The sequence below is a fragment of the Ipomoea nil genome, unplaced genomic scaffold, assembly GCF_001879475.1.
Source record: "Ipomoea nil cultivar Tokyo-kokei standard unplaced genomic scaffold, Asagao_1.1 scaffold2006, whole genome shotgun sequence".
NCBI classification, from domain to species: domain Eukaryota; kingdom Viridiplantae; phylum Streptophyta; class Magnoliopsida; order Solanales; family Convolvulaceae; genus Ipomoea; species Ipomoea nil.
In genome coordinates, this window is record NW_017618434.1 from 1 (window position 1) to 72,089 (window position 72,089).

The window sequence follows — 72,089 nt, forward strand, 5'->3', positions numbered from 1 at the left end:
AGCTAAAGTCGTCCTTTAAGTCAAAAGATGTAGACACAAATTCCCGATCTCTAAGCCTTCTGCACATGGATCTTTTTGGACCAATAGATCCAGCAAGTATAAAGCGGAAGAAAGTACACCCTTGTGGTAGTAGATGACTTTTCAAGATATACATGGGTTCTTTTCTTGAAAAAGAAGAATGAAACAGAAACGGCTCTGCCAAATCTTTTGAAGCAACTTCAAACAGAGAAGGAAGTCAAAATAATAAGAATCAGATCGGATCAAGGAACCGAATTTGTCAACAAAGTGATAAAGGATTTCTGTGCTCAAATGGAATATTTCATCAACTCTCGCACACGAACTCCTCAGCAAAACGGAGTAGCCGAAAGGAGAAATAGAACTCTAAAAGAAGCAGCACGAACAATGATTTCACACTCAGGTCTACCAAAGAGAGATTTGGGCTGAAGCCATAAACACGCATGCTATACACAGAACAGATCCTTAATCAACAAGTCTCACAACAAAACACCATATGAGCTATGGAAAGGTAAGACTCCAAATATTGGATATTTTCATGTTTTTGGTTGCAGGTGTTTTTATTCACAACAATGGCAAAAGCTATCTTAAAGCATTTGACGAAAGAGCTGACGAAGGATTATTCATGGGATATTCATCCATAAGCAAAGATTCAGAGTTCTGAACAAGCGAACAATGGTTATCGAAGAATCCATCCACGTCAAATTTGATGAACAATCTGAGAAAAATCCTTCTGGATACAAGATACCTGCTATCCCAGCTCAAAATGCTCAGAAATCCGTAGATGAAGACATCTCAGACGAAGAAGACTTACTTTCGTCTTACATGAAGTATCAGCCGAAAGTATCAGAACCCGAGATGTCATCTCAACAAGCAAATGGAAATCAGCCGATCAATCCTTCTAACAACGCTCCATCTGAACCAATGATCTACATAGACCTGCCTTATATCCCAGAGATGGATACTCAGCATTTTCAAGATGTCTTTGAGCCAGATCTTAGATGGTTAAAAGATCATCCACCAGATCAAGTTATTGGAGATATTCAAGAAGGTGTGAGAACAAGAGCGTCATTACACGAAAGTATGATGGCATGCTTCCTATCCCAAATAGAGCCAAAATCTGTAGATGAAGCTTTATGTGATCCTGACTGGGTAATAGCCATGCAAGAAGAACTTCATCAGTTTGAACGAAATGAAGTATGGGAACTAGTACCTAGACCATCACATCAAAACGTCATTGGAACTAAATGGGTTTTTAGAAACAAAATGAGTGAAGATGGACTCATTGTTAGGAACAAAGCTCGTCTTGTGGCTAAAGGATATTATCAGGAGGAAGGTATTGATTTTGATGAGACCTTCGCCCCCGTGGCCAGATTGGAAGCCATACGAATATTTTTAGCTTTTGCAGCTTACAAAAATTTCAAAGTCTATCAAATGGATGTCAAAAGCGCCTTCCTGAATGGACTTCTTGAAGAAGAAGTATATGTTGAACAACCTCCTGGTTTTACTATCAACAATGACCTCGAAAAGGTGTATCACCTTAAGAAAGCCTTATACGGTTTGAAACAAGCTCCACGAGCTTGGTATGATACACTGTCATGTTTCCTAATCAATCGTGGCTTCACGAAAGGAGTGGTTGACAAAACACTCTTTCGTATAAAGGATAATGATCATATCCTACTGGTACAAATATATGTCGACGACATTATCTTCGAAGCACGAATCCAGATCTATGTGAAAAATTCTCTAATCTCATGAAAGGAAAATTTGAAATGAGTATGATGGGAGAACTGAATTATTTTCTGGGCTTACAAGTTAAACAATGTCCTGATGGGATATTTATAAACCAAGCCAAATACACAAAAGATCTGATCCGAAAATTTGGCATTGATGGAAAAAGTTCCGTCAAAATACCTATGAGTACATCCCTTAGGATGGACATTGACAATGAAGGAAAGGAAGTTGATCAGAAAAATTTTCGTGGTATTATTGGCTCTCTTCTATACCTAACAGCAAGCAGACCTGACATCTCGTTTGCTGTTGGTGTATGCGCTCGCTTTCAGGCTAAACCGAAAGAAAGTCACCTAAGTGCAACTAAAAAGATATTACGATATCTTAAGGGCACACAAAGTGTCGGTCTCTGGTATCCGAAAGAAGGATCATTTGATCTAATCGGATACTCAGATGCAGACTTCGCAGGTTGTCGAATTGATCAAAAAAGTACCTCAGGAACATGTCAGTTCCTAGGAGGAAGAATTGTGTCTTGGTTTAGCAAGAAACAACATTCCATTGCTACTAGTACGGCTGAGGCCGAATACATAGCAGCTGGAAGTTGTTGTGCTCAAATCTTATGGATGAGACATCAATTAAGAGACTATGGGATAAATGTCCAAGAAGTGAGCATTAAGTGCGATAATACAAGTGCTATAGCAATCACACACAATCCGGTTCTACACTCTCGGACCAAGCACATTGATATCAAGTATCATTTTATTCGTGATCATGTTGAGAAGAAAGATATTTCTCTCGAATATGTCAATACCGATGATCAACTGGCAGATATACTCACTAAACCTTTGAGTGAGCCAAGATTCTCTCTATTAAGGCATGAGATCGGAATGATTGAAATGACCTAAAATTCAGAGAATCAAATCTGTAAAGATTCGTATCCTTGATTCTCGCTAGATTTGATCCATCCTTACACGCAAGTATCCTTATAAATAAGGTATACTAATTGTTTGTGCATACATCACTAACAAAAGTTCTAGTGTTTGTTCTTGCAGGTATGAGTACAGGTAGTGAAAGAACCAACACTGAGAATCAAGGTGGAAAAAGTGGAAAAAGTGAGATCTTTAATGACAAACTCATCACCCAGGAGGAAGTGAACAAGTTCATGGAACGCTCTCAACATATTCAGAGTCTTCTTCGGGCTCCAACAGACAAAGAGTCAAAAGAGCTGTTTCTTTCTGCAGGCAATTCTATTGGATATGCCAAAGAAAACAGTGTGCTGGACAAAAGCGACAGTTTCGACTATTCACCGTCCAGCACCCCTCCTAAGATGCCCTCACCACTCAAATCCACCGCCAGTAGCAAGAAAAGGAAGATCTAAATAACTTTGTCCTTTTCTTAATATGTGATGTTATTCCACCATGCTTTATAATGAATCACCTTATCCTTTCGTGTCTCTTTGTTTTCGTGTCTCTCACGCAAGAAAGTGTCAGTATCCAAAAGATTTTGTATAGATCTCCACGACACTTATTTGCCTATAAAATAGTTTCGCCATGCATAAGACACACTCACTTCTTTCTAAGAAAAAGGATTGCAGGTATGAACAAAGGGAAAGGAAAAATGGACGAAGCAGAAAAAAGGGCTACTCGTCTGAAGCATCACTTACAGGAAGCAAGCAAGCTCCCTAATGCCACCATCATAAGCTTGAAAGAAGAAGGAGAGATGATCAACGTAACCTACTCAATGCCTAACACCTACTCTAAAAAGGAAAAAGAGGTTCTTGACACTCTTGTCGACGAATCTAGGGCCAAAAAGAAGTATCATCTGGAACAAGCCAGACGGCTTGCCCATGAGAGAATCATGATGCTGAAGAGCTCCAACAAAGACTCTTCGTCGACACCAACCTTTCAATGGTATCCCTTTCCTGAAGTTCCTCCACCCAATGTTCAATCCTATGAGGATTTCTCAAGGGTCCACTCTCGGTTCACAGATCAGCCACCCGAACCCACTCTTTCTCTAGAAGAGTTGGATGAATACGCCAAAACAACAAATCTGGCTGATGTGACTGATGAGATGACCCGAATGGAACTTCACGTGCCCTATCGTTTCCTTTGAACCGTAGTAGGTTGAGCTTTTTATGTTTAAGTCTCACTTTCTATCCTGTATGTCATGATGGTTGTGTTATCCAAATAAATGCATTGCATACGTTTTTTTTTATGATTTCGGATTACAGGAAGGATTACTGTTGAGTGCATTCTTTACAAGTTATATCTGGTCAAAAAGAGTAAAAAAATTCATTATGAATTTATTGAATGCTAAGCACGTTGGAACTCGAGCCTTACAGAGAATCAAAATTTTAGTCTCAACTGAAATCAGCATTCTCTTGACCACATTAATGAACATTGATTGCTATGTTGATAAACTGTCTGATAAGCCCTTCAATCCTTGGCTATAAAAAGGGAGAGAATTTCTTACAACTCTCACCATCTCCTCTCTCTCAATGGCACCTAAGAAAAGTTTCACAAGAAATGACTCTCGCAAGCTCCAAGAGGCCGCTAGGCGCCTCAGGGAGGAGCAAGGTGACTTATACCCAGGCAATAGTCCTAATGTTCCTATCAATCTCGTCTCTGATTCAGACTCATCGTTTCAATACGATGATATGGCTGGATTCATCGTTGAATCAGAGAATGAAGAAAAGATCTCAAAAGATCCAAGTGAGACAATCCCAAAAGAATGGATTGACAAGGACTACATGGCCTTTCTGGCACAAGAAAATCTGGAAGAAAAGTATGGCAAAGATGATGAAGCTGAGTCCTCTACTGGTTCCAACTTTCCGCGCTATAAAAGATGGTATAGGGAAATGTTTGGAAGGATGAAGAAAGATAAGCCTGAATGATCTTCATCCAAGAAGGTTGAGAGGAAGAAAAAGTGATTTTCTGAAAATCATCATCTATGTTTCTGTATCTTCTCTTCTCGATTGTTGAATAAAAGCTTGCCTATCTATGTGCTAATAAGATGTCATGTTTTATCTGTGTAACCTTGTTGACAGCCTTAAAAGTTTGTTCTGACCGAAACTTACTCGCATTTTTTTTCAAAAATCCCAAGAAATAATTTCGTTCAAGGATTTGACCACCTTGAACAAAATAGTGAGAAAAATATTTCCTAAAGGAGATATCATGAAATGATCTCATGATTCATCTAAACGAATCTTGAAGACTGATCAGTTACCAATCTTTCGGGTGACAATGTTGATTGTTTATCATGAATCTCTCGGGCAACATTATGTGCGTCTTGTGAAATTCTGAACAACATTCGGGTTTTTGAATCGTACTTAAGACGCTATTCCTTTTTGAATCTAAACCGTTCATAAAGTGTTATTGGGATCATACGGCCGAGAAAATCGCCACTATCCCACTAGTCTGACAGGACAAAGACGTGCATTTAATGCACCTCTCAGCACTTGAGTGCTTTTCTCTCTCCTCATTAAATGAGGGAATGATCATTTCAGATCTGCACACGTTCTTATGACATATCCATGATGATCAGTTACCTCTTGAGGAAGAGGAACCGCTGAGTTCTTTTTCGAAATTCGAATAAGTTTTCTTAATGGGCTGATTTAAAGACACCAACCCAGAGCTTTATAAACCCTGCTCAAACCTTCATTCCGTCTGTTCTACAACTCTCAAAATACATCCCTTCCTCTCAAAGCTCTCTATAGTCAAGCTCTCTATCATCAATGGCGGCTCCTTCCGAAAAGAACCTAGAGAACCCTGAACCCTCATCCACTCCAGTAATACCAAGTTTTCCCACGGAAGATATAGAGTTTATCAAGTCCAGAATTCCATTTATAGTAGGAGGAAGTATGTGGGACGAAGAAGGGTTTCGTAAGTATGTCTTGGATAAAGCCTTTGGAGAACGAATAATCGCTCTTTTGTTAGAAACAGGTTTATATGGTTTGATAACTCACCACTATGATGAATGGTACCCTCTTGACGTTACTCAGTTTTATTTGAATGCGTATGTGGCTTCTGATTTCTCGAGCATAACTTCAAGAGTTAATAAACATCACATTGTGTTTACTGCTGAGGATATTCGATCAACTTTTGGGTTTCCCAGACGAGATGAGTCCTACAAATCCAACCTGATATATTATCATCTAGATCCGGAGGATTTCTATGAATCCATACGACACAAGGAGGCCCCTTCCAAAGATGAAATTTCCTGGCCCCTCAAAAAAAAAAAAAATGGTTCCGGTTGGATCATGAGTTTGCAGTAGACATCTTCAACAAGATTGTGGACCACAAGACTTCTGGCACAGATGATGTCACAAGGGAAAAGCTGAAAATGCTGCACGCCTTCCTTCATGAGCATAAGGTTGATTGGTCCAAAATAGTATTCAACAACATCGCCCACACCATCACATACCATCGCAGGAGTCCTGGTGACATTACAAAGAAGATGGGCTTCGGTTTCATTATAAGCCATCTTCTTGCCACAAAAGGAGTGATTCTACGTGCTGGTGCTCCACCTGGTCAAAAGGTCTGTCACATGAAGCAAAAACCATCTGGATGTGACAAACAGAAGGCGTTGGAATTGGGCATTCCTCTTGAACCCAATCTACCCAAAGGGAAGTCCAAACGAAAGTTAAAAACCCCCAAAGCAGACGAAGAAGCTCAACCAAAACCAAAACGGCAGAAACAAGAAAAATCCTCTTCTCGGGTTAAGACTCAAAAGACGGTCATCTCCCAACCAAAGACGAAAGGTGATCCTCCTCTCGAAACTTTGATCGTGCAGAACTCCTCTGAAGATGATGATGATCAACCTCTCACTCGTCTAAGCAAACAAAGTCGAATGAGACCTGCTCAAAACCGGGAACCCTTATCAAAAGGAGCAACATCACAGGGGGAAGACATCCCGAAAGTAGCTACCTCTGAGGGGGAACTGAAAACTTCTCTGCCCGAAAGAAGTCCCGTTGCTCACAAATCCATCAATCCGAATGCATCTCCTGTTCCTCATCCACAAGAACCTACCTTAGCAGAGCAACTCCTACGAGAGTTGACACAAGAACCTGCTACTGTAGAAATGAAGGAAAGATGTCAAAATCTTCCACAAGAGCCGGGCTCTCCAGAAGACATCCCGAAAGCAGCCTCTGATGCTCCAAATGATGCTCAATCTCTTCCACAAGAACCTACTATTGCAGAGCAGGTAATTCTGACACAAGAACCTGCACTAGTAGACGAGATGACAGCTGCTCAAACATCATTTGTCCCGAAACCATCTGCTCTTCAATCTTCTCCAGACCGGTACACCCTCGATAAATCTCTCAGAGAATCGATTGAAAGAGATTACAATCGAGTTCTACAATGGCACAAGTGGCGCACGGCACCTCTCAGAACCTTTCTCGAAACTTTTGAAGCCATGATCGACGAAGAAGAATTCGCACTTCAATGGCTTGAAACTCAGGACGTCACAAAGGCTGTGCGAATTGAGGAGATCCACCGAGTGTACTCTATAGAATAACTCATCGATCTCTCGGGAAGGACAAAGCTCCCTTGGTAATTCCTCTTCATAAACCTCCCATGGATCCAGTGACTGAAGCCGAATTGAAACAACTTCGCTACATCATGCTGCTATCCAAAATTAAAGCCAAAATGGCAGAAGATCATCCTAGAGATCCCAAAGGCAGTGCTAGTGGAACGAAAGATGTTCATGGCAACGAAATCGAAGAAGAGGATGAAGAAGAAAATGAAGACGATAACAATGATGATGAAACAGAAGACGACAACAGTGGTACTGATGATACTGATGATGATGATAATGATGATAACAATAATCAACAAGGGGGAGAAAGTGCTGAAGAAGAAGAACCAGAAGATAGCCACACTATCTTGGTCGAAACGGACTATGTTAACTGTCCACAAAGACCACCTCTCTTGAAAATACCATCTGAAGACGAAGACTCGGATGAAGCATCCAGTAAAAATCCAGTTCACTCGTCTCGTGCTATCATTCCGCATCTGAACGAATTTGTACAACAACAACATAATCTTCCAGCTCATGAGGACAGAAAGGAAGCCTCACCTGAACATGGCCACTCGATGCATGGTGAAAATCCGGAAGCACCACATCATGATGAACACAGGAACTCTTCTCCAACACACATTGAGGACGATTCTATCGCTGAGTCCCCACGGACCATTATGAACCTCATGCGAGAAACTGTTCATTCAGCTGAACTGATTCACAAGCAATATCTCGCCCTAAGGGAGAAGGACACGAGAGTATTGAATGACCTGTGTCAAAAAGTCAATCTACTCCTTGATGTACAATCTCAACCACAGCAACCGAATCTTCCTCACGACAAAACTCTTAAGCAATTGGTGAAAAGAGTTTCTGATCTTGAAGAGAGTTCAAACAAAGTCGCTAGGCAGCAACACGAGATTAAGCATTCTCATTACAGCCTCAAGGAACGTGTTGACCTAGCTTGTACCAAGATTGACACTTATCAAGACAATTCCTATCAACTTGGTGAATATGCTCTTCAAATTCTGGGATATGCTCAAGACATCCTGCTTGCAATCAGCCAAATCCCCTCTGTACCTCCTACTGCCTGCGCTGATGATGCCAAAAAGGGGGAAAATAGGAATGATGACAGAGATAAGGATGATGACAACCAACCAAGAAGGGATAACACGAAAGAAAAATCTTCGGAAAAGCGAGTCTCTCCTCACAAAGTCTCGGGTCACAAAAATCCCTCTCATCCACCTCCTAAGTCTCGTGGACAGTCCCATGATCAAAGACGCCATGGTCGCACTCAAGACAGCGAGGCTCGACAATCTTTCGGCTCTGAAGCCAAATATTTCTTCACAGGACTGTCAAGAAGAGATCAAGTAAAACTAAGACAAAGGCTCATGAAAAATACCTCAGTCACCATGGATGGCATTGGAAACTTCGTGGACTATGTCCCATACGAAGAAGGAAGCGGTAAGAGATTTGAAGGTTGCAACAATCCCATATGGTTGAAGAAGAAAGACAACCACACAAGGCAAAACTACATGAGCACTCAGAACGAAAGGATTAAAAGACAAAACAAGGAGTTGTGGGAAAAACACGATGAAGAGATCAGGAGAAGAGAAGATGAAGCTAGAGAAAGAGAAAGGATTAAGAATCTCATCGAAGATCTATCAAATGTAACCAAAGACTCTCCTCAAAATGTCATGCACAATGCAGCTTTCAAAGTGCATAAAGAGTCAGGCAAGAGCTATCAAGAAGGAATGAATTCGTTTGAACTGATCTCCTGGTGGAAGTCTGGAATAGTGGAAGGCAACAACATTCGAGAAGCCTACAACAATTACACAGGTCTAAACATCAAAGGAGGATATGAAGAGCTCGTCAGAAACAATCCAATCAGGACTTTCAGAGCAAGAATCAACGAGAAGACAGACTACGAGAGAACACAAAGAAGACAAAGAGAAGGACAATCAAGAAAGAAAGAAGGAAGCTCAGCAAAGGTTGAATCTTTTAGAAATGTAAGTTATCCTTTGTTTTGATTTCTTTTGACAGAGTTTTTGTAATGATTTTATCTGAATATCTATGAAACTCTCATTGTCACACATCTCGTGTCACTTGTCTGAGTTAAAAAGTCCTTGTCTTTATTCCTACTGCTTCTTCATAGAAAATACTTGTAAACTCTCGATAATGGCTGTGTTATTAATAGAAATATCCTTAAGGAGCACTTTCTCAGCCTTATAAGAAGAGTATAGGTTTTGGCATCATCAAAAAGGGGGAAATTGTTAGGAACCTTGTATTACGATTTTGATGATACCAATGATACCAATGTAATGTAGAAAGTAGACCCCTAACTCTTACGTTTCTCTTGTATCGCTACTTTCGTTCTAGACGAAAGTTGCCATAACTCATATGTAATTCGTGTTAAGCTAGAACAAACACACGAAAAGAGTTATGAATAGAAGATAGGCTGATCAAGACGAAAGAAGACTCCACAGCAACGAAAGAAGGAGTTGTCATTAAGAAGACAGTTCTTTTCAAGACTATCCCAACAAGTATTCTTCTTCTCATCAACAAGAAGAATGTTCCACCTGTCTGATTTGACAACATCCTAGGACAATAAGGACCTCAACTCATGGGACACGCTCTCCAAAGAGCATTTAATGAAGCTGTACTATCTCTGGAGCTAAAAGACAAAAGCCATCAAGTCCTCCATACCTTCAACGGCTACATAGCACAAACTCATTAATGGAGCATTAAATGCATGAGGCTCCATGGTCCTTGTCCAACGGATAAAAGGTTCGAAAAATTCATCTCCCTCCAACGGATGAATTTTCATCACCTATATAAACCAACCTTCATCAACTAAGAAGGTGCTGGTTCATTATCACTCTACTCACTCTCTTGCAAAAAGTCCTTGAAAAGTTAACAATCTCAAAGCTTTTTGCGAACCAGTTAATTAAGGTGTTAAGGCATTTGAAGTAGATCATCCATCACTGCCCTACATCTTGAAAGAAGTCTTGCACTCTTGAAGCAATCATCCCACACCATCAAGACTTCACAGTTGGAGGAATCAAGAAATACCTTCTTACCAACCTCAACTTAGAAGAAGAGGTTGATAGAGGCGGAGTAAACTCTCGGAGTTGAAAAACCTTCAAAGGCTGTCCGGCTTAGTGATCAAGGAAGTCTTTGTGTAATTGTACTAAAGAGTGATAGTGCAATCCTTCCAGCAGTTGTGGAAGAAGAGTGGAAGTAGGCAACGTTTGGCCGAACCACTATAAAATCTCGTCTCACTCTTCTCTCTACTTAATGCTTTATTTTACTGCTTGCATATCATCTTTTTCATCACTCCTCTTAACTTTTTATCAAACTCGTGCAACCCTCACTTTATAATCTTTCCGCTGTGCTTATCTTACTCAAAAGTGTTGTCAGGGTTTTTTCTTTTAAAAACTAAAGAAAAACGAGAGTCTATTCACCCCCCCCCCCCCTCTAGATTCACCACACAATCTATCGGGACCAACAAGTGGTATCAGAGCCAAATACCTTGAACGGTAAAGGCTTTTTGCATTTACTGCCTGGTAGATCTACCTTTGAATTTATTTTTTTTTGGATCTTCTTCGTTGCACGATTTTTTTTTAAATCTCTAGATATGAATTGTGATATGATCATGAGAATACCTAATCATCCATTCGTTCTTGTTGGGAAATGTTAGGCTATTATGGATGGGAATGGTGGACCATGCATGTACTAAGTATACTCTTATTAGAAATTGTTTTAGTTCATCGGCTTTAGAGTGCATGAGTGCATTTGTTTTATATAGGTCATATCACATGTGGTCACACGATGCTTTAAAGAAATTATTGGAGGAAGGTTTGGTAAATTGATTTGAAATGAATGCTTTTTAATTAACATATTATTAATAGACAAAAGATAATCACATACTTTTTGGTGATTATAGCATCAGTATGTTTGTATATATTGTGCTTTAATTAGTACGTATACTTAATTTCTATTTTTGTTTTTTTTTGTGTTTTTTTGTTTTGTTTTTTAATTTGTTGGTATACATGCATGTAGTCATTCACGCCTTAATACTCCACTTAACATTTTATAATCTTTTACCCACTATTTATGATTATAATTAATAAATATTCTCTTTAAAAAATAAATATAGAAATCCAAGTTTACATTCAAAAACAAACAAAATAGATGTACTATTACAAACAATCTACAATAATAATAATAATAATAATAATAATAATAATAATAATAATAATAATAATAATAATATTATTATTATTATTATTATTATTATTATTATTAAGAACCAAACAAGTTGGAAAAGGTATCGTGGCCTTGGTTGAACAAAAATCGGAGATAAGAAAAATTGTCATCATGAATTTAGATTTAGTTAAGTTTCAATTTAATCAAACTTATATATGCTATTTGTAATATAAATTTAAATCATCTAAGGTATAAGATAAAAAAGCGTTGGGACAAGGAAAAATAAAAATAAAAAAGACAAAATAGGTGAAGTAGGAAGAATAAGGGGGTAAGAATTGGATTTCAAGATTGGTCATCATCATTCATAGTCATCATATACAATACTAGGTAACTAGCTCGGTATAGTAATTAATGCAATCAAGTTATTAGCTTGAATTTCCAAGGTGGTACGTACAATATTAATTAGGGTTGGTCCATCACCATTAATGAATTCATTCATTAACTCCTTGTGAATCTTTATCAGCTAAGGTCACAAAGCGGGACTTAACCAGTACACATCACCGGATAGTGGATGTAAATTCCTCTCTTCATTCAAAAACTTGATATTTCTGAGGATCGGAGTTGAAATTGAAGAGCAAGTACCTATAATTTTTATTTTTTTTAAGAAACCTATAATTTATTTATTATTTTGATTTGAAGAATTAAGTTGCATTTGGGAGCAAAAATAAGTGATATTTGGTTTTAAACAAGTTGAAGAATTAACGTCTATTACAATAATCCCGAACGGTTAATTAGTTTTGTATTAGTGGTTAGTCTAAGGAGTGTCACATTAAAACAATTTATCCATAAAAAAAAAAAAAAAGATTACATTATTTGATATACTAGGAAGCTTATTTGACAAATTGTAATAAATAAAAAATTAAAAATGGACAGAGCATTTGATTTGAAGCAATGGGTTACCAAAGCATTTCCTTATTTAATTAGCTGAAGCATGCACATTTAAAGCTTTCCTTCTCCTTTTGCATTATTTTCATTAACCCATTCCCTCGTACCAATAAATTCAAATTGCCCATTCACAACTTTCCTTCTCCTTTTGCATTTTCATTACCCCACCCCCTTGTACCAATAAATTGAATGTTACTTGAATACATGCAACCTTTTATAATAGGCTTCGTTGTTACTGAATACACGCACTATGTATATATACACTTATTAGCAACTAGTTACTCTAGCCTTAAATTAGTCTCTTTATAAATTAAGGATGAATTGGCATCTAACTCTCCTTGGCTTTAACTATAGTCTATATATGTTAACTTGATTATGACATATCCATGATTTTGCCACTTTTTTTTAGTACTACTTACACTGTTACGTACAATGTAGTATCTGTTCATAGTTACTTTCTCAACCTACTGAAACACAAAAAGTCAATACTGTCTCATTAGACTCAAACTCATGACCTCCCATTTGAGAGAGTCACTTCATGCCACTAGATCACAATGTCATTGGACATGATTTTTGCCACTAATACCCGCATAGGCAGCTCAACTGGTCATAGGGGTGAAGTTTGGAAATAAAGAATGACGAGGGACCGAGTCTCACCAACGGCAGTGTGGGAGCAACCTCTCAAAGTGAGGGGGGGCTCTTTGTGCACAGTAAGCAAAGAAGGTCTAGCCTTTGTGGTTCATGTTCAGTTGAATTACCATGATTTACATCCTCCCAGATGCTCTGTCGGGCCGGGATTGGGGTTCAACCTTTTGAAAAGAATGATTTTGCCACTAAATTAGTTGAAATAATGACCAACTATTATGTAATGTGATGATATTTCTGTTACCATTTTAAATGGGTGATCATAGGATCAAACTCCAGTGGTGGGGTGTTGATTCTTTGGGTTGAAAAAGATTAATAAAGTATAGAACAAATATTACTATACATTGTAAAGAATCAAGTGTTTAAAATAATTAGTGGAAATAAGGAAACATTAAACTGTTTTTTAGCATTTTATTTAATTAGTAAACATGTATTACATATTATGTTCAATAATAATAATAATAATAATAATAATATAATGTTAGCAACTAAAATATTCTTAAGGTGAAGTGAATTAAAATTATTATGACGACATGCCTTCTAAAATAGTAATATATATTACATTTATCTGTAATCTTAAATATAGGTTACCATTCAACCACATCAAATTAGGTATAATGTAAGGCCTTCTAGGCTCTTTCCAAGGTTGTAGGTAGCTGTTAGAACTTGATTGGGAATATATGTATGGCTTAAATTAATGCAAAATAATTATTGATATTTATACATGAGGCCACCCTTCTTGAGCTCTTTCTTTATAGTTAGCTTAACCTAACTTAAGGAAAATAAACTAATGCAGTCCCTAGTGAGTAGTGATAGATTTTTTTTTTTTTTTAATAACTTAGGAATATAAACAAATTTTATTATGATTATTTTTTTATGTTTAAAATAAATAGCAACATTAACTTTATAAATGATGGATTAAGTTATGAAATGAATATTTTTTACAAGGCTGTACGTGAAATTTCATTTTTGTTGTTCTCCTTTTGCAAATGCCCCATTTATCAAAACTTTAGAAGATCTGTAAATGAAAGCACATGCCGTGTTAACAATTAGTATAGAAAATTTTCAAAAGTAAAAAATAAAAGAACCCTCAAACTCTCAAAGCATTAAGGTACGAAACTCATTTATTGTTCATGACTACCCTTAACCCAGTCTATGGATTTGATCTTTTCCAAGGCTAACATTTACCTTATTTTGTTGCTTTACAGTTTTTGACTTCTTTGTAATCTGGATTAAATTTAGTGTATTTTCAAAAAAAAGGATTAAATTTAGTGTAATGCTTTCTACTATTTTTAATTAATCATAATAGTTAAACGTAAAACCATTAAAAATAATAAATAGAGAGTAAAAGATTTTTAAAAAAATGTTAATTGGAGTATTAAGACATAAATGACAAAATTTCGTGTATACCAAAAAAAAAAAATAAAAAAAATAAAGTACACTAATCAATTAAAGCACAATATACAAACATACTGTTGCTTTTTCAATTTAAAATACATACTCTTATCATTTTAAAAAAAATATGTTTCATGAGTTTTTATTAGTTTAATGTTGATAGTATCATATATATATATATATATATATATATATATATATATATATATATATATATAAAATAATAATAATAATAATAATTTTGATGACACTAAATAGTAAGTACATTGACACTATATCGTTACTAGTATTCGATAAAACCAAATTTGGTATACCTTATTGTATCATATGCATTCAACCTCATAGAAAATCCATTAATATGGTGTCCAAATAAAAAGTAGAAATGCCTTATGTTTTTCTAACAGCTTGACATATATGAATTTTATTTTTATTTTTTAAAAAAACATGGAGAAAAGGGTCAAATAAGCCCTTAAACTTTACCCTAAAGGTCAATTAGGTCCCTAAACTTTAAAAAAGTTCAATTAAACACTCAAACATGTCAAATTGTGTCAATGAAGCCCAAAAACCGGTAAATGACCTGTTATTACAGGTCATTTTAATTCTGGCGACGGATTCCGGCCACCGGTGACGAATTCCGGCCACCGGCCACATTTTCCGGCCGTCCGGTCGTCTTCCACGGGAGAAGACGACCGGACGGCCACCTTCTCCATTAGAGTCGTAGGTTTCTGATGGATTAATGAATGGTTTTCTGGTTAGTTTGTCATACAAAAATGGCAGTCATAGGTTTCTGATGGATTAATGAATGGTTTTTGTAAGGATAATATTGTTGTCCAATGTGAATACATGGAGGTTAGTGAATGGTATGAGATCCGATTGGTTAATATAGTTATGTAGATAAGATTGTTTTGGTGTGAGTATGGAGCTTTGGAATATGGAGATCACATTCTTTTCATGAATTTGCTATGAAGCTATCACAATGGAATGATATGAAGGTTTTGAAACCAGACATTCAGTTGCTGCACTGGATCGCGTGTGAATATGTTTGATTTGTACTCGGAATTGGCTCGCGTGTATATATGTTTGATTTGTACTAGGAATTGGCACCGCTTTGGAGCATTTTTTACCTATAAATGTTGGTCCAGCACTAGTTATCCAGTGGAAGACGGCCGGAAAATGGCGCCGGTGACCGGAATCCGTCGCCGGAATTGAAATGACCTGTAATAACAGGTTATTTACCGGTTTTTGGGTTTCATTAACCCAATTTAACATGTTTAAGTGTTTAATTGAACTTTTTTAAAGTTTAAGGGCCTAATTGATCTTTGGGGTAAAGTTTAGGGGCCTATTTGACCCTTTTCTCAATAACATGCAATCCTATTATATATGTTATTAGTCAACATGTAAGTATATATATATAATATGAGCTTTAGCATTAAATGTTTACCTAACCAAAAAAATATAGAGCTCTGTCTTCGATTTGCTTTATCATTAAATGTTTACTCATTCCAAAAAATAGAGCAGAGGAGTATCAAGACGAAATGTCTGCTTTAACATTAAATTCATTACTATTATCTTCATTTTGTCATTCTTGTGAACTTTAAAGAGCATGTGGCCTTCTCGCCTAATAATACTATTTCAATTAAAAGCATTTCTTCCAACTTAATTTACCAAAGTTCCTCCAATAATTTCTTTAGAGCATGGTGTGTCCATATTGCCTATTAACTAATGCTATGGAAAACAAACGCATTCTGTTCTTTCCTATAATTGTTGTGTACGCTAAATTAATTTAAAGATAGTATCATTGTATTTGTTAATATAATTGGATTAACTAAAGTTAATCAATTGTCGTTATAATCATATATATATTGATTTATTAAAAAAAAAATCAAATCTTCAAAGTATGATGATATCTAGCTACTAGGTGACAGCTACATGCAATAAATGCTCCTCTTCCCATTGAATTTACTACAAATCCTTCAATTTGGCTTATAATTTCTTTTTTCACATTTAATGGTGAGTAACAAAACCCAACAAAAAATTAAAGGCAATTAATATTTCTGTAGAATCCATTTTACCAATTTCGTTTATTATGCCAAACAAGAAAATACACCTTTCATCTTATCAGTTAGTCGCATTAGAGAAAGCAACACCGCATTATTAATTATTATGCATTCATACATTTCTCTTTTGGTACAAGTCCTTATCACGATTCAACCCCAATAGTTGTTATCCCATGGATCATGTCCATTTTGCAATTTACATTTACTTTGTAAATTGTGTATATAAATTGTAAGTATTTAATTAATATGTAAATTGTGTACATTCAGTATTAAATTGTGTATTTTGTATCCGAATTTACCTTGCAAGAAGGATCTGATTTCACAAAATAATTTGTCCAACCCCAAATAAACCCACGTTATAACCCGACAGAACATAACATAATAAATTTAGAATCTACAATCCTACCTACTCATTCCTTTTATTAGTGGATATAATAATTTATTGCTTTGAATTGTAAATTGTTCATATTATATTATTATAGATATTTTTATGTACATTATTATAGTCCAAAATTAGATATTTGTGTATTCCTCTTAAATTTGTTACATATATAGTAATCATAACAAATACGGAGTACTAAACTCAATAATAAATATTAAATCCCAATTGTATAAAAAACAAATATCAAATTCGAAATTATTCTTAATAAAATTTGATCTCAAATAATCTAAAAAAGACTAAAGCATTACCAATTTAAAATTGATGACTTATTGGCTCTTTCATTATAGCCATCAATAAACTTAATTAGTAACGGAACCATTATAGCCTTTGTTACTTGCTATTTAAAATAAGGACGTACTACATACCACTAAACTTCTCTTAGGCCTTAGCTATATAATTAATTTAATTAGGCCTTTTTTATATATACAAAAGAAAGATAAAAATAACATTCAACACACTACAAAAATTTAATTTTTTAGTAATATATATATATATATATATATATATATATATATATATATATATATATATATGAAATCTCTAGATATGAATTGTGATATGATCATGAGAATACCTAATCATCCATTCGTTCTTGTTGGGAAATGTTAGGCTATTATGGATGGGAATGGTGGACCATGCATGTACTAAGTATACTCTTATTAGCAATTAGGTACCCTAGCCTTAATTAGTTTCTATATAAATTGAAGAATTAACTAGCACCTAACTCTCCTTGTCTTTAACTATATATGTTAAATTGATTATGACATGAGATATTTAAAGAAATTGTTTTAGGTCACGGGCTTTAGAGTGCATGAGTGCATTTGTTTTATATAGCATTAGTTAATAGGTCATATCACATATGGTCACACGATGCTTTAAAGAAATTATTGGAGGAAGGTTTGGTAAATTGAGTTGAAATGAATGCTTTTTCATTAACATATTATTAATAGACAAAAGGTAATCGCATACTTTTTGGTGATTATAGCATGTATGTTTGTATATATTGTGCTTTAATTAGTACGTATACTTAATTTCTATTTTTGTTTTTTTTTTTTTTGTGTTTTTTAATTTGTTGGTATACATTATTCCAAAAGGCTGAACCCTAACCCTAAGGGCCCCCCACACTTCGACCCGACAGAATATTTGGGAGCATTTGTTGGTATACATGCATGTAGTCATTCACGCCTTAATACTCCACTTAACATTTTATTATCTTTAACCCACTATTTATGATTATAATTAATAAATATTCTCTTTAAAAAATAAATGTAGAAATCCAAGTTTACATTAAAAAGAAACAAAATAGGTGTACTATTACAAACAATCTACAATAATAATAATAATAATAATAATAATAATAATAATAATAATAATAATAATAATAATAATATTATTATTATTATTATTATTATTATTATTATTATTATTATTATTATTATTATTATTATTATTAAGAACCAAACAAGTTGGAAAAGGTATCGTGGCCTTGGTTGAGCAAAAATCTTAGATAAGAAAAATTGCCATCATGAATTTAGATTTAGTTAAGTTTCAATTTTTTTTTGAATGTAGTTAAGTTTCAATTTAATCAAACTTATATATGCTATTTGTAATATGAATTTAAATCATCTAAGGTATAAGATAAAAAAGCGTTGGGACAAGGAAAAATAAAAATAAAAAAGACAAAATAGGTGAAGTAGGAAGAATAAGGGGGTAAGAATTGGATTCCAAGATTGGTCATCATCATTCATAGTCATCATATACAATACTAGGTAGCTAGCTCGGTATAGTAATTAATGCAATCAAGTTATTAGCTTGAATTTCCAAGGTGGTACGTACAATATTAATTAGGGTTGGTCCATCACCATTAATGAATTCATTCATTTATATATTTTTTTAGAAGGCTCATTCATTTATATATGGTTTGTCGTTTAATGAAAACTAGTTTGTTTATTGAGACTCAATCACAATTTTTTGGAGTTGTATCATTTACTCCTATACCAATCAACTCATCAAAAAGAAACCCTAGCATTCTTTGGGTCACATCACATCACTACAATTTTTAATAGTAACGAATTAAAGAGTTCTACTATATCAACTTTCAAATTCTATTCCCTTGCTTGTACTTTTTGAGGTGGCAAACGAGGATTGATTAATTTTTATCATGTGGTCCACAGAAAAGTGTCTACATCAAAAATATGCAAGAAGAAATAAAAAAAATTGAAAATATATAGTGGGAGTACACTATGTATTTTTCCAAATTAAAATCACTATTATAAAAGGTCTATTCCTATGTCTATACCTACAACTAGCAAGCAGTGATTTATATAAATATTTTTTTATCACATGAGAGTACGTTTTCACAAACTTTCATATATATATATATATATATATATATATATATATATATATATATATATATATGTATATATATGTGTATATATATGTATATATATATGTGTATATATACACATATATATACATATATATATATATATATATATATATATATATATATATATATATATATATATATATATATATATTCTGTAGTTAAGCTAACTTGTACCTAAATGATTATGGCTATGTATAGTAGTAAATGAACCTCATCATTATAAATATCAATATGCACTACCGATTTGAAGGAGATGAAAGATAATGAAATTTAACAAACTCTAATATTCAACATTCCACATATTATAGTATGTAGTGAATATAGGCTTCCAAGTATATCATATTGTTTAGCATTAAATATAATGTAGAATTAGAAAATTAAACTTTATTTTAGCCTATAATTTATGTGGTAAGTGTAATTTTTATATTTGGGAGGGTTTAGGCGAAAACAATCTCTCAAGTAAAAAGTGATGACTTATCAGATTCTTGCATATTGTTAGATTAATGGTTAAGTGATGCAAAAAAGTTATGGAAACAAATGATGGATTTAGTTTTATAGATATTGTAAATTTGAATTTTTTAATAATTATAAAATTGACTTTATAATTTTTTACCAAAAGTCTCAACTATTGATGAACTCTGATATGCGGCCTAGACCTTTCTTCAATACTTTTATTGGAGGGAATTATTCTCATTTGAATCCACCCTATGTATGTATGAAAGAGAGGGAGAGAGAAAAATAACAACTTTTATCACTAAGACACTAATTAAGAGTTAATTTAATTGTTAAGCACCTTGTGCACAGATAGTACCTGGGTTGGACTCTCATATGGGAGGTTATGATTTTGAGGCTCAGTAGAGATGAACAGATACTACATTGTAATAGAGTCAGTAGCATTAAAAAAAAAAAAAAAGAGCTAATTTAATTTTTTCTTTTAATAATTAAAAAGTAAACTTACACTTTTACACTTTTGTATAATATAGTGACCAAAAGTGAAATACAATTTCAAAATAGAATATTCCTATCCTTAATTTTTAGGGGTGTTTAATCTCATTCTTTAAAATTGGACTTGCCAATACGCAAACTACAATACGTGTTCAAATTTTTGTAACATATTTGATAATTATTTCTAGTTTGGTTTTAAAAAAAATTCTTTTGTGGCACAATTGGGTAAACCCTACTCTTATATAATAGTACAAATTCGAACCGTACTTAGAAATTCATGTTCGACAAGCTAGCTAGTCGTATGACAATATTCAAACTAATATCTGTTGATACCGAGTAGGTCCCATGGTATTGCTATCCTCCTTAACATAAACTAATAGGTTTTTTTTTTTTTTTAAATACATAAACTAATAGATTTAGTCCCATACAGATAACATATTCTCGTATCATTAATTTCATGATTGGCAAATTTTTCGCTTACAAGTTACACATCTCTAGACATTGCATCTGCAGAAGGGAGACATTGCATTTGATGAGGAAGGGGATCGGAATTTCACAGCCTCATAGATATTTAATTTCTACCTAACTATTAGTACAAATTTTATGCATGTATTTAATTGCTAGGCTTATTTTTTGCAAACCATTTAAAATTTTTGAAATATGAATATTATTTATGAGTTCTGTGCGCTTAAAAATTGGATTTAATTTTATTATTTTTCATACTAAGGTAAAATAAGACAAAAATAAAATTGGAATAAGGGTGAAATAAGCTCTGGAATTATTCATTAAAATGCAATTAACCTCTCGAATTATAAAAAGTTTTAATTAGACATCTAAACTTTAAAAATAAAAGTGAAGTTAACTTAATTTGACATGTTATTGCATGTAACCTTCAAGTTAAATTAAAGGTGATTCGAATGCCGCATCAATATATTTTTATAATTTGGATGCCCAATTCACATATTGATATGGCATTTCAATTATCTTTAACCTAAAGGCTACATGCAATAACATGTCAAACGGAGTTAATTACATTTTTTTAAAACTTCAGGTGTCTAGCTAATTGGAGTTTTTTCTTTTAGTTCGAGTGTTTAATTGCACTTTTATGAATAATTCTAAGACTTATGAATACCAAGTGAAATTTTTTCAAATTTTATTGACATACAACACACTACAAAATTTTAGATTTTTACTAATATATATGTACACACACCATAAATCATACTAGTTTCCAATTTTCTAGATATGAATTGTGATATGATAATAAGAATACCTAATCATCCTTGTTGGGAATTGTTAGACTATTATGGATGCAAATGGGACCATGTTAAAAAAAAAAAAAAAAAAAAAAAAAAAAAAGAAGAATAAACATGCACTTTGTATACACTTATTAGCAATTAGGTATCCTAACCTTAATTAGTTTCTATATAAATTGAAGGATTAACTAGCATCTAACACTCCTTGGCTTTAACTATATATATTAAATTGATTATGACATGAGATATTTAAGTCGAAATAGAATGTAATGTAGAAAATTATCAACAAACCAATTAATGGTATAAAACACACACACAAATACAATAATAGTAATGAATTTAGTGCCAAAGCTAGCATTCCATAATGGTCCTCATCCTCGTCCTTCAATTTGGCTTATAATTTCTTTGTTGACATTTAATGGTGAGTAACAAAACCCAACAAAAAATCAAAGGCAATTAATATTTTCGTAGAATCCATATTACCAATTCGGTTTATTAGGCCAAATATCTTGTGGTGTGATAGTATCGTTGTTATTTTTCATAAGGATGATCTCAGATTTGAGTCCAATCTTAATCAGATAGGCATAATTTGTTGAGCAGATACTATTGGTAGTTTAGAATGTTCTAAAAAAATTAATGTTTTATAAATATTATTTTATAATTAAATAAATAATATTGAATATAATATAGATATGTGTATATAATTTTTTTCTTTTTCGCCAAACATGGAGTCATTTATGTATTTTTATATGGTAATTTTGTTTTACTAATTTTTTAAAATATCAATATTGGTATCATATAAAAGATCTCAATTAAAGTTTTTTTTTTATAATTTATTTTTTAAATGTTAATTTTGTTTGCACTAAAAGAATTTTTTTGGTCAACCATCCACCTCCTTTGGAGATTTAATTGGAGCAACAACTAGTCAACTAACACCAAATAAAAATGAAAGGGAAAAGAATTTAGTGAGTAATAATACTAATTAAAAAGCTAAAGACCTGAGCAATTTAACAAATAGTGTATGAAAATAATTAGCCGAAATTAATTGTAGTAAATTCAATGGGAAGAAGAGCATTTATTGCATGTAGCTATCACGAAGTAGATATCATCATAGTTTCAAGCTTTTAATTGACATATAGTATTAATAGGCCAGAAGGACACATGCACTTTGGAGTTGAAAAGAATGAGAGAATGAAGATAATGGTAATGAATTTAATGCTAAAGCAGGCCTTCCAACATGGTCCTCCTCTTACAAAAATCAAAGGCAGAGCTCCATATTTTTTGGATTGTGTTTATTACATGACATTTATTGATCCTATACCTTCCAACCCTTCATTTTCCTTCTCTTTTAAAAATAGACGTACAAATCCAAGTTTCTGAAATATTTTTTGGGACTAGTCCAATTAAGATGCAAAGTGCTAACTAAATTTGTTTTTTCACACACACACACACACACACACACACACATATATATATATATATATATATATATATATATATATATATATATATATATATATATATATATATATAGAAAAAAGTTCAAATGCGGCGGGGTCTTCTCGTGCGACGGAATTTCAGAATACAACAACAATGTTAACAATATGCACCAACAGTGTAAGGAAAACACACCACAATGAAATGCAATAAAACTTTAAAAAATACACAACAGACCCAAAATGCAATGTTTTACAAAAATAACCCAACTAATCATATTCATAGGAGTTGTATCAATCATTCAATTGAATTTTCATGTTACTTGTTCTTAATCCCACAAAATGCAATGTCTAGGGATGTGTTTGGTGGATGAGTCTAGAAATATTTTAAATGAATTGAAGTTTGGAAATGAAGTTGGAATGTTCACTCACTACCATAGAAGTCACTGTGTTTTCGAGTTACTTCAAGCACATTTCATCTATATATATTGGTCTTATATATGTGTATTGGCTATCCATTGCATCTTTGGTTCAAAGGATTTGTTTTAACTGATTGCATTACAAGTTTGATTTTCAAATAAAAATAATTTATTAACATTTTTAATTTGAGGTGATCACTTAGGAGTGTGAAATTTAACATTAACATCACTTAGGATCACACAAGTTGATTTACCAGCTTGGGTTATAATGTGACCACATAAATTAAATTCCAGAAATTGTCATCATCATTCATGGAGTTATAAATAGTATAGGGTGGGAGGTGCATTAATCAATTCCACCAATAATCAGACTAACTTAGGAAGTAATTTTAGGAACCCTACAATACTAGCTAGTTGCGGTTCTCAAGGTTGGTAAAATCAGCAGTAATCAATTCCTTCCATTAAAAGGGTTGAGGTGATTTAAGGGAACCTATGCTTCTAGTCATTGTAGATGCCTGCAGGTTCCCAATCTTGGTTTTGGATGGTTAAAAATATGAGGAAAATGGATGTTTTATTTGTTTTTATTCTTTAAAACATTGTTAGGTATTTATATGTGAAAATTAGAATAAACGTAAAAAAAAAAATATTATTGTTAAATTTGTGTTTAAGTCTTTATTTTGTTATTAAAAACTAGTTTAAAATTATAATTATAATATTTACAAATAGTGTTTGTTATTTTTTTTCTAAATTTAATTTGATTTTCACATATAAATAATAATTTGTCAGGGAATGAAAATGATTTGAAATATTTTTTTTATCATTATTTTTAACCAAACAAAAATCTATTTAACATGAAATGACAAAATTGAAACTTTTAAAATAATTGAAAGGTAAATAAAAATACATGAATATTTAATATGAAAACAACGTACACTATAAACATATATAATTAAGATAGAAGAAAAAAGTTATCATTTTTCCTTAATATTCAATTCCTTCCACCGTGGGAACGTACTTATCTGCCCGTTGGTAAAAAAAAAAAAAAAAAAAAAAAAAAACAAAACAAAAACAAAAACAAAAAAAAAAAAAAAAACAAAACAAAACAAAAAAAAAAAAAAAGAAACAAAAAAAAAAATACCCACAAAAAAGGCTATGTGTATGGGAGTTCATTGGTTAGAGTTCTAGTGGGGGCGTTATTGACTCTTTGTGTTTTAATAGGTTGAAAAAATATATATAAACAGATACTGCATTGTTACAAAGTCAGTAATAATTAAAAAAACGTGTGTTTGCCCCATCTCTTTCGTTGGTATTTATTACATGCCATTTACTGATCCTAACTTCCAACCCTTCCTTTTCTTTAAAAAATAGACATACAAATCTAAGTTTATGAATTATTTTTTCGGGCTAGTTCAATTAAAAGGCAAAATGCTGGTCAAATTGGTTTTTTTCACATGCAAATTATACCGTGGACCATAGTCCAAAACGCTTTGTGGACTACAGTTTCGTTGGACAATATACACTCAAATATATAAAATTGTTATTCAGTTTCATTTTATATACACTGCAGTTTCATTTCAACACAACTACAGTTTCATTTCAATTCAATTGCTGTTTCATTTCAATTCAATTGCGGTTACATTTGATAATATAATAAAAATAATACGTAAGACAATAGTGTTAGTTTCGCTCCAACATTTGATACAAAAATCAATATAATAATTTTATAAAGTAAAAATGTTTTACAAAAATAACCCAACTAATTACATTCATAGGAGTTGTATCAATCATTCAATTGAATTTTCATTTTACTTGTTCTTAATCCTGTAAAATGCAATGTCTAGGGATGTGTTCGGTGAGTCTAGAAATATTTTAAATGATGTTTGGAATGTTCATCCACTACCTTAGAAGCCACTGTGTTTTCGAGTTACTTCAAGCACATTTCATCTATATTGGTCCTATATATGTATATTGGCTATCCACTGCATCATTGTTGTTTAATTTTGGTTCAAAGGATTTGTTTTGAATGATTGCATTAAAACTATAAAGTTACAAGTTTGATTTTCAATAAAAATGATTTATTAACATTCTTAATTTGAGGTGATCATTTAAGAGTTAGGACCACATAAGTTGGTTTACCAGTTTGGGTCACAATGTGGAATTTACCTAGTGCATATCCTCGAGTTGTGATTATTACGACTTATTGACTTTTTTGGTTTGAGTTGATCAGTTATGGACAACGTAGGGTGTTTTAGCTCCCTGTGAATCATTTCCTGCTAAGGTCACAAGGCAGGACTTAACCAGTACATACCCTCGGATAGTGGCTATAAATTTCTCTCTTCACTCAAAAACTTGATATTTCAAAGGATCAGAGTTGAAATTGAAGAGCAAGTACCTATAATTTATTTATTTTTTTTTTTTGAAGAAACCTATAATTTATTATTTATTTTTTTTAATTGAAGAATTAAGTTGCACTTGGGAGCAAAAAGTGATATTTGGTTTTAAACAAGATGAAAAATTAACGTCTATTACAATAATCTCAAATGGTTAATTAGTTTTGTATTAGTGGTTAGTCTAAGGAGTGTGACATTGAAATAATTTACCCATAAAAAAATTACATTATTTTATCTACTAGGAAGCTTTTTATTTGACAAATTGTAATAATAATAAAAAATTGAAAATGGACAGAGAATTTGCTTTGAATCAATGGGTTACCACAACATTCCTTATTTAGCTGAAGCATGCACATTTACAACTTTCCTTCTCCTTTTGCATTATTTTCATTACACCCATCCCCTCGTACCAATAAATTCAAATTGCCCATTTACATCTTTCCTTCTCCTTTTGCATTTTCATTACCCCATCCCCTTTACCAATAAATTCAATGTTACTTGAATACATGCAAGCAACCTTTATAATAGGCTTCAATGTTACCGAATACATGCACTATGTATACACATATTAGCAACTAGTTACCCTAGCCTTAAATAGTTTCTATATAAATTAAGGATTAATTGGCATCTAACTCTCCTTAGCTTTAACTATAGTCTATATATGTTAACTTGATTATGACATATTCATGATTTGTCACTTTTTTTTTTTTTTTAGTGCTATACTGCCTCTGTTACAATGTAATATCTGTTCATAGTTACTTTCTCAACCTATTGAAACACAAAGAGCCAATACTGTCTTCACTGGACTCAAACCCATTACCTCCCCCATTTGACAGAGTCACTTCATGCCACTAGATCACAATGTCATTGGCCATGATTTTGCCACTAAATTAGTTGAAATAAGGACCAACTACATACTATGTAATTTTTTTTTGGTAGAGACTACATACTATGTAATGTGATCACATCTCTATTACTATTTTAAATGGCTGATCATAAGATCAAACCCCGGTAATGGGGTGTTGATTCTTTGGGTTGAAATAGAACAAATACTACATTGTAAATAATCAAGTCTTTGAAAAAATTAGTGAAAATAAGAGAAACAGTAAACTTTTTTTAGCATTTTATTTAGCGAACGTGTATTACATATTATGTTCAATAATAATAATAATAATAATAATAATAATAATAATAATAATGTTAGAAACTAAAATATTCTTAAGGTGAAGTGAATTAAAATTATTATGACGACATGCCTTCTAAAATAGCAATATATATTGCATTTATCTGTAATCTTAAATATAGGTTACCACTTACCATTCAACCACATCAAATTAGGTATAGTGTAAGGCCTTCTACGCTCTTTCCAAGCTTGTAGGTAGCTGTTAGAACTTGATTGGGAATATATGTATGGCTTAAATTAATGCAAAATAATTATTGATATTTATACATGAGGCCACCCTTCTTGAGATCTTTCTTTATATAGTTAGCTTAACGTAACTTTAGGAAAATAAAATAATGCAGTCCCTAGTGAGTAGTGATAGATTTTTTTTTTTTTTTTTTTGTTTTAATAACTTAGGAATATAAAAAAAATTTGTTATGATTAATTTATTATGTTTAAATTAAATAGCAACATTAACTTTATAAATGAACGATTAAGTTATAAAATGAATACTTTTTTACAAGGCAGTACGTGAAATTCCATTTTTGTTGTTCTCCTTTCGCAAATGTCACATTTATCAAAACTTTAGAAGACCTGTAAATGAGAGCACATGCAGTGTTAACAATTAGTATGGAAAGTTTTCAAAAAAAAAAAAAAAAAAAAAAAAACCGTATGGATGGGAACCCTCAAAGCATTAAGGTACGAAACTCATTTATTGTTCATGACTACCCTAAATCCCAACCAGTTTTTTTTTTTTTTTTTTTTTTTTTTTTTTTTTTTTTTTTTTAATTCATATAAAAAAAACTTAGGAAAAAAAAATATATTATGATTACTTTATTATGTTTAAATTAAATAGCACCATTAACTTTATAAATGATCGATTAAGTTATAAAATGAATATTTTTTACAAGGCGGTACGTGAAATTCCACTTTCGTTGTTCTCCTTTTGCAAATGCCCTATTTGTCAAAACTTTATAAGACATGTAAATGAGAGCACATGCAATGTAAACAAGTAGTATGGAAAGTTTTCAAAAAAACAAAAAAATAAAAAAATAAAATAAAATCGTATGGATGGGAGTCCTCAAAGCATTATGGTACGAAAGTCATTTATTGTTCATGGCTACCCTAAACCCAAGTCTAGGGATTCAATCTTTTCCTAGGTTAACACTCACCTTATTAGTTTTTGACATCTTTGTAAACTGGATTTATAGTGAAATGCATTCTACTATTTTATATATATATATATATATATATATATATATATATATATATATATATATATATATATATATATATATATATATATTAATCATAATAGTTAAACGTAAAACCATTAAAAATAATAAATAGAGTAAAAGATTTAAAAAATGTTAATTGGAGTACTAAGGCATAAATGACTGATTTCATGTATACCAAAAAAAAAAAAAAGTACACTAATTAATTAAAGCACAATATACAAACATACTGTTGCTTTTTTTTTTTTTTTTTTTTTCTAATTTAAAATACATACTCTACCATTTAAAAAAAATGTTTTATGAGTTTTTATTAGTTTAGTGTTGATAGTATCATATATAATAATTTTGATGACACTAAGTAGTAAGTACTATTGATACTATTGTATCATATGCATTCGACCTCAAAGAAAATCACTTAATATGGTTTCAAAATAAAAAGTAGAAATAATGCCTTATGTATTTCTAATAGCTTGACATATATGAATTTTATTTTTATTTTTTAAAAAAACATATAGTCCTATTATGCTATTAGTCAACAAATGCACTCTGTCCTTTCCTATAATTGTTGTGTACGCTAAATTAATTTAAAGATAGTATCATTGTATTTGTTAATATAATTGTATTAACTAAAGTTAATCAACTGTCGTTATAATCATATATATATATATATATTGATTTAAAAAAAAAAAAAAAAAAAAAGAAATCAAAGCTTCAAAGTATGATGATATCTAGCTACTAGGTGACAGCTGCAAGCAATAAATGCTCTTCTTCCCATTGAATTTACTACACTATTTGTTAAATTGCTGAGCCTCAAGTGCTTGGCTTCTCTATAAATAGTGTAGCTCTTAACACCTCTCTTTCACATCCATAAATTTCAGTCTCTCCTCTCAGTCTCTCTCTGCATAGGCTATTGAAGCTAGTTTTAATAGTGTAGCTTAACACCTCTCTTTCACATCCCCAACTCACACTCTCTCCTCTACACTTTATCTTCCTTCTTCACATCTGCAATCCAGTCTCTCTCTTAGTCTTTCTCTGCATAGACAATTGAAGCTACTTTTACGAAGCCCCATAGATTTGTACATCTTTTCAATTTCAAAGTTTTTTTTTTAAAAAAAATCAGTGAAATGTCCTTTTCCATTTTCACCTTCACTCCAACTTACAAACACAAATTTTTTTTTTTATTTTTCACAGGGAGTGGAAATGAAGATATTCATAATACTCATCAGTGTTGTTGTTGTTTTGGCTGGAGGCTGTAAGTATATATGTTTCTTTCATTTTCTATTTATTTTATTTTGCAACATTTTTGTTTCATAAATAAGAGAAGAATTTTAAGTTGGATTTAATGATTAATTTGATTCTTATGTTTTTACTAGTCTATATACTATATTTAACATTAGTTTTGTCTTCTTTTTTCATCTCTTTTAATAATTACAGCATCTGCAGACCTTGCTCCTTCTCTTGCTCGTCGTATCAATGGTAAGCAATAGATGGCATGGCTCATATAAATATACATGTGTATATTGTATTTATGTAATGGCTAATAAGATTGCTTTTCAGGTAACCATAGTTTGGTGAATCCAACTCTAGTTACCATTGATCGTGGTGCCGGTAATTCTTCTTTAAGACCCTAAAAAAAAAACAAATAAATGTTCATAAATATATTAGCTAATGAAAATTCGTCATTTCAATTTTTTCTTTTTTAGTTTGCCTACATGGAAATCCAGCAACCTACTACTACTCCAAAGGATTTGGCAAGGGTAGTAAAAATTGGATTGTGTATCTTCCTGTAAGACTTCAAACTTAAGTATGATATATAATATTTGAGTTGTAAATAATTATTTACTACGTACAAGTATTATATATCTTGTATCGTAAATGTTTTTCATGACTTCCACTCGTTAATTATTTATTTCATGATTATGAATATATCCAAAATGTTTAATTCATTTTTAATACCTTGATTGCAGGGAGGAGGGTGGTGTAGTGATTTTGCTAATTGCAACGCTTATATTAAAAATAAAGGAGTTGGCACAGACCCTAAACCAATAACTTTTGGTTATATTTTCAGCAACGAAAAACAAAAAAATCCTGGTATGTATGTCAAAACTATATGTATATTACTTCATTTTAATTTTCTCCGTCCCTTGTTTTTAACTAAGATGTCTTTGTGCTACAAAATGTTCAGACTTCTTCAACTGGAATAGAGTTGTTGTTAGGTATTGTGATGCATCATCGTTTACGAGCAACTCTAAAATAACTGATGAAAATGTATGAACCTGCTTCTTAGTATTTTCATTAATTCATTTGTACTGTACATTAATCATATAAATATATTAAATTCCTACTTATGATTTAAGAGGTTTACACTTGCACTTCATAAAATTTTGTTTTTTTCAGGGCGATACAATTTATTTAAGAGGTGCAAGAATCTTCAAGGCTGTAATGGAAGAGCTACTAGGCCTTGGAATGGGAAATGCAAGAAATGTGAGCATTTCTGATTTTACAAAGCACAAAAATGTTTAACATCACAGTATTACTTGCTTTAAAAAGTCAATAATCTTTATATATGCTGTTTTTTAAAAGTAACTTATTGTGTACTGATGTGAATTTAATTTATTTTGCAATTTTATAATGTCATTTTTGTTTATGTGAGTGGTAAGTTCAGGATTACAGTTTCTAAACAATTTTGTATTTAATTTTGAAATTTTAAATAAATATAGGCCATATTAGCTGGTAGTTCAGCGGGTGGTGTTGCTACTGCTATTTACTGTGACAGATTTAGAGGTCTCATACCCTCTGCTTCTCGAGTAAAATGCTTGTCTGATGGTGGTTATTTTTTCTTGGCGTAAGTTAATTTTATTCTTATATACATATGAAATCTTGTACTTATTAATTAAAGGAATTCTTACTTTGATGATATATATTAAACTTTGCATGTGCAACTTTTAACAGTAAAAACCACAGCCAAGGAAACCAATTCCTATCCTACTTTGAAGCCTTGACCAAGATACAGGTATTCCTCTTGAATCATATCCTCAATCCCACAATAAATTAAAGCATATTCAAACTTTCTATATTAACTACATTCTTGTAATTTTCTTACATAGTTTCTTCAGTATATATAACTTCTAACTTCCAAGCATTTTAATATCTTTTTGTTTAACCAGGGGTCAAAAACTGCTTTGCCTGAATCATGCACTACAAAATTAAGTGCAGAATTGGTAATTCTCAACTTAAATGCCTTCATAGTTTAATGCCCATGCAATACTCTCGAATTTAACTACCAAAAAAAAAAAAAAAAAAAAAAAAAAAAAAGCTTAATCTCTGCTTAATTTTTGCAGTGTTTCTTCCCTCCAAACTTGTTGGCCAACATTAAAACGCCTATTTTCTTCTTCATGTCTGAATTTGATCGAGTACAGGTTTGATCTTTTTCCCACACCCAAAGCTGAATGAGTTATAATTTATTAAATACTCTTGAGCTAAATGAGTTATAATTTATTAAAAATAACTTATAAATGACTAAATGAGTAGTTTAATTACTTAATTCTTCTCTCTGATTTAAGTGATCAAGTCTCACCAAAGAAGTGGAGTATTAATCTATATATTCAAGAGTATTTAATTTTGCTTTTTCAATTTAATAAAGGTATAGAGTTTAGTTTAATTTATTATTAAAGGACATTTATATTTAGTGTTAATAATTATAATTTAGTGTTAATAATTTTATAATTATATTGATGCTATTCGCGTTTCACAAGAATGTGTCATTTTTAATTTTTTAGTGAAATGCACTAACCTAATTCTAAATCATTTATAAATTTCCATATTGCAGATTGAGTATACTTTGGGAAAAGATTTTGTCACTTGCATTGAACAGAGGAATTGCTCCTCAAATCAATTAAAGGCAATGCAAGGTTAGGATAAGTACATTTTTATTCTATACATACATTTCAATTACATAAAGTAACTAAAGTTAATTAGTCATTGATGAAGTTTTTATGATAATTAATTACTGATTAATATATGTTTATATAATTCCAGATCTTAGGACAGAGCTCCTACCTGTTTTGCCTAATGGAGGTAAAAACTCCAAGAATGGATTGTTGATTACCTCTCCATTTGCTCACACTAGGCTATTTGACCCTTCTTGGTATTTCCCTGTACCTGGGACTAAAAAGGTATATGAGATACATCAGCTTTTTATTTTATTAATGACAAAAGAAGATAAATATTAAGTAATATCATTACTGGCTACATACACAATATTGATATTAAACCATTTAAAAAGGTCCACATACAGATGATAGAAAATTGCTTTAATTTAAAAATGTGAATGCTAATTTTAAATAGAATCATTCTTTAGAAAACATGAAAGTGTCACTAATTCATATGTGTTCTTTGTTATTATCAGACATATGATGAACTATTCAGAGATTGGTACTTTGATCGGAAGTCTGTCCGAGTGATAGACAACTATACATGCCCATATCATTGTTATGTTCATCAATGTAGAAAGTTCTGTTACAACCCAAGTCCCTGAAGGCCTGAAGTAAATAATGAGGAAATGGAGGAAGGGACTAAATTAGCTGGAAATTGTCTACTAGGACTAAAACAATGTAGTGTGAAGAAGAAGTCATTGGAGGGCAGGCAGGCAGTTGCAAGATCAGACGATGTTGTCTGATTAAATAGGCTAGTGACTGTACAGCAAGATTAGATTCCAACTGCAGGATTTATCTATATAGTACTATTTGAGTATTTTCTCTCTCAAACACTCCCTTCTTCTTTTCTATTCTCTGCAAATTTCCTATTTTCTTTGCTTAATCTATTCTGTGATTCTACAACTTCCATTAAAGTCCTTATTAACTATCAACTTCATAAAATCACTTATGAGAGTTTTATGAATATGAAAGTACAATGTGATTACTTATATATATCATTGAGTAACACACACACAAATGCAACATGATTAAACAAGTCATCACAATAATCATTAACAAATTTTATAAATATTTTCAAGTGTTTGCGTGTTCCATCTTTAAATTATCTACAAACACCATTTATTTATGAAATTAACATTGAAGAATTGATACTCAACATGTGAAAATGAAATTAGTATTATTAAAATTTGTTAACAAAAAAGGGTGCATAACTGCTGTATTTCAGAAGATATAATGGTTGTCAACAGTAAGAATGTTAGTAGCAAAAGAAAAAGTGGCCTAGCAAAATTCATATAATTTCTCTTTGAAGCTTATTTAATCATTTTTTATACATTCTTTCCTTCTCATCCTATACATCTGATAATAAAATCCAATTATCAGATCATACAACTGCTCTTGAATCTTGATAACAACATCTTAGGTAGAAAACAATTACCCTGAAGCTAAGCCTGTTCAGAGCAGAGTCTAGTATAAGCAGTGATGAAATGCATGTTAATTCAACTAACCATTAACACATTTTTCATGATATCAAGATTCAAGAACATACTTTAATCAAATTCAAATATTCCACAGAGCTTTATTTGTAATTCAAGAGAAATATTAAAATTTTAAAAGGTCCATAGCAGTGATGGGCTGCTAAGTTAGGGAACCAATATTAAAACGCAAAATTCACAAAAACCTCAATGAATAATCCAACAATCATACAAAGAGTCAAAGAAAAAAGTACAGATTCACACAGTAAAATGATAAACCCTAGCTTGAAATCCACAGTATGAGATAGAAATAATACCAAAACTACAGATTCAGATAGCACAATTATAAAACCTAGCTTGAAATCCACAGTATGAGATAGAAATAATACCGTCAAAAAAGGTACGCCACAGACTGTACAATTGCCCGTTCAACTTCAGTGCATCGAGGAAGAGAATAGATTTTTCGTTGTTGTTACTTGTTAGTCGATGGGTTGAGTTTAGGTAGTCGTCGAGATTGAGGAGGATGGGATTTCCGGCGTTGGGCTTCGCTCGCTTTTGTTTGGATCGATCGTGTAACGATGGGATGTTTTTCTTCTTGTCGGGGGCAAATTATTTGTTTGGACTATCCACCCAGCTAGTGTTGTATGAATCGTAAAAGAAAGTACATTTTAATATATTAAAAGTATATTATTTATGTATTGGATGTATACTATATAAAATAATATATATATTTTTAGTATTTAAATAATATATTTTTCTTGAATACAAAATACATTTTTAATATGTACATTATTTTATATAGTATACAAAGTACAATTCACACAGTTTGTGTGAACCATGGTTCACACAATAATGATTGTTTTTCTGAAAGTGCTGAATGCAATTTTATATCTATAGAGAAAGTAGAATTATGGCAAAATAAATGTATGGACACGATTAGGGGTGGCAATTCAGTTCGATTTATTATAACCGAACCAAACAAATAATATACCGATAAATCGAACGGTTCAAAATTCTTGTAAATCGAACCGAATCGAACGGTTTGATAAAAATCGAACCGAATTGAATACCGTTTGGTTTTAATAATAATAATAATAATAATAATAATAATAATAATAATAATAATAATAATAATAATGGACAATTTATTTGGCGACTTCTTTTTTCATGAGGTGAAACAATTTTTCTGATAATGGAGTATGTTTGCTTCATCCAGCACCGAAGAAAATCTGAACCTTGATATGCAGTTCATATTAATGGAAATATTGTCCATGGACAGAAGAGCTGCAATAGAGTTAGACTTGGGTAGCAAGATCTTTAACAATATCAAAGAAGCTTCAGGTTCTCCAAACGAATTCAGCTTCAATCTTAAAAAACAGTCAGAGATTCAAGTTTTGTGTAGCATTGAAAATTTGTGTCAATGTCTGATTATAAGAATATTTTATCATTCTATCAATCTTATTGTAAACTTTTCATCGATCGTATGATTAATGAATTACCTCTTTTATTTCAAAAATAATAATAATAATAATAATAATAATAATAATAATAATAATAATAAAGAAGTAACTCTAAGTCCCTTATGCCTGCTCCGTCGTTCAGTTCCTATTCTTACTAGTATCTCTCTTAAATTTTTAATTTAATTTCTTTATAACTTGTTCTCTACTTTGTACTTTTGTTGTTTGTTGCAATTGTTCTTTTACCTCACAATTAGTACTTAGTAGTATGTTTGAACTTTGAATTGCTATTTTATATATATATATAATATTTAGATTTTGTATATGGATTATGTGATTATGTGAATATGTATTGTTTGATAGTGTGTTCAAAAAATTAAGAAATGTTGAAATTTGGAGATTTTAAATCGAACCGTTTCAAACTGAACCGAAATTGAACCATTTCAAATCGAACCGAACTCTAATGTTAAACCGAACGGTTTAAGGTTTTTTTTTTTTTTAAACCGAACCGAAACCCAAAATGTCCACCTAGACACGATCCTAAATAATATTGTTTTGGTGTTTTAAAAGAAAATTGATACTTTTCTTTCCTAAATTATAGGATTATAGAACTTTTTCTTCCTGAGTTATTCATTCTTCCAAAAGGTTGAACCCCAATCCCTTTTTGAGTTATTCATGCATCCACATTTGCTCATTCAACTATTTTAAAAGTAGCAATTTTTCCTCCTTGAGTGTTCAATTGATATTTTTACCCTTAAAATAACTATTTCTATGCAATTTATTTTTGGTTGTTGTTGCATATTATTCTATGCAATTTATTTTCTTTGTTTACTATATTTTGGAACTATCTGTCCTGCAAACTCACCGGTTATGAGCTAACATGCCAACGGGCACAAAATTACAACATTAACATGTTATTAATTTATTAAAGAAAACCTATGTATAACTGTTCATCTTAATAATCAATAACGTATTCAATTTATTTTATTAATTTTCATATTATTTATAATAATAGTTATAACGTATCATAATTATTCATATGCATGATGCATGTTTTTAAAATTTCTATTAGTAACATTAAATTGTAATTAAATTTCTAAAATATATCCCACTCTACTAAACACGTATAAATGAAAAGTAAAAGAATAGGAAAAAAGGCTCCATTCTGATTTAATGAATTAAGCCCTTCTCTTAAAAAAAAAAAAAAGAATAAGAAAAAAACAAAAAGAAAGAAGCAATGCAAATATTAAATATTTATATTATATTAGGCTTGGTAATAACAATGGGAAAAGTCAATTTCTTAAACGCTATAATTGACGCAGAAGATCCAGGAGTTCTTGAAAGTGTGCAAAACTTACCTATGTGTTCAAACAAGCAACCACCTTGTGATAAATGTAGGAAACAAATTCTTAGACTTATCCAACAAGGTTCAATTACAATTCCATGGGAATTACCTTCTTCAATTTGTTGTTCACAACTTCGGAGATGGGGAAACAATTGTTTCTCTAAGTGGATGGTTTATGACAATGCTAAAGACTATTTGCGTTTCGCAGATGATATTACAATTTTAGATAACATTCAGAGTACATGGAAAGGTTGTGAATCAAAAATATTTTAAAAACCTAGTCAAATGTTTGAATAAAAGATTAAATTGTAATTGTTAACTCATCTAGTATTACGAGGCTAATTTTTCCTTCACAAATTTCGCGTCGTATGGCCTATCTCTGCCCGAGATAGTCATCTGACTCAAACCAACTTATGCTCTGGTTGACTGGTTCAAACAATCACACACACTCATGACAATTTAGGAACAACATAGAGATACTTAGGAAAATACACACGAGCTACGAGTATTTCTATCCAAAGACCCATCTTTATTCAATATTCATAATACAAGGCACTTACACACCAATAATTATTGTGTGGGCCATCATGCACATAGCTGTGTGGACCACAATATAAAAATGACGTTGTTTTGCGTTATTTTTTTTATGCGATCCACTGCAACATACATTATATTTTTATAACTCATAATGTACATTATTCGAAAGCATAATATATATTATTCTAATTCATAAAATACATTATTTTACTATCTAGTTTCATTATTCTAACATATAATGTACATTATTATAACACATAAAATACATTATTCTACCACATAATATACATTATTCTATTAAATAAAGTACATTATTCTTACTCATAATATTCAGTCGTTTTGGACCCTAGTCCACACAATAATTTTCCCTCACATGCTCACCATGCCTACTCACGGCCAAAACTCTCAACACTGCCTACAAAATGCCATGGGCACGCTATTAATAGAAGGATGACGGTTACATGGCCAACTGCCTAGCAAATTAGATAAAAGCATTCAAATTTCAAAATCCAATCTGCTTAATCGCTGAACTGGCTGGAACCCGAAGCCAAGGTTTGCACAAAGTACTGCACCGAGCAGCACCTAAACTTGCCCGCACCGTCTCGGTCAATCCTGCCAAGGTCGCACCAAAATGCACCAAGGCGTTTAGCGGAATTTGCACCTGATAAGAGTCTAAATGTTGATAATTTCACTTGGCCGCGGCATAACTTTCCGCAACGATGCGCCTAAGTCTGGCCCGCACCGCAATGACTAGCAAATCAGCGCAAAGGATCAACGCCAACTCGCAACTGATGAACTTCATGCAGCTTACTAACTAGCTAAGGACAGTTTCAACAAGCTTCAACACCATGAGGGACTTTCTTGTACTTTCACCCCTTCTGGCAGTTATAACTGCTTCCTTTCCCTTTTAGAATGTTTAGTAGCTTTTATGCAAGCATGGTCTGTATCATATATCATTCTTTGTTCTCCATGCAAACTCTCTGAGCTCTAAACACACCACCTTGATTCTCTCTCAATATGCATTGAGTTTTCCATCATGTTATCAGAGCGTCACCGGAGTTACGTCGCGGCAGTCGTGGCGGGGACCGGAAACTACGACAACAACTTCACTGATCCAGCTCCTTTGAATCAAGCTCCGACGAATCCAGGCGTCTTCAGCGTGCAGAAGATTTCGATGATCCTATGTATCTGCACATAACTGAGAATCCGAGTCTTGTTCTTGTCTCCCCGGTGCTATCAGAAGTCAATTATGCTTCCTGGAGTAGATCTATGAAGATTGCACTCGAAGTCAAGAACAAATATGGTTTCGTCGATGAAAGCATCCCTAATCCGGGAGAATCCAATCCTAGATATGCTGTTTGGAGGAGGTGTAACAATATCGTATGCTCTTGAATTTTCAAATCTCTCAGCCCTACCATCACAGAAGGTGTCATATATTTCGAAGTTGCAGCGGACATTTGGAATGTTCTTAAGAAAAGGTATTCTCAGGTTGATGCTCATAGAATTGCAGAATTACAGAATGAAATTTATAGATGCACACAAGGTAACCTCTCTATTAATGAATATTTTACCAAAAGTAATGCCTTATGGGTGCAAATGAACGCTATGAGGCTTATCCCAAAGTGTGAGTGCATGCCAAGGTGTTCATGTGCTCTTATGAGTAAAATTTATAAGGAAAAGGAGGAAGACCAGATAATTCGCTTTTTGGAGGGACTTAATGATGAATATGAGAATGTCAAATCTGGAATACTAGTCATGGATCCCATCCCAATCATGGAGAAGGTCCTTAACATGACTCTAAAGATGGAAAGGAAACTCAGAGGATCTATAAGTTCCAAAAACCATGATCTGAGTCAGTCAAATGCAGTCCAAAATGCTCAAGGTGATTATGCAGAAGAGCAGGCTATTGTGGCAGCTTCAAGTTCTTACAACAAGAAGAAATTCAACAGCAACTCAGGAAAAAATGTGCCTAAGTACACATTTTGTGGAATGCTTGGACACACCATTGAAAAATGTTACAAAAAAACATGATTTCCCTCCTGGATAGATCCCAGGTTATAAATCTAAAGGCAAACAGTCTCAGGACTCACAGCAGGGTCCTAGTGCTTGTGTGAGTCAAATTGCTGATGTTGGCATTACTGCTGAGCAGTTTCAAAAGCTTCTGGTTATGCTACAAGTTCAGAATCAAAGGGGTAATTCTCCCAGTAGTGCAGCTGTGACTGTATCGTATCTAACACTGCAATCAAGCCTAATTTCAGAAAGCATATGCAGGAGCAGAATGAAGGCAAGTTTATTTCTAACCTTGATATCATTAATACTTTCAATTTTGTTGATAGTTGGATCTTAGACTCAGGGGCAGCAGATCATATCACTTGTTCCTTGGATTATTTTGAGTCTTATCATATAGTCCATGGGATACTGGTTAAACTTCCCAATGGGGAAACTGTTGGTGTCACACATGTAGGAGAGGTCAGAGTACACATGAATATACTGTTGAGAAATGTGTTGTTCATTCCATCCTTCTCTTTTAACATCATCTCTGTTAGCAAGTTAACAAGACACTCAGAGTATGAAATCACTATTGGGGCTGATTATTGTAAAATTCAGGACCATCATGGAATGGTGGATGGTTTAGCTAAAGAAAAGGATGGAATGTACCTGTTGATCAATCCTCCTGTCAAGAAGAAAGTTCACCCTAATGGTGGAGTTTCTGAGATTCTATGTAGTAGTTTGTCTATTGAGATATGGCATAATAGATTGGGTCATTACCCTATGAATAAAGTGAAGCTGTTGAAGGGAATAAAAGTTGCATCCCCTCATACTGCTTCTGATTTTGTATGTGACAAGTGTAATAATGATGACAATTATTTTTGGAGTAGCCTACCTGTTAACTTTAAATAAATTGAAAGTTACATTTTTAGTCATTAATTAAGGTACGTAAGACTATTGTTCAATTTTTGCAAATATCACCTTGATTAGAAATGATTTTTAGTTTAATAATTTTTTTAAGAAAAGCATTTTGATAAATTTTTTTTTCTAGGTGTAGCCTAGGGTTTTCACCGTCAGACACAGAGATATAAGAATGCTACATACCCAAAGACAGGAATAAACTCTTGACCTTTTGTTAAGAATGAATGAATCACTTCCTCTCAATACCCAGATTATTTTGATAATTTTTCATTTCTCTTTTATTACATTTTATCTGTTTACTCTTCAATCACTTCTTACAACCATACCAAATTAAACATCAGCAGGGGGATTATTGGAACTATAAATACACATAAGTTTATATAGTTCTGAAAATAATAAATTAAATTAAATTAAATTAATTCTAGATAAAATGTTTCATAAAAATTCTAGACAAATAAATCCATAGTTTAAATAATATTTACCTTTAATTAATTAAAATAACTTATACATGCTCCTCAGAGCTTTCAAAAAAAAAAAAATAATAGAAGTATAAATTTTCACCAGTTCTTTAAAATTGATAATAAATTAAAATTGTTCCAAATGTTATAGTTGAGAATTCTGCATTGATTGGCAACCATCCCATGTGGCACTAATGTTATCTATAACCAGTTTAGAATCTCCAACAAGGTCATAGTCTTCAGGAGTGTCATAAAACATCCACCTACTGAAACATTTGAATCCCCATCTTCGAACTTGTGAACAACAAACCGGAGAGGGTAATTCAAATGGAATTGTGGCTGAACCTTGTTGGATAAGTGTAAGAATTTTAGTCCTACATTCATCACAAGGTGGTTGCTTGTTTGAACACATGGGTAATTCTTGTACACTTTCAAGAACTCCTGGATCTTCTGATTCCATTGTAGCATATGAGGGTTTAATTTGTGCGGTTGTTATTAACAAGCCTAATATAAAATAAATATTCAATATTTGCATTGCTTCCTTCTCTTTTTCTTTTTCTTATTCTTTTACGTACTTTTCATTCATAGATGCATGCTTAGTGGATTGTATTTTTTTCTTTTTAGATGAGAGTACATTTTAATGTTAGTAATAACAATTCTAAGAACATGCATCATGCATTTTAATAATTATGATACGTTATTACTATTATCATAAATAATATGAAAAATAATAAATTAAATTGAATACGTTATTGTTAATCAAGATGCATGTGTGTGTGTTTTTTCTTTGATAAATTAATTTTTTTTTGAGAATTTCTTTAATAAATTAATAGCAACTTAAATGTATACATACACAGTACACCACAAAATTATCAAAATAATAACAATAAATTAAAACTTGGGAGAAGAATAATAATCAAAGTTAAACTTTCTAACCTTATTTGGTACATGTCTTTAGACTAAAAACTAACAATCGTTATGCTGTGGAATCGTGTCCAACTTGCAAAAAGTGGACACTGTTCTATGTTCATAATTACTGAACTATATGTTCATAATTATAAAAATATATATTCATAATTTTTGAACTTCATATTCATAATTATTGAATCCTTATATTCATAATTACAGAACTATATGTTCATAATTATGTTTACAACTCTATGTTTATAATTATAGTACTATATGTTCATAGTTTTTGAACTATATATTCATAATTATGAACAGTTTTGAAACCGTGTCCACCTTGTAAGGTGGACACGGTTCCACAACATAATTTGCCAAAAACTGGTGATCAGGTTGGATTTTAGGGCATGTAAAGTGCCCAATAACACATGATCACTTTAATATTTAGATCAGAGGACTCAATATTTATTTTTGACGTAACTACTTAAGAAATAAATATGCAATTAATCCTGGCAATTTATATCTTGCACCAGGGCGCGCATTGCATTGTGCGCCCTGGTGCAAAACGACGTCGTTTCAGAATTTTTTTTTTTTTTTTTGAAATTTCGCTTTCCTGTGTCGGCTGTTAATTTTCTTTAAAAAAAATATCGTGTTTCAAAAATGTACATAATTGTATACTAGAATGTACATAATTGTATAAAAGAATGTACATAATTGTATAAACAAATACACATACTTTTGTTTTGAAAAGATAATACACATAATCTAACATAATACATAATACACATAAACTCTTAACATAATACACATAAATTCCCTGTTTCGGATGTACATAATTCTATAAAAAAAATGTACATAATTGTATAAAAAATGTACATAATTGTATACCATAATGTACATAATCGCGTCAACTCCCTACATAACTTATCAAAACGCGCGACGTTGTTTTGGGAGGCGCGGGGCGCACAGTGCTATGTGCGCCGTGGTGCAGGGTATAACGATTGATTAATCCTAAAACACATCAGTTTTTTTGCCAAATCATTTATCTCTCCTAATAATTTGGACCTAATTAATTGCGTATGCCGCATGGCAAAACCATTCTGTTTCCCTAATGGCATAGATGATGTCTCAAGCCCTGAATCTGTAAAGATAACTCAAAACATGTACCATTCACAAGTTCACCACCAATACCGCATGAGAAGTTGATTTTACCTCCTAACAGATCGTTCTACTTGTATTCTAATCGATAGCGGTAGCCCAACAAGTAGCCACTAGCCAGGTAGTTTTAAGATGTTTTACTCTCGACCATTAAGTCTTTTACACATGGATCTATTTGGACCAGTTGATCCTGTCAGTCTAAGTGGACGAAAGTATACTCTCGTTGTAGTGGACGACTACACAAGATATACTTGGACATTATTCCTAAGAAAGAAGAATGAGACTGAGAGAATGCTACCCGAACTCTTAACGGCTTCAAACATAAAAAGAAGTTAGCATCATACGAATCAGATCAGATCAGGGCACAGAGTTCGGGAACAAAGTAATCAAAGATTTTTTTGGACAAAATGACATTTTCCATCAACTACCGACTGCACGAACAGCTCAACAAAATGGAGTTGGTGAAAGGAGAAACAGGACTCTCAAAGAAGCAGCACGAACAATGATAGCCCACTCTGGATTACCTAAACACTTCTGGGCTGAATCAATCAACACAGCCTGCTACACTCAAAATCGACCACTCATTAACAAGACTCATGTACTTACTCCCTATGAGTTATGGAAAGGTAAGAAACATGTAGTTAGTTATTTTCATGTATTTGGTTGCAGGTGCTTTGCTCATAACAACGGGAAGAATCACTTAAAAGCCTTCGACGAGAGAGCTGATGAAGGATTGTTCATGGGTTACTCTTCGGTTAGTAAAGCCTTTAGAATTCTGAACAAAAGAACCATGGTTATAGAAGAATCCATCCATGTCAAATTCGACGAAAGAGCTAAAAAGATCCCACAAGCTGATGAAAAAATCGTTGTAAGAAATCTAAGCATACAGGCTGAACCAAGCAGTATAGAAGAATGCTCGGACCAAGAACACTTCTTATCATCCTATCAAAAATGTCAATCAAAATGTACTGAGCCCGAAACAAGGCCTCAACCCGAACTCACTATTGAGGAAACTCAAGCTACACCTCAAGCTCAACCAGAACTAATGATATATGTTGAGTTGCCTTATATTCCAGAAATTGATGAGCGTGCTCAACCAACATCCTTTGAACCAGATCTAAGATGGTTGAGAGATTATCCACCGAATCAAGTCATTGGAAACGTTCAAGAAGGCGTAAGAACTCGTGCTTCCATACACGAGAACATGATGGCATAGGTCGTCCCGAAATCTATTGAAGATGCTTTAGGTGATCCCGATTGGGTCACTGCCATGCATGAAGAACTTCACCAGTTTGAAAGGAATGAAGTGTGGGAACTTGTTCCTAGACCCACTCATCAGAATGTCATAGGAACCAAGTGGGTTTTCCATAACAAAATGAGTGAAGACGGAGTCATTGTTAGGAACAAGGCTCGTCTAGTAGCTAAGGGCTACTGTCAAGGAGAAGGCATAGATTTTGATGAAACGTTTGCTCCTGTCGCAAGACTAGAAGCAATACGAATCTTTCTAGCCTATGCTACCTACAAGAACTTTAAGGTTTTCCAAATGGATGTAAAGAGCGCATTCCTAAATGGACTTCTTGAAGAAGAAGTTTATATGGAGCAACCTCCAGGTTTCGTTACAGATCATGAAAGTGATAAACTTTATCACTTAAAGAAAACACTCTATGGATTGAAACAAACTCCAAGATCCTAGTAGATACGCTCTCATACTTCCTTATCAATTGTGGATTCACGAAAGGAGTTGTGGATAAAACTCTCTTTCGCATCAAAGATGGTGATCATATTCTTCTAGTACAAATCTATGTGGATGATATCATTTTTTGTTGCACAAATCCTGATATGTGTGAAAATTTTTCCAAACTCATGCAAAGAAAATTTGAAATGAGCATGATAGGGGAATTAAACTATTTTCTTGGTCTCCAAGTGAAACAATGTGGTCATGGGATCTTTATAAACCAAGTAAAATACATGCAAGATCTAATCAGAAAGTTTGGAATTGATGGCAAATCAACCGTTAAATTCCCTTGTACTTGAACCTATGAGAGCCATAAATATGCAATGTTCCTAATCTTCAAGAACATTTCAAACCTCCTCTTTCTTTGTACTAACTTAACCACTGCTAAACCTAGGATTACTACTAAAACTACGCAGATTATTGGCAAGCCAGGAGTCAAGAAAGCTGGCTTCTTTTGCCTCCCTAATCGCGGAACCTTATGAAGCTGAATATCGAGTTCCAGCGCTCTTTCTGTGGAGGAAAAGATTCAACCCAGAACGTAAACGTTTGAGGTCACCTACGGCCCCCTGGTCGACGTACATTTCTCTATCGAAAACCGAAGAAACATCGTACGACAATGTCAGGAGAGGAAAACTAGTTTTTGGAACGCCAAAGGGAGCTAAAGTGACGTTAATTTTCTTGTCAGAATTTCTGTAACCGATCCAGGCGAGGATTGGCTTCCCGCTGAGTATAGTCAAGTTCTGAACCACACCATTTTTGTCGCTATATCCAGCCATCCTCGCCGCCTCCGACACCATTTCGTTCACGTCAATTCCGACATGATCGTCACCTTTTCCTTCACTGCACGTCAACTCCGACACCATTTTGTATAAATATTAAGCTTTTAACTGTCGCTGGGAATCCCGATCGCACCTGCCCACGAGACACATGAATTGTTGGGAAACATTTACAAGGCAAAGGCTTTTGGGTGCCTTTTGTGACTTTTGTCCTTATTCATGTGTCCCACATTGGCAAGCTAACCCACCTTTACCCCCTTTTATTCACCAACCCCTTTGAGAAGGTTTGAAGTGTTATGGAGGGAAATAGGGGGAAACCATGCGCGCGCCGCCCGCTCGGCTCGGTTCGGTTCGCACGCGCGTTGCGGTTGGGTGGGGTCAACGTTTTGCACCCCACTACACTTTTTTACCCCTATTTTTGTGGGTTTTAAATCCCCTTGTCCGCACTTCATTGTGAACAAAGGAACGTGCGCGCACTTGGCGTTGGTTTTTCCCACTTCCCAACTTTCTCGCTGGTTCTTCATGGCTGAGATAGGACGAGCGGTTCTTACTTTCAGTATATAAATCGCTCGTCCCCAACCCCGTAAAACACACGGAGAAATCACGGTGAATAGAGGTTGCTTGTGTTATCTTTTCTGTACTTACCGGTCGAAAGCTAGCGATAGCGCTGTTCGTTAAATGCTTTTAAGGTAGTGTTTAGACACGACACAGAAACCTTTCTACTATTAAAACACACTACCTAACAGCCTACATCCTGCACGACGTTGTTGTCCTTCTGCGAATTCTCCAACAATTAAAAGCATTTACAGAAGGTGGTCTGCGATTCAACCACTGACAGGTGGTCTCAATTACAGAAGGTGGTCTGCGAAGATGATCATGTTGCTGGAGTCGAAAGATGTCGACTATGTTATAGTCGAGGACCCTGCAAAATTTAATGTGGCAGATTCGCAGTCACCTGCTTCGTCTGCTCAAAAGGACACTCCAGCCACGCCTTCTGGGGACTCTACGGATCCAAAGGAAACACCAGCTTCCGAGGATCCCAAGTCGACATCAACACAACCTTCCTCAGTATCCCAGGCAGTTCGTGCGAAGTATGAGAAGGATAACAAGACTGCTCGCACTGCCATTCTCCAACAGGTTTCAGATCCTTTGTTTGACATGTTCTCCATATATAAGTCAGCAAAGGTAATCTGGGACTTACTCAAGGAGAAATATGGTGCTGACGACACTGGAAGAAGGAAATATGCAGTTGGGAGGTGGCTGCACTTCATGATGAATGACATCAAACCAATTGTAGAACAGGTACACGAGTTCGAAAACCTTGTTGCAGACATGAAGGCAGAAGGTGCTGAGGTTAACGAGTTCGTACTCTGCGATTCACTGGTTGATAAACTGCCAGATTCTTGGGTGGACTTCAAAAATAAGATGAAGCACGATCGACGCACATACATCTTTCAACAGTTGATCAACAGCCTTAACATTGAGGAAGAAAACCGTCTGGTTCACAGGTCTGTTGTTCCTTCTAGCTCTAATAAAGCAAATGTTGTTGAGGCTAATCCAGGATTTAATAAGCCAAAGCCAGGTAAAAATAATAAAAACCAAGGCAAGAACTATAAAAACAACAACAACAACCATGTCAAAAGTGGGCAAATTCAGAAAAAGAGAAAGAATTCTGGTGAGTGTTATGTTTGTGGCAAACGTGCCCACCGTGCTGCCCAATGCTACCAACGCAAAGGGAACACAAACCAGAATGGTCAAAAGACAGATTCTGAAGGTCCAAAAGGCCAAGCACACATAGTGCAAGACACAGAGAACTCTGACCTTGTGGCAGCTAGAGATGACCACGGTTACGGTTTGAATCGGAACCGTGACTGTGCGAATCGAAACCGAACCGGAACCGTCCGTACGGTTCCGATTCCGGTTCTTAACCGGAACCTATAAGGTTCTGGTTAAGGTTTGTAAAATCTTGGAACCGGAGGCGGTTCCGGTTCCAAACCGGAAAAAAATAAATATTATAGTGTTTTTTTTTTTTTAATAATTCTGGTTAGAACCGGCGGTTCCAACCGGAACCGCCGGTTCTGAATCGGAACTGGAACCTTACTATAAGGTTCCGGTTCCGGTTTCGCCATCCACGGAACCGAACCAGAACCGGAACCGTGGTCACCCCTAGTGGCAGCAGTGATAACCGAGGCAAATACAGTTGAAGATCCAGACTAGTGGGTTGTAGACATTGGTGCCTCCCGTCACTTCTGCAATAACAAGTATCTGTTCAAAGAGTTTGAGCCAATCACTGGAGAAGAACAAGTGTTCATGGAAACTCCAGCATATCCCAGGTAAGTGGTAGGGGAAAAGTACAAATAATGCTTGGGTCTGGGAAACAGTTACTTTTACAAAATGTGTTCTTTGTTCACTCCCTCCGTAGAAACTTGATTTCTGCAGGCCTACTTAATAAGGCCGGAATTAAAATGGTACTTGAGTCTGACCGAATGGTCATGACTCGACGTGGGATGTTTTTGGGAAAAGGATACCTGCGTGGAGGGCTTTTGTGTTAGATGTCACAGTAGTTAGAAAGCATTCTGATGTAGTTGGTACTGAAAACCACACCCCGACTTGGCATGTTCAAACCAATAATAACAATGCTTCTTCTTCTGCTTACATTAATGTTTCGTTAGATATCTGGCATGGTAGATTAGGACATATTGACACAAAATGTTTAAATAGAATGAAAAGCATGAATTTGTTGCCTAATCTGCCTAATGAAGCATGCACACAATGTGAAATCTGCGCTGAAGCAAAATTTGCTAGAAAATCGTTTTCAACTGTGAATTTGCGTACTACATCTGTATTAGAACTGATTCACACCGATTTAGCTGATTTTAAAACTATTGAAAGTAGAGGTGGAAAACGCTACTATATTACTTTCATTGACGATTTCTCCTGGTTTTCTAAAGTATACTTACTAAGAACAAAAGATGAAGCCGAACAAAAATTTGTGGCTTTTAAAACTGAGGTAGAAAATCAGTTAGACGAAAAGATTAAACGTCTTCGCTCCGATAGAGGGGGAGAATATGAATCAAATACAATGAAAACTCAGTGTGAATCTTCGGGAATTATTCATGAATTAACTGCCCCTTATACTCCTCAACAAAACGGCATTGCCGAGAGGAAAAATAGAACGCTCAAGGAAATGATCAACGCTATGTTAATCAGTTCAGGTGCTCCGGACTCCTTGTGGGGGGAAGCTGTTTTGTCAGCAAACCACATCTTAAATAGAGTCCCGCACAAAGGGTTTGAAAAAACCCCCTATGAGCTATGGAAAGGGCATGTCCCAAATATTAAGTACCTAAAGGTATGGGGCTGCCTGGCTAAGGTGGGACTACCATCTTTTAAAAGGCCCAATTTGGGACCTAAAACCGTAGATGCCGTATTTGTTGGGTATGACGAAAACAGCGCAGCATACAGATTTATGTGTTTAGAAAACCGTGCAATGCGTGAATCTAGAGATGCTATATTCTTTGAACACATTTTTCCATTAAATAATGCTTGTGGTACACCTGTTGATAGAATTCAACAAAATTCGCATGATGTTTTTCCCAGTTTTCCAATCAACTCTAAAGAGCCCCGAAGAAGTAAAAGGCCTAGAGTTGAAAAGAACTTTGGTTCTGATTTTTTTAACTTATGTAACTGAGTTGAAAGATGTTAATGAACTTTGTGATCAGCTCATATGTCAACTAGTCCTAGAAGAGGAACCAAAAAGCTTCGAAGAAGCCTTGCACTCAGTAGATTCCATTTTATGGAAATTAAAGAAGCAGTCAAAAGTGAGTTAGACTCAATACAGTCTAACCACACTTGGGAATTGGTCAACAGACCAAATGGTTGCAAACCAATCGGCTGTAAATGGATCTTCAAAAGGAAACTAAGGCCAGATGGGTCAATTGAAAGATTCAAAACCAGACTAGTAGCCAAGGGCTACACACAAAAATTCGGTGAGGACTATTTTTATACCTATTCACCGGTAACAAAAATTGCAACCATTCGTGTTTTGTTTGCACTGGCTTCTTCACACAGGTTGATAGTTCACCAAATGGATGTAAAGACAGCATTTTTAAATGGTAAACTAGAGGAAGAAATCTACATGGAGCAACCTCCCGGATGCGTTGATCCAGGGCAGGAAGGAAAAGTATGCAGACTCAAGAGGTCTCTATATGGCTTGAAACAAGCCCCTAAACAATGGTATGAAAAATTTCATAAAACGATCTGGGTTATTCTACTAACCGATCAGATGCATGCTTGTACACAAAAGAGATAGAGTCTAGCATTGTGATCATATGTCTCTATGTAGATGACATGTTGATTTTTATCTCAAACCTTGAGGCTATAGATAAAACTAAAAAGACTCTATGTGTCAAATTTGAAATGAAGGACTTAGGGGAAGCCGATTTAATACTGGGAATAAAAGTCACAAAGACTGATTGTGGCTATTTGTTGTCACAAAGCCACTATACAGAGAAACTTCTAAAGAAGTTTGACAGTTATGAGGTGACTCCGGCTAAAACCCCTTTTGATCCAAGTATCAAATTGTTAAAAAACGTAGACGCTAGTGTGTCTCAAGAAGAGTATGCAAAGATAATTGGAAGTCTAATGTTTTTGATGAATTACACTAGACCTGATATCGCATTTGCAGTGAATAAGCTCAGTCGCTATACTCACAACCCTAGCTCCCTGCATTGGGATGCGTTAAGAAGGATATTGCGATATCTTAGAGGCACCGTGGACTAGGGTCTTAATTACAAAGGACACCCAGCAGTGCTAGAAGGGTTTCGTGATGCGAACTGGGTAAATGATAGTCAAGATGTAAGCTCGACTAGTGGATACGTGTTCACTATGTGCGGAGCAGCTATCTCTTGGAAATCAACAAAACAATCATGTATTGCTAGATCAACTATGGAAGCCGAGTTCATAGCGCTTGATCTGGCAAGTCAGGAAGCCGAGTGGCTGAGAAACCTACTGGCAGGCGTGCCATTGTGGGGGTGTCCAGCCCCCGCTGTTCCTATGAATTGTGATTCACAAACTGCCATCTGTGTAGCACAGAATAATGTCTATAATGGGAAAAGAAGACACATAAGAGTCAGACATGAGTCTGTAAGGTAGCTTATATTAAATGGGGTGATCACAATGGAGTTTGTGAGGTCTGAAAGGAATATTGCAGATCCTTTCACAAAAGGCCTAAACCGAAAGGCCGTCCTTGATACATCAAGGGAGATGGGTCTGAAACCCAATGAGGTAAGAAATTCGTGATGGATACCACTTCGGGGTCAAATCACGGAAAGACTTACACTAAAGAAAACTGTAATAACAGTGCTTTCTCTGTAACCCGTGATGGGTGGTCTATATTGAGATACTCTTGACAGAGTTGATGTCTAGATTGAGCTAGACTATACAGGGATTCTTAAAGAGTTAATAAAGGGCGTTCAAGTTCCAAACTCAATAAACCGATGAGTTCAAGATTCAATTCACTCTCGGGGAACAAGTTACTTGATGCCTTCATGACAGTTCAAGTTCCGTACACTGACATGGAAGTTAGCTCTTGTACTGGCTCAGGTAAATTTGGGTATAGCCTTTATCCCTTTAAATTTGTGGGGGATTGTTGGGAAACATTTACAAGGCAAAGGCTTTTGGGTGCCTTTTGTGACTTTTGTCCTTATTCATGTGTCCCACATTGGCAAGCTAACCCACCTTTTACCCCCTTTTATTCATCAATCCCTTTGAGAAGGTTTGAAGTGTTATGGAGGGAAATAGGGGGAAACCACGAGCGCGCCGCTGCCGCTGCCCGGCTCGGTTCACACGCGCGTCGCGGTGTGGTCAACGTTTTGCACCCCACTACACATTTCTACCCCTATTTTTGTGGGTTTTAGATCACCTTGTCCGCACTTCATTGTGAACAAAGGAACGTGCGCGCACTTGGCGTTGGTCTTTCCCACTTCCCAATTTTCTCGTTGGTTCTTCATGGCTGAGATAAGACGAGCGGTTTTTACTTTCAGTATATAAATCGCTCGTCCCCAACCCTGTAAAACACATGGCGAAATCCCAGTGAATAGAGGTTGCCTGCGTTATCTTTTCTGTGCTTACCGGTCGAAAGCTAGCGATAGCCCTGTTCGTTAAATGCTTTTAAGGTAGTGTTTAGACACGACACAGAAACCTTTCTACTATTAAAACACACTGCCTAACAGCCTACATCCTGCACGACGTTGTTGTCCTTTTGCGAATTCTCCAACATACATCATTAAGAATGGAAATTGACAATGAAGGAGATGATGTAGATCAAACAAAGTATCGTGGAATTATAGGTTCTCTTTTGTACCTAATAGCGAGTAGAGCGGATATTTCTTTCGCTGTTGGGGTATGTGCTCGTTTTCAATCTAAACCTAAAGAAAGCCACCTGAGTGCGGCAAAAAAAAAAAAAAATCTTAAGATACCTTAAGGGAACCCAAAGTGTTGGACTTTGGTACCCGAAAGGAGGATCTTTCAACCTAATTGGCTACTCAGATGCTGATTTTACTGGATGTCGAATTGACCAGAAGAGTACCTCTGGAACCTGCCAGTTCCTAGGGGGAAGACTCGTGTCATGGTTCAGTAAGAAACAAAACTCCATAGCAACAAGCACAGCTGAGGCTGAGTATATTGCACCTGGAAGTTGTTGTGCTCAAATTTTTTGGATGATGCAACAACTCAAAGATTATGGAGTAATAGCACGAGAAGTGCGTATAAATTGTGATAACAGGAGTGCTATTGCTATCACTTATAATCCCGTGTTACACTCTCGAACTAAGCATATTGATATCAAATATCATTTCATCCGAGACCATGTTGAAAGGAAGGATATATCGCTTGAAGATATCAATACTGATGAACAATTGGCAGATATCTTAACAAAACCTTTGAGTGAAGGACGATTCTCTACAGTTCGACATGAACTAGGAATGATTGAGATGACCTAGTCGAAAGATCATGGCATGAGTATCATCTTTATGCACGCTGAATGCTTATCTATGTAGGGATTCTCTTGATATCCGGCGATGAAGCCTTGGAAAGGGAAAAGGAATAACTTTCTCTTTTCCCAACACCAGTAAAAGGATTTGTCTTCCTACTATAAAAAGGGGGCATGGATCAATGACATGAAAATCACACTAACAATTTCTTTAAGTTTTTGTTTGAATTGTAGTTGCAGGAATGAACCAGGGCAAGGGAAAGGAAAAGATGGACGAACTCTCTGAGAGACAAACTAGAAGGGAGCTTTATCTGGAAGCAAGAAGCAAGGAAGCTGGCAAATGAGAGGATCATAAAGATAAGGGAACAATCAAACAGAGTCGAACTCATAAGCACTCCATCTGATGAGAGATCATCAACAGAGTCTATTTTTTGATATGTTCCAATTTATGAGAAATACTTCAAGAAAGCAGGCACCTCATCCAATGAGAGACCTCCAACTATTTTAAGTGTTAGATGACTAACCAGTAACATAATGAATTGATGTATCTGTTTTTATTCAAAGATGAATCAAATAAAGATCACTTGCAAAGATTAAGATTTACTATCGGAAGTATCACGAAACAAATAAAGTTTCGTGATGGTCATGAGTTAGATAAGGTTCGTGATAGCACACTGAAAAGTTATTTCATTAGATCTAGGGAATTTATTACAACGAGACTATCCCGCTGTGCATCACTCCGAAATGAAACCTAAAACGAAACATTTTATTCCGCTGTGCATCACTCCGAAAGGAGACTCTTTGAAAAATCGATTAGAGTCTATTCACCCCCTCCCTCCCTCCCTCCCTCTTGACTCTCTTTCGATCCTACCGGGACCAACAGAAAAATATGAAAAGACAAAACTGTCTTTACTAAAAAAAAAAAAAAAGTCATGAGAATGTCTAAAACGGACTAAAAATAATAGTTTAGGATGTTAAATGGCAAAAACAATAGTCTATAACTAAATTTAAAATTGTCACTAAAGACAAGGGACCTCTGATGGAATTTACTCTTTTTTTTTTTAATCTTATTTCTATTTCCCCATATCAACTCTTTACTATAATCTTTATCTTTTCAATCTTAATACTACTTCCACATATTGTATGAGTATCGGTTCTTTAATGTATATCTTTTCAATGTTAATTTTACAAATTAGTGATGCATGCGTGCATAAAATCTAGAAATGAGTTTCTATTTCAATTATTTAAAACATTCGAAAATAAACATTGTTTTGAGTGTAAATTAATTTTGTTGATTATATGTATAAAACCTTCTTGATTCAATCAATCATTATTTTTCTCTGTAAAATTGTTTCATTCCCACTATGTTTATATGAAAATAGACTTTTAGGAATTTTAAATTTAATTAATAAATAAGCAAACAAATTGTGAATCAGATAAACAACCGTCTAAATTAAATTTTTCAATTACTCTTCAACAAATTAAATATTTACAAACCCATTGTTTAAAGCTTTCAAGTACTCTTCAACAAATATTTACAAACCCATAGCTTGTTTTTTTCCTCAAACCTATTTTGATGAGCAATGATAATATGGGCACTGATTCTTATCAATAACTTGAACAGCCTTGATATCAAAATACCATTCTCTGAACAACTTTTCAATAGTCTGTTAAAAGAAAAAGAACAAAAACAAAAAAGAAGGGTACATATCAATTAGAATGATGAAAGACAACTATAAAGTTTTCAAAAAAGAAGGATATTGTTTAAATTTAATAATTGCATACTTAAAAACTAATTTATACCATATATATATATATATATATATATATATATATATATATATATATATATATATATATATATATATATATATATATATATATGACGACAGTAATGATATATTACTCGATAAACAAATTTCTTTTGTTTTAAAAAAATAAATTAAAATATTGTCTCATTACCTCTCCAGTTCCGGCTGCTTGAGAATTCCAAGAAGGGCTTAAAGCTTGAGTATGAGCATACGGAGAGGTAATCAAGATCCCTTTTTTTGAATTGTGGTGTTCAGGCAAAACAGACAAGAGCTCAGTCCTAAGATCTGAAATGATAACATGCAAATATAACAAGTCAAAATTGAGCAATAGCTTTTAATTATATGAAATGTTTAGAATATAATAAACATTTATTGATTCAAACCTTGCATGATTTTAATTTGATTCGAAGAACAGTTCCTCCCCATAGCACATACATGAAATTCTTTTGATACCATTGTATACTCGATCTGTAATAAATATATAAGAGCATAATGAAAGAAATTGGCCCATAGTAATTAGGAACGTAACAAAAAACAAAGTGTAAATAAAGGAGATTGGTGTGTTTGCTTGAAAATACCTTTTTTTTTTTTGCTTGAAATAATATTGATAAAGGTGCAATTTTGTTGCAAAAATTGATCTAGGCGGTCCCATAGGCACCCAATTAACTCGGCCAAGTAGGCCAGCTAATTTATTTTTTAATTTTATATTATAATATAAATGACATACACCACACACGTGCATTTATTGTTTTTTTATTTTAGTTAACCGCCTAGGCCTACTGCAACCATGATTCTTAATTATAAAGGTTATTGTTGAAATAAATTTAAAAAAAAAAATCAAACCTAAATTCTATCAAACGCGGACATTAAAAAAAAGATGGGTGTCTGAATGTCAGCTTGCAAATTTTGCGGGAAGAAACACTACAACAAAAATTCAATATTGATTATTAAACTATTTTTCTTTGAAGTAATTAAAAATGAAATGAATTGAAGCTGTTAAATCTTACCATTTCTGGACTTAATCTCGAAGTGCAAGACGTAGGCAATGCATTTTTGGATCCCTAGTTAACCAAAAACATTTGCATATGCAGGACAGTAAAAGCATAAATTGAAAGTAATGGAGAAAATATGAGATCATTTTAACAAAGTATAATATTTAAGAGGAATAATACATGTAATTTGATCAAACCATCAAACATGGACAGAAATGTGTTTTCTTGATGGTGCTTTTTCCTGTTTAAAATTTTACATGTAAAATTCAGTACTTATAATTAATCATACTAAAAGCTCATTCAATTAAATTTGATATGTAGGGTATAATTAACTTACGATAGGAAAAAATATCCACCATCTGAAAGACACTTTACTCGAGAAGTGTTAGAAAAATGGCGTCGAAATCTGTCACAATAAATCGCGGTTGCCACTCCACCCGCTGAACTACCGACTAAAAGAGCCTATAGATAATTTAGGTTTTCAAAATTAGGTACAACTTTATCATTTAATTTATAAACTATGACCATGACCACTCACAAAACCAAAATGACATAATACAAATTCACGCACACAATTAGTTTAACAAATAATATATGTAAAGATAATGATTTTGCAAACAATTAAGCAAATTAACCACTTGTTCGTTTTCTAAAACAAAAAATGCTTACATTTTGTGCACTTCCCATTCCATTGTCTAATAGCTCCTGAATTATAGCGTTGAAAATTTTTGCTCCTCTAAAATAAAGTTTCTTACCCTGAAAAATGGCAAAGTAAGCCAAAGTAGAAATTTAATGTGCTTATATGCGTAATCAAGTGCAGAGCAAATGAATTAAGTACATAACATTGCATGCAAAACTAATCAAGTAATCATAATACATAGACGGGTCATTCTAATTTAAAATGAGTAAAGTTGAGGTCATACATTTTTAAATATTTCAGAATTCCCCGTAAACGATGATCCATCGTAATATCTAAGATCAACTCTGTTCCAGTTAAAGAAGTCTACAAGTTTCATAAAATAGAAGTTTCTTAATAATTAGAAACACAAAACAAAGAGTAGTTAAAATGAAGTTAAACAATTTTAACCATATAATTTGCTCTTTACCTGGATTTTTTTCTTTTTGGTTGCTTAACAGATTTCGAAAAGCTACAGGTTTGGGTTTGGTGCTACCACCTTTTTGATCAATGTAATCCAGGCAGTCAGTGACACTCTTACACCATCCTCCCTCCTACAATCATGGTTTCAGAAACGGATTATTAAACATTTTGATACTTACATTCAAAATTTTGAATTAACTAACGAGTGAAATTTAACCAAGTCCTTATCACGATTCAACTCTAATAGTTGTTATACAATGGATCATGGTCCATTTTGCAATTTACATTTACTTTGTAAATTGTGTATATAAATTGTGAATATTTAATTAGTATGTAAATTGTGTACATTCAGTATTAAATTGTGTATTTTGAATCGAAATTCACCTTGCAAGAAGGATTCGATTTCACAAAATAATTTGTCCAGATCCAAATAAACCACGTCCTGACCCGACAGAGCACAACATAATAAATTTAGAATCTACAACCCTACCTACTCATTCCTTTTATTAGTGGATATAATAATTTATTGCTTTGAATTGTAAAGTGTTCATATTATATTATTATAGATATTTTTTTGTACATTATTATAGTCCAAAATTAGATATTTGTGTATTCCTCTTAAATTTGTTACATATATAGTAATCATAACAAATACGGAGTACTAAACTCAATAATAAATATTAAATCCCAATTGTATAAAAAACTTAAATATCAAATTCGAAATTATTCTTAATAAAATTTGATCTCAAATAATCTAAAAAAGACTAAAGCATTACCAATTTAAAATTGATGACCTATTATTGGCTCTTTCATTATAGTCATCAATAAACTTAATTAGTAACGGATCCATTATAGCCTTTGTTACTTGCTATTTAAAATAAGGACGTACTACATACCACTAAACTTCTCTGAGACGTTAGCTATATAATTAATTTAATTGTGCCTTTTTTATATATACAAAAGAAAAATAAAAATAACATTCAACACACTACAAAAATTTAAATTTTTACTAATATATATATATATATATATATATATATATATATATATATATATATATATATATATATATATGAATTGAAATCTCTAGATATGAATTGTGATATGATCATGAGAATACCTAATCATCCATTCGTTCTTGTTGGGAAATTGTTAGGAACTTTGTATTAGAATTTTGATGATACCAATGTAATGTAAAAAAGTAGACCCCTATCTTTTAGCTTTTTCAATCGCTGCTTTCGTCCTAGACGAGAGTTGCCATAACTCCTTTGTAATTCGTGTTAAGCTAGACAAACACACGAAAATGAGTTATGACTAGATGATAGGGTCTCCAAGGCGAAAGAAGACACGAGACATGAAGAACAACAACGAGAGTCAAGCAGGAGTTGTCAACAAGCACGAAAGGACAGTGTTCTTAAAATACGATCTTTATCAAGCATTACTTCTCTTCAACAACGAGAAGAATGTTCTACATGTCTGATTTGACAACATCCTAGGACAATAAGGACTTCATCTTATGGGGCACACTTTTCAAGAAGCATTAAATGAAGATGTACCATCTCCTGGAGCTAAAGGACAAAACTTTAATGCTTTCCATACCTTCAACGGCTACATGGTACAACCTCATTAATGGAGCATTTAATGCATGAAGCTCCCAGGTCCTTGTCCAATGGTTAAAAGGTTCGAAAATTCCATCTCCCTCCAACGGATGAATTTTCATCACTTATATAAATCCACCTTCATCAACTAAGAAAGTGCTGGTTCATTATCACTCGACTCATTTACTTACAAAAGCTCTTGAAACGCTCTCAGATTTCCAAAAGCTTCTGTGAACCAGTATTGAGGTGTTAAGTTACTTGAAGAAGGTCTTTGATCATTTTTCTTACACCTCAAAAGAAGTCTTGCAATCTGTTCTAAGCAATCATCTCTCAGTCAAGACTTCATTGTTGGAGAAATCAAGAAATCACTTTCTACCAACCTCAACTCAGGAGAAGAAGTTGATAGAGGCGGAGTAAACTTGTGAAGTTGAAAAACCTACGAAGGCTGTCCAGCTTAGTGATCAAGGAAGTCTTTGTGTAATTGTGCTAAGGAGTGATAGTGCAATCCTTCCATAAGTTGTGGAAGAAGAGTGGAGTAGGCAACGTTTGGCCGAACCACTATAAAATCTCGTGTTCTTTCTTTTCCTTACTTACGCTTTTTATTTCTGCATTTGCATCATTCTAACCATCACTGTTACCGAAAGTTTCTCTAATCTCATAAACTCGTGCAAAGCAATTAAAACTAATCTGACTTTTCCGCTGCGCCAAAAACACCGAAAGGTGACGTTAAGGGCATTTCACGAAAAGAGTCTATTCACCCCCCCCCCCCCCGCCCCTCCCCTCTAGACTCTCGTTTCATTCTATCGGGACCAACAGAAATGTTAGGCTATTATGGATGGGAATGGTGGACCATGCATGTACTAAGTATACTCTTATTAGTAATTAGGTACCCTAGCCTTAATTAGTTTCTATATAAATTGAAGGATTAACTAGCACCTAACTTTCCTTGTCTTTAACTATATATGTTAAATTGATTATGACATGAGATATTTAAAAAAATTGTTTTAGGCCACCGACTTTAGAGTGCATGAGTGCATTTGTTTAATATATCATTAGTTAATAGATCATATCACATATGGTCACACGATGCTCTAAAGAAATTATTGGTGGAAGGTTTGGTAAATTGAGTTGAAATGAATGCTTTTTAATTAACATATTATTAATAGACAAAAGGTAATCACATACTTTTTGGTGATTATAGCATCAGTATGTTTGTATATATTGTGCTTTAATTAGTACGTATACTTAATCTCTATTTTTGGTTTGCCCCCACACCCGGGTCTGACAGAGCATTTGGGATGATGTAAATCATGGTGACTCAACTGAACATGAACCATAGAGGCTAGACCGGTGCTCACTGCGCACAAGGAGCCCCCCTCACTTTGAGAGGTTGCTCCCACACTGCCGCTGGTGAGACTCGATCGCTGGTCAGTCTTTCAAAGTTTCACCTCTATGACCAGTTGAGCTACCCATGCAGGCAATTTGTTAGCATACATGCATGTAGTCTTTCACTCCTTAATACTCCACTTAACATTTTATAATCTTTTACCCACTATTTATGATTATAATTAATAAATATTCTCTTTAAAAAATAAATGTAGAAATCCAAGTTTACATTCAAAAACAAACAAAATAGATGTACTATTACAAACAATCTACAATAATAATAATAATAATAATAATAATAATAATAATAATAATAATAATAATAATAATAATAATAATAATAATAATAATAATAATAATATTATTATTATTATTATTATTATTATTATTATTATTATTATTATTATTATTATTATTAAGAACCAAACAAGTTGGAAAAGGTATCGTGGCCTTGGTTGAGCAAAAATCGGAGATAAGAAAAATTGCCATCATGAATTTAGATTTAGTTAAGTTTCAATTTAATCGAACTTATATATGCTATTTGTAATATGAATTTAAATCATCTAAGGTATAAGATAAAAAAGTGTTGGGACGAGGAAAAATAAAAATAAAAAAGACAAAATAGGTGAAGTAGGAAGAATAAGGGGGTAAGAGCATCCACATCAGTGGATATTATGGAGATAATGTCAGATGAATTATCTCGGGTGGGGATAATAACAAGTGTGGGGTGGAGTTATTGGTGGAGATATTTCTCCTGCAAATTCAAGGAGAATGCAGAAAAAGAAGAAAAAGAAAGAGAAGAAAAAGGAGGCTGCTGTGCGCGTTTCGCGCACAGTAGCCTGCCCACACGGGCGCGTCAGGCGCGCCGAACGGCGCGCCTGACTCTTTTTTTTTTTTTTTTTTTTTTTGTTTTTTTTGTTTTTTAATTTTTGATTTTGATTTTTTTGTTTTTTTTTTTCCTCCCCTTCCCACATTCTCTCTCCTAATCACTCTTACATTATCCCTCAATTCTCCCAAACCATTGTGGATGCACTAAGAATTGGATTCCAAGATTGGTCATCATCATTCATAGTCATCATATACAATACTAGGTAGCTAGCTCGGTATATTAATTAATGCAATCAAGTTATTAGCTTGAATTTCCAAGGTTGTACGTACAATATTAATTAGGTTGGTCCATCACTATTAATGAATTCATTCATTTATATATGGTTTGTCGTTTAATGAAAACTAGTTTGTTTATTGAGGCTCAATCACAATTTTTTGGAGTTGTATCATTTACTCCTATACCAATCAACTCATCAAAAAGAACCCCTAGCATTCTTTGGGTCACATCACATCACTATAATTTTTAATAGTAGCGAATTAAAGAGTTCTACTATATAAACTTTTCAAATTCTACTCCCTTTCTTGTACTTTCTGAGGTGGCAAACGAGGATTCGTTAATTTTTATCATGTGGTCCATAAAAAAGTGTCTACATCAAGAATATGCAAGAGAAAGTAAAAAATTGAGAATATATAAAGAGAGTACACTAAGTATTTTTCCAAATTAAAATCAATATTATAATAGGCCTATTCCTATGTCTATCCCTACAACTAGCAAGCAGTGATTTATATAAATATTTTTTATCGCATGAGAGTACGTTTTCACAAACTTTCATATATATATATATATATATATATATATATATATATATATATATATATATATATAGTTAATTCCAGCAATAGTCCTCCGACTATTGTGATTTTTCAAATTTAGTTCTCGTCTTTTAATTTGGACGAAATAAACCCTTTGACTATTAAAATTGTTCCACCATTGGTCCTTCTGAAAATCGGAGAGTTCGAATGACGCGCGGTGATTCCTACAGATTTGTCGAACAGGAAGGAGAAGAAAGGGAAAGGACCTTTTTACCCATTAACTTAACGTTTATTTAACTTTTAGTTAACCGAAAGGACCAATGGTGGAACAATTTTAATAGTTAAGGGTTTATTTCGTCTAAATTAAAAGACAAGGACTAAATTTGAAAAATCACAATAGTCAGAGGACTATTGTTGGAATTAACTCTATATATATATAGTTAAGCTAACTTGTACCTAAATGATTATGGCTATGTATAGTAGTTAATGAACCTCATCATTATAAATATCAATATGCACTACCGATTTGAAGGAGATGAAAGATAATGAAATTTAACAAACTCTAATATTCAACATTCCACATATTATAGTATGTAGTGAATATAGGCTTCCAAGTGTATCATATTGTTTAGCATTAAATATAATGTTCAATTAGAAAATTACACTTTATTTTAGCCTTTAATTTATGTGGTAAGTGTAATTTTTATATTTGGAGGGTTTAGGCAAAAACAATCTCTCAAGCAAAAATTGATGACTTATCAGATTCTTGCATATTGTTAGATTAATGGTTAAGTGAAGCAAAAAAGTTATGGAAACAAATGATGGATTTAGTTTTATAGATATTTTAAATTTGAATTTTTTAATAATTATAAAATTGATTTTATAATCTTTTTCTAAAAGTCTCAACTTATTGATGAATGATATGCGGTCTAGACCTTTCTTCAATATTTTTATTGGAGGGAATTATTCTCATTTGAATCCACCCTATGTGTGTGTGAAAGAGAGGGAGAGAGAAAAATAACAACTTTTATCACTAAGACACTAATTAAGAGCTAATTTAATTGCCAAGCACCTTGTGCACAGATAACACCCGGGTTGGACTCCTATATGGGAAGTTGTGATTTCGAGCCTCAGTGTTCTATGAACAGATACTACATTGTAATAGAGTCAGTAGCATTTTAAAAAAAAAGAGCTAATTTAATTTTTTTCTTTTTATAATTAAAAAGTAAACTTACACTTTTTTATAATATAGTGACCAACAGTGAAATACAAATTTAATATAGAATATTCCTATCCTTAATTTGTAGGGGTGTTTAATCTCATTCTTTAAATTAAAATTGGACTTGCCAATACACAACTACAATGTGTGTTTAAATTTTTGTAACATATTTGATAATTAATGCTAGTTTGGTTGTTGTTTTTTTTTTTTTTTTTTTTTTTTTTTTTGTCGCGAAGTTTGGTAAACCATACTCTTATGTAATAGTGTGAATTTGAACCGTACTTAGTGTTAGGAACATGTGTATTTAGATTTTGATGATACCAAACTGTCTAGGAATGTAGATCTCTATTTTTCTTAAATAGATAGGTCTCTTGTGACAAACGATAGTTTTTGTAACTCAACGATTGATTCACACTATGAGGTGTATGAATCCTTCATGAGACTAGAATAGTTGGTCTACAAAAAGACTTGAAGACTACAAGATGATCGAAAGATGCTTCCAGGCGAAATATGGATTAAGCAAGTCTCGGATAGACTTCTTTTGACAAAAAAAAATCTCTCGTCAAAGAAAAGGACGAAAGATGAGATCAATTTTTGGATCCTCATTTTCAAGTGAACAAGTCAAAGTCAGACTTGCAAAAAACAACCTTCTTTTAAGTGAAGCATCAAGAATGTTGTCTATGACTCAGATGGGCAAATCATTCGGACACAAAAAAAAAAAAAAAAAAAAAAGTGTCCTAGGAATGATCTTCACAAAAGACAAGACGCATTAAAAGACTTGTACCATCTTGTTAGAGAACAAGGACAAAAGCCATAATGCTTTTGGCTCCAACGACTACACAGTACAAGTGCATTAAATGCTGATGCCCGCTGGTTAATACACACAAGTTATTAGGTTTGGAATCTTCATCTCCCTCCAACGGATGGATTTTTCCACCTATAAATACCTCTCTTCTCCATTGAAGAAGGTGCTGGTTAATTCACTCTTGCTATTCAAAGTAAATCTCTTCAAACAGCTCCATCTCCTAAAAGCTTTTCATAACCAGTGATCTTGTGAAGTTTTTCAAAGGCATATTCACGTACATTCTTCACATCTTGAAGCAATCTTGCAATCTTCTCAAGTGAAGACTTATCCAGACTCCAAGACAAAGCTTCAACCAGTTGGAAAAACATCATATTATCCTTCCAACATCTCAACTTAGGAAAAAGTTGATAGATGCGGAGTAAACTCGTGGAGTTGAAAAACCTTTCAAGTGGTTGTCCAGCTTAGTGATCAAGGAAGCCAGCTTGAAGTAGTTTGTACTAGGAGTGATAGTGCACACCCTTTCACGAGTTGTGAAAGAAAAGTGGAGTAGACTTCGTTAACAGCTGAACTAGTATAAAAATCTCTCTCTCCATATCCCTTTAAATTCCGCTATATTACTTTCGTGCACTGCATATCATATCGGTCAAACGCTAAGTTTTCTCTTTAACGAAAGTGTGCAGAATTAATCTAAAACAAAACATAATTTCCGCTGTGCATCGCTCCGAAAGGAGTCACTTTGAAAAATCGATTAGAGTTTATTCACCCTCCTCCCTCTAGACTCTCTTTCACCCCTACCGGGACCAACACTTAGAAACTCTATTATTATGTAATAGTCTGAACTTGAATTCCGCTGTGCATCGCTCCGAAAGGAGTCACTTTGAAAAATCGATTAGAGTCTATTCACCCTATGTAATAGTCTGAACTTGAACCGTTAGACAATATATTCAGACTAATGTCCGTTGATACCGAGTCAACCCCATGGGCATGGTGTTGGCCATCCTCTTTAACATAAACTAATAGATTTAGTCCCATACAGATAACATATTCTCGTATCATTAATCCCATGACTGGCGAGTTTTTCGGTTACACATCTCTAGGCATTGCATCTACATAAGGCCATCTCCAAGGGGCACGCCATTGCGCCAAACTGGTGAAAAAAATGGCGTGCCCCTGCTCCAATGGAGCGCTATCCCACCATAAATTTGGCGCAGCATGAACAGTGTAGCGCCAAATATGGCGTTGTACTGTTCATATGCGCCAAATTTGGTGGAGTATTTTTCTTCCAATTTTGTCCTTTCCTTTTATTCTTATTCCTTTTATGTCCTGATTTAATTTTAATATAATTATATACTTTGTTATATTATTAAATATAAATTTTATATTGTTAAAAATAAAGTATATCATTTGAAAGATCTTATCAAGACGATTAAAACAAGACTAATATTGAACATAAATTAATTAAAATTAAAATTACATAAATATAATTTTAATACGTATTTAAAGTTATAATACTTATAATATTTGCATTATAAGTATATTTTATATTAAAATATATAAAGTTATAATACAAAGTCTTAATTTATGAGAAAATAAATCATTTTAATGAAAGAAAAAAATTTGGTGTAAATGGGTTGGAGATGAAAAAAATTTGGCGTAGGAATATGCTGAGAATATTCCTTTTGGTGTAAAATTTAGTGTTTTAGGTTGGAGATGGTCTAATGGAGATATTGCATTTGACAAGGAAGGGAAATTTCACAGCGTCATGGATATTTAATTTCTACCTAACTATTAGTACAAATTTTATGCATGTATTTAATTAATAGGCTTATTTTTGACAAACCATTTAAAATTTTTAAAATAAGAATAAGGAAAATGACTAAATTGTATGCACCTCTTTTGGGTGGGATAACTGGCCTGGAGATTAAGGCTACTCCATTCCCAAAGTCAAGGATTGAACCCTTGACCTTTGGTTAATGATAAATGAGTCCTTTCCACTCAACCACACCATCCCAATTATTTTTTTCCCCTTTTATATTAGATGAAAATTTTTACCCTTAAAACTAAGTACTTTATTTATTTTTCTTCTTCAACAAATTATTACTTATATATACAGATGATCACGGTTCGGTTTGAATAATTTTTTATTTTATTTTATTGCCAATTCAAAATTTATTTATTTATTTATTTCTTTCTTTTTGAAAAAAGGGTGAAATAAGCTAGCCCATAAGACCCAAAAAAAAAAAAAAAAAGGAATAAGAGTGAAATAAGCTTTTGAACTATTCATTAAAGTGCAATTAACCTCTCGAATTATAAAAAGCTTTATTTAGACACTTTAACTTAAAAAAAAAAAAAAATTATAGTGGAGGCTATATGGTCTAATGGTACCTGGGTTGGACTTCCATTTGGAAGATTGTGAGTTTGAGCCTCTAGGTTGAGAAAGTATATGAACAGATACTACATTGTAATAATAGAGCCAGTAGCATTCCAAAACACTTTTTAAAAAAATTGTATAGTTAATTTGACATATTATTGCATGTAACCTTCAAGTGATTAGGATGCCATATCAATATGTTTTCATAACTTGGATGCCCAATTCATATATTGATGTGGCATTACAATTATCTTTAACCTGAACGTTACATACAATAACATGTCAAATAGAGTTAATTGCATTTTTTAAGTTTAGGTGTCTAGCTAATTGGAGTTTTTGTTTTTTTTTTTTTTTTTAGTTCGAGTGTTTTTTTTTTTTGAATGTTACTAGCTCTATTACATTGTAGTATCTGTTCATATACTTTCTCAACCTACTGAAACACAAAGAGCTAATAATGCCTCCACTGAGGCTCGAACTCACAACCTTCTAAATAGAAGTCCAACCCGGATACCATTGGACCACATAGTCCTGGTTTTTAGTTCGAGTGTTTAATTGTAGTTTTATGAATAATTCTAAGTCTTATGAATATTAAGTAAAAAAATTTCAAACTTTATTGTCATACAACACACTACAAACATTTTAGATTTTTACTACTCGGTAAAATATATATATATATATATATATATACCATAAATTATACTAGTTTTGAATTGGATTGAATTCTCTTAATATGATCATAAGAATATCTAATCATCCTAGAAGTGACCACGGCTTTGATTTCGATTCGATTCCAGCTCGAAATTGTCAATTCCAATTCTGAAAATAGACAAATTGAAACCAGAACTTTATATAAAGGTTTCGGTTTCGGTTCTAGAATCGACAATTCCTAATAGAATCGCCAGTTCTAATCAGATTTTTTTTAAAAAAAAAAAAATTGGTAAAATTTGTTAATTACTGACAAGACTCATTGAGTCTTGTCAGTGAATATCAAGGTGTAATTTGGACTTTGGAGTCCAAACTACACGTGAATATCTTGTGTAGAGTCCAAACTACACATTGATATTCACATAGACTCAGCTTTGAGTCTTGTCTGTGGTGACAAGACTCAAAGCTGAGTCTTGGCGCATAGGCCAAAGGCTCAAACACTACTGGAAATTTTGAAATTTTCGACCACCTGAAAGTGATCATAAATCAAGTTGAATGTCTTGTTCTGATCATTTTTGGTATCCGGAAAAACCTTTGTTGCTATTTCCGACCACTTTTTGAACTTTTTGGTATCAACTTAATTTAAGATCATTTTCAGGTGGTCGGAAATTTCAGAATTTCCAGTAGTGAAAGCTGAGTCTTGGCCTTTGCGCCAGTCACCCAGTCGGCAGTCTACTGCCTAGGTAGACTGTCGACAGAAGTCACATGATATATATATATATATATATATATATATATATATATATATATATATATATATAGAAGAGCGCTCATATGCGGCGGGGTCTTACGGTGCGGCGGTGCGGTCAAATTCCAGAATACACCAACAGTGTTAACAATATGCACCAACAGTGTAATAAAAACACACCCCAATGAAATGTAATAAAACATCACAAAATACACCACAGACTCAAAAAAACACACCATATAACTCACCACCCCCAATGGTGTATTTCCGAACAGTGTATGGTGTTTTTACTCACACCTAATGGTGTGTGTTTGGTGATGCAGGGCTCTGTTTACTCTGTTTTGTGTGGTGTATTTCCTAAAGTTGATGGTGCATATTTGGTGAACTATTGGTGTTGCCGCACCGTAAGACACTGCCGCACCTGAACCCGCCTATATATATATATATATATATATATATATATATATATATATATATATATATATATATATATATATATATATATATATTTTAATTTTACGGTTAAAAATTAGAACCGTTTAGTTTCGACGGTTTCTTTATTAAAGAAACTTTACCAGAGACTATATTGGTTCTGGTTAAGAACTGAAATCGTAACCGTACGAACGATTTCAGTTCGGTTTTAATTACTACAGTAATGATTACAGTTTGAATCAAATCGTGATCACCCATATTTAGGGTATTATCGACACAGATGGTGGACCATGTTTAAAAAGAAAATCAAAACAAAACACAAACAAAAAACATGCACTTGTATAGGTATATATATATATATATATATATATATATATATATATATTACCAATTAGGTACCCTATCCTTAATTAGTTTCTATATAAATTGAAGGATTAACTAGCACCTAACACTCCTTGGCTTTAACTATATATATTAAATTGATTATGACATGAGATATTTAAGTTGAAATAGAATGCAATGTAGATTATTATCGACAAACCAATGGTATAAAACACACACACACAAATACAATAATAGTAATGAATTTAGTGCCAAAACAGGCATTCCATAATGGTCCTCGATCATCCTCCTCCTTCAATTTGGTTTATAATTTCTTTGTTAACATTTAATGGTGAGTAACAAAACTCAACAAAAAATCAAAGGCAATTAATATTCCCGTAGAATCCATATTACCAATTCGGTTTATTATGCTAAATATCTTGTGGTGTGATGATATCACGGTTATTTTTTCATAAGAAAGATCTTAGATTTGAGTCCAATCTTAATCAGATAGCCATAATTTGTTGAGCAGATACTATTGATAGTTTAGAATGTTCTAAAAAAATTAATGTTTTATAAATATTATTTTATAATTAAATAAATAATATTGAATATAATATAGATATGTGTATATAATTTTTTATTTTTCGCCAAACATGGAGTCATTTATGTATTTTTATATGGTAATTTTGTTTGTACTAATTTTTTAAAATATCAATATTGGTATCATTTAAAAGATCTCAATTAAAGTTTTTTTTCTTTTAGAATTTATTTTTTAAATGTTAATTTTGTTTGTACTAAAAGAAAAAAAAATTTTAATTTTTTTTGGTCAACCATCCACCTCTTTTGCTTTACATTTTCTTAGTAGAGATTTAATTGGGGCAACAACTAACACCAAATAAAAATGAAAGCGAAAAGAATTTAGTGAGTAATAATACTACTTAAAAAGCTAAAGACGTGAGCAATTTAACAAATAGTGTATAAAAATAATTAGCAAAAATTAATTGTAGTAAATTCAATGGGAATAGGGATGGCAATGAGACGGGGCGGGGATATATCCCCGCCCCCGCCCCCGCAATACCGCCCCTCCTCATACCCGCACTCGCACCTGCGCGGGTAATGAAATTCCTTCCTGTATCCGCCCCCGTGGGGATTTTGCGGGTGCAGGGAATACCCGTGGGGATTTTGCATGTCACATTAGTCTTATTAATAATATGAAACTTACATCTAATAAAATTTTTATTACTACAATTTATAATATTAATGCATCAAAGTCTTCACCAAATAACTACCAACTTGAATATTACATTTGCTTCCAACTTCAATATTAGTGTATAAAATCTTGGCCACTAGCACCTAAAAAATAATTAGAAGCTGTAATATTAGTGAGTTAGGACTTTTCCTTACAACCCAAAAATCTAACAGATTAAATGAATAACATAATACTTTGATATTGACTTAAATATAATAACACAATACATACATACATCTAAAGTGTTCGAGTCCAATAAAAAATAATTGTTTTCTAATTTTCTGAAAATATTTAAAGTGTTCTTAAAGTGTTGGTTATGAAATATTTAAACGTTCGCTCCAAAATTTGATACAAAAATCAATATAATAATTTTATAAAGTAAAAATGTTTTACAAAAATAACCCAACTAATTACATTCACAGGAGTTGTATCAATCATTATATTCAATTGAATTTTCATGTTACTTGTTCTTAATCCCGCAAAATGCAATGTCTAGGGATGTGTTTGGTGAGTCTAGAAATATTTTAAATGAACTTTGGAATAATGTTCATCCACTACCTTAGAAGTCACTGTGTTTTCGAGTTACTTCAAGCACATTATATATATGTATATTGGCTATCCACTGCATCTTTGGTTACTTCAAGCACATTATATATATGTATATTGGCTATCCACTGCATCTTTGGTTCAAATGATTTGTTTTATTTGATTGCATTAAAACTATAAGGTTACAAGTTTGATTTTCAATAAAAATGATTTATTAACATTTTTAATTTGAGGTGATCATTTAGGAGTTAGGACCACATAAGTTGGTTTACCAGCTTGGGTCACAATGCGAAATTTACCTAATGCATATCCTCGAGTAGTCATTGCGACTTGTTGACTTTCTTGGTTTGAGTTGATCAGTTATGGACAACGTAGGTTGTTTTAACTCCTTGTGAATCTTTACCAGCTAAGGTCACAAAGCGGGACTTAACCAGTACACATCACTGGATAGTGGCTGTAAATTTCTCTCTTCATTCAAAAACTTGATATTTCAGAGGATCGGAGTTGAAATTGAAGAGAAAGTACCTATAATTATTTTTTTAAAAAAAAACCTATAATTTATTTATTTATTATTTTGATTTGAAGAATTAAGTTGCACTTGGGAGCAAAAAGTGATATTTGGTTTTAAACAAGTTGAAGAATTAACGTCTATTACAATAATCCTGAACGGTTAATTAGTTTTGTATTAGTGGTTAGTCTAAGGAGTGTCACATTAAAATAATTTACCCATAAAAAAAAAGATTACATTATTTGATATACTAGGAAGCTTATTTGACAAATTGTAATAAAAAAAAAATGGACATTAGAGATCATGAGGGAGAACACAATGGACCTAAGTACGACATGCTTGTGAGAAAAAAGGCAAGAGATAGTTGGTGGGAAGGACCAATGGCAATTGTGGTTGGGAGCCGAGGTAAACAAGTGCTTGGGCTTGCGGCCTAGTAAGGGATTGTGGAAAGCTTGGAGGTGGAGGGCAAGGCACACTCACGATGGAGTTCTAAGGGAGGTCATGGCTTTTGCTTTGGAGAGGGAGCATGCTTGTCTATTGCTTGATGTTGGCCGGTTTTGCAAAGGCCGAATGGTCTTAATATGATGTATGGCTAGATTGCCTTGTTTGTAGATAGGCTTTGTTTGTAGAATGGCCAAAATTGGCCTTGTTTGTAGATAGGCTCGTAGGGCCTTAGGCTAGAATAGCCATTTGAGTTTTGTAATTTGGCTAATGTAGCCAATTTGTTGGTGATGGTCACTTTGGGACCAAAAACTCTTGTATGGCCTTAGGGCATTTTTTGAGGATACTCCAATCTTTCAAAAAAAAAATGGACAGAGCATTTGCTTTGAAGCAATGGGTTACCAAAGCATTTCCTTATTTAGCTGAAGCATGCACATTTAGAGCTTTCCTTCTCCTTTTGCATTATTTTCATTAACCCATTCCCTCGTACCAATAAATTCAAATTGCCCATTCACAACTTTCCTTCTCCTTTTGCATTTTCATTACCCCACCCCCTTGTACCAATAAATTGAATGTTACTTGAATACATGCAACCTTTTATTATAGGCTTCGTTGTTACTGAATACACGCACTATGTATATATACACTTATTAGCAACTAGTTACCCTAGCATTAAATTAGTCTCTTTATAAATTAAGGATGAATTGGCATCTAACTCTCCTTGGCTTTAACTATAGTCTATATATGTTAACTTTTTTTTTTTTTTTGAAAACTATATATGTTAACTTGATTATGACATATCCATAATTTTGCCACTTTTTTTTTAGTACTACTTACACTGTTACGTACAATGTAGTATCTGTTCATAGTTACTTTCTCAACCTACTGAAACACAAAAAGTCAATACTGCCCCACTAGACTCAAACCCATGACCTCCCATTTGAGAGAGTCACTTCATGCCACTAGATCACAATCTCATTGGACATGATTTTGCCACTAATGCCCGCATAGGCAGCTCAACTAGTCATAGAGGTGAAGTTTAGAAAGAATCACCAGGGATCGAGTCTCACCAGGGGCAGTGTGAGAGCAACCTCTCAAAGTGAGGGGAGGCTCCTTGTGCGCAGTAAGCAAAGAAGGTCTCACAACCTCTCAAAGTGAGGGGAGGCTCCTTGTGCGCAGTAAGCAAAGAAGGTCTAGCCTTTGTGGTTCATGTTCAGTTGAATTACCATGATTTACATCCTCCCAGATGCTCTGTCGGACCGGGATTGGGGTTCAACCTTTTGGAAAGAATGATTTTGCCACTAAATTAGTTGAAATAATGACCAACTATTATGTAATGTGATTATATTTCTGTTACCATTTTAAATGGGTGATCATAGGATCAAACTCCGGTGGTGGGGTATTGATTCTTTGGGTTGAAAAAGATTAATAAAGTATAGAACAAATATTACTATACATGGTAAAGAATCAAGTGTTTAAAATAATTAGTGGAAATAAGGAAACATTAAACTGTTTTTTAGCATTTTATTTAATTAGTAAACATGTGTTACATATTATGTTCAATAATAATAATAATAATAATAATAATAATAATAATAATAATAATAATAATAATAAAAATAATAATAATAATAATGTTAGCAACTAAAATATTCTTAAGGTGAAGTGAATTAAAATTATTATGACGACATGCCTTCTAAAATAGTAATATATATTGCATTTATCTGTAGTCTTAAATATAGGTTACCATTCAACCACATCAAATTAGGTATAGTGTAAGGCCTTCTAGGCTCTTTCCAAGGTTGTAGGTAGCTGTTAGAACTTGATTGGGAATATATGTATGGCTTAAATTAATGCAAAATAATAATTGATATTTATACATGAGGCCACCCCTTCTTGAGCTCTTTCTTTATAGTTAGCTTAACCTAACTTAAGGAAAATAAACTAATGCAGTCCCTAGTGAGTAGAGATAGAATTTTTTTTTTTTTTTTTTAATAACTTAGGAATATAAACAAATTTTATTATGATTAATTTGTTATGTTTAAAATAAATAGCAACATTAACTTTATAAATGATGGATTAAGTTATAAAATGAATATTTTTTACAAGGCGGTACATGAAATTCCATTTTTGTTGTTCTCCTTTTGCAAATGCCCCATTTATCAAAACTTTAGAAGACCTGTAAATGAAAGCACATGCCGTGTTAACAATTAGTATAGAAAGTTTTCAAAAGTAAAAAATAAAAGAACCCTCAAACTCTCAAAGTATTAAGGTACGAAACTCATTTATTGTTCATGACTACCTTAACCCAGTGTACGGATTTGATCTTTTCCAAGGCTAACATTTACCTTATTTTGTTGCTTTACAGTTTTTGACTTCTTTGTAATCTGGATTAAATTTAGTGAAATG

The 72,089-nt window shown here is 33.3% G+C and overlaps 3 protein-coding genes and 1 long non-coding RNA gene across 6 annotated transcripts; 2 read left to right on the top strand and 2 right to left on the bottom strand.

The window, feature by feature from the left end:
• Window positions 1-7,322: 7,322 nt before the first annotated feature.
• Window positions 7,323-9,605, top strand: LOC109147512 (probable ATP-dependent helicase PF08_0048). Its single transcript, XM_019295117.1, has 2 exons — window positions 7,323-9,134; window positions 9,591-9,605. The coding sequence occupies exons 1-2, from the start codon at window positions 7,323-7,325 to the stop codon at window positions 9,603-9,605; spliced, it is 1,827 nt and encodes a 608-aa protein (XP_019150662.1).
• Window positions 9,606-28,935: 19,330 nt separating this feature from the next.
• LOC109147505 (pectin acetylesterase 8-like) lies at window positions 28,936-32,945 on the top strand. 2 transcript variants are annotated; one of them, XM_019295112.1, is made up of 15 exons: window positions 28,936-29,443; window positions 29,626-29,667; window positions 29,749-29,799; window positions 29,895-29,977; window positions 30,159-30,282; window positions 30,377-30,459; window positions 30,589-30,675; window positions 30,912-31,036; window positions 31,144-31,204; window positions 31,359-31,412; window positions 31,533-31,610; window positions 32,021-32,102; window positions 32,230-32,366; window positions 32,600-32,696; window positions 32,731-32,945. In XM_019295112.1, the coding sequence occupies exons 1-15, from the start codon at window positions 29,392-29,394 to the stop codon at window positions 32,739-32,741; spliced, it is 1,167 nt and encodes a 388-aa protein (XP_019150657.1). In that variant the 5' UTR covers window positions 28,936-29,391; the 3' UTR covers window positions 32,742-32,945. The 2 variants fall into 2 exon arrangements, with proteins under 2 accessions (XP_019150657.1, XP_019150656.1); XM_019295111.1 differs by having other exon boundaries at window positions 28,937-29,267; window positions 29,383-29,443; window positions 32,600-32,945.
• LOC109147509 lies at window positions 29,676-34,193 on the bottom strand. The gene is made up of 3 exons (XR_002048660.1): window positions 33,988-34,193; window positions 32,251-32,358; window positions 29,676-29,818 (listed from the first exon to the last, which is right to left on the bottom strand). It is a non-coding gene; the product is annotated as an uncharacterized LOC109147509 (long non-coding RNA).
• A 19,866-nt stretch (window positions 34,194-54,059) lies between these two features.
• LOC109147508 (pectin acetylesterase 7-like) lies at window positions 54,060-55,418 on the bottom strand. 2 transcript variants are annotated; one of them, XR_002048659.1, is made up of 6 exons: window positions 55,338-55,418; window positions 55,006-55,130; window positions 54,849-54,909; window positions 54,684-54,737; window positions 54,520-54,597; window positions 54,060-54,144 (listed from the first exon to the last, which is right to left on the bottom strand). XR_002048659.1 is itself a non-coding variant. In XM_019295114.1 (6 exons), the coding sequence occupies exons 1-5, from the start codon at window positions 55,353-55,355 to the stop codon at window positions 54,520-54,522; spliced, it is 336 nt and encodes a 111-aa protein (XP_019150659.1). In that variant the 5' UTR covers window positions 55,356-55,412; the 3' UTR covers window positions 54,107-54,119. The 2 variants fall into 2 exon arrangements, 1 of the variants encoding a protein (XP_019150659.1); XM_019295114.1 differs by having other exon boundaries at window positions 54,107-54,119; window positions 55,338-55,412.
• Window positions 55,419-72,089: the final 16,671 nt, after the last annotated feature.

Bases quoted from the DNA above. Each gene is read 5' to 3' on its own strand.
- LOC109147512 (XM_019295117.1), top strand. From the start codon at position 7,323: ATGGATCCAGTGACTGAAGCCGAATTGAAACAACTTCGCTACATCATG.
- LOC109147505 (XM_019295111.1), top strand. From the start codon at position 29,392: ATGAAGATATTCATAATACTCATCAGTGTTGTTGTTGTTTTGGCTGGA. The intron at 30,460-30,588 runs GTATGAACCTGC...TGTTTTTTTCAG, and splicing joins CTAAAATAACTGATGAAAAT to GGCGATACAATTTATTTAAG. The intron at 31,611-32,020 runs GTTTGATCTTTT...TCCATATTGCAG, and splicing joins CTGAATTTGATCGAGTACAG to ATTGAGTATACTTTGGGAAA.
- LOC109147508 (XM_019295114.1), bottom strand. The intron at 54,910-55,005 runs GTAAGTTAATTA...AATTTTAAACAG, and splicing joins GGTGGATATTTTTTCCTATC to GAAAAAGCACCATCAAGAAA. The intron at 54,738-54,848 runs GTATTATTCCTC...TTGGTTAACTAG, and splicing joins ATGGTTTGATCAAATTACAT to GGATCCAAAAATGCATTGCC.